The sequence below is a fragment of the Benincasa hispida genome, chromosome 11 (genome assembly GCF_027475165.1).
Source record: "Benincasa hispida cultivar pf3 chromosome 11, pf3_genome.v1.1, whole genome shotgun sequence".
NCBI lineage: Eukaryota > Viridiplantae > Streptophyta > Magnoliopsida > Cucurbitales > Cucurbitaceae > Benincasa > Benincasa hispida.
This window is the reverse complement of record NC_143488.1, coordinates 55,076,715-55,148,803: the sequence shown is the minus strand read 5'-3', so window position 1 is coordinate 55,148,803 and position 72,089 is coordinate 55,076,715. Positions and strand designations below refer to the sequence as shown.

Below are 72,089 nucleotides of genomic sequence, written 5' to 3'. Positions count from 1 at the left end.
CAATTAAGCCTAGGGTTCACTCAACAAACACTTGAGCCAAGAAAGTATGTAAGCCTAGGGTTCACTCAACAAGATTTAGAAGGTCAGATTTTGATTAAGTGTTAGTAAGTAAGGAGTAAGATTTAACCTCTGTTGGTAGCATGATTGGAAGAGTTCAACTTATTAACCTTAGGTTAAAAACATTGGAAGTATATTTTGGTCAAGAAAGGATCAAGTTGGGTGCATATAGGGTCAAGAGAGCCATCTTGGTCGCATCTAGGGTTTAGCACAATTGAATGAACTTAGGAGGAGAAACTACAGCTAAAATCTGGAGAGTTGAGAACTTAGTACATAGTGGGTGCATGGTTGAGAAACTTGGACACATAAAGATGTCATTTGGCACATAGGAAACCATGTTTGGACACATGAGTAAAGAAGAAGGAGAATGTAAGCAAAACTAAGTGTAGGAAGTAACCTCGAAATCTTGGTGGCATGGGTTGTACCTAAGGAGTGGAATTGGGCGCATGATAAAAGGAACCATGTGTCCAACATGTAGTACTATGCATTGAGTGGGTGCTTTGCTTGGGGAGCAAGTTCAAGTTGACATCAATGGGGGTGTAGGTGGCTCAATCAGGTGAAGTCTGGACCAAGTAGAAAGCGGATGCCTAAGAAGCAAGATAAAGCATGCAATGAGATGGTGCTGACACCTCAAAGTGGGGTATTATGCTGGGTTATGCATCCTGAAGACACCTTAACATGCATACAAGAAGGAACTGGCGGTTAAAGGTGAGTTTGGGACTACTATAAGTAAAGCACTTTGGACGTTTAGTTCTCCCAATTCACTCATGCCATTTCCATTTTTCTTGAGCCAAATGTTAGCAAATTGTGTGTAGAGTGTGTACTTGGGCTGCCAAAGAGGTTGAAGAACGAGAAGATTGAAGGAATTGGAAAATAGGCAGAGAAGGTCAGACTACCACACAGGCCAGCACCAGGCACCCAGCTCAGCAGCCGCACGCCCACGCTTGACGCATCCTCGCGCACGTTCATCGCGTTATAAGCCCGTCTGTCCTCGCATGTGTAGGTTCTTGTTTAGCTACACACGCTCGTGTAGCCTCATCGCACGATCACCCAACACATGCCTGCGTCTACATGCACCTAGCGCTTCCTACATCTACACGTGCCAATGCCAGTGTGTGCTAGTAGCCTCAACGCCCGCACTTGTGCGCATTTGTCCACCCTAGTCACCGTGCTTGTATCCCCAAACGGCCCCAACCGCCCACGCAGCATGCCGTATGGGGCCATTTGAATGCCAAAAAACATAAATTGTCTTATTTTGAGTTGGTGAAGAGTTGGAGAAACCAAGGGACAACAAGAAGATGGAAAACTCTTAGAAAAGAAGAATCCTCGCTGGTTGTCTGTGAGTTACTCTTTTTAAAAGAAAATCTTGTTTGGCAAAACTTTAAGAAATTATGCTTGCAAAATCATGCTTTGAGTTATTGGTTTAAATATAACTCTTGTTTGATTATTCATGTGATGTTTTTGAAAATTATGATTTGAGAAAGAGGTTTTCAAACCATTGGATCTGTTGCCTATTTGGCCCTTAACCTCAAAATAATTAATTTTAATTGATTAATTAATTAATAACCTACTTTTATTTGTTAATAATTTGAGTATTTTGAAGTGTCTATTACATAGAACTCAGAACAACGATTCCAACACAGTTTGAATCGAGTTCAAACGAAGAAGATATAGGTGAAACAAGGTTAACAAAAAAATCCTGAGCTGATGATATGGCAAAAGTTTTCTCATCAAAGTGGACCAATTGAAAGGTGTCACTTGGAGCAATAGAGGAGTGACACATGGTGGACTTTTGATCTTTGGATTGTTTTAAAAAGGAGATAAATATAAAAAGAAAATGAAATTAATATTATTTTATGTTTATATCTAACGGCTAGTTTTGGACACATGGTGGTCATGTGCTTTTTGTTGGATTTTAAAAGAAATGATTTTAAAAGATATATATTATTATAATATTTGTGTTTAACGGCTCGTTGGGTTCAAAGTCACCATTGATTTTTCTTTTCTAAGATTCAATGGCCCTACTTAGATGTGGTTTTCAATAAATTTTCTTCTCTATTTAAACACATCTTCTTCTCTAAATTAACATAACAATTTTTGTCATTTTCAATCTTTCAAAACTCATTGAGCCACCATTGTTGGTCTCTTTAGAAGCTTCATTTTTCTTCTTTTCATCTTCTTCTTGAGAGAGATATTTTATGTTGTGAGGATTGATTCATTGAGTGCTACAACTTGTAAATCTACTCTATTGAGAGAGTTGTAATTGTGCCCTTTCTTTTTACAAACATTTTGTAAGGGTTGTTCTTGATCCTGAAAAAAGAATTGTTGCAACGATTTGATCCTCAACTGTAGAAAGGATCGGGTTCGTTCTTGCTCCTGAAAAAAGAACGTTGTAGTGATTTGACTCTAAGCCGTGTAAAGAGTCAAGTTCGTAGTGATATACTCAAAAGGAACTTGGGAAGTAGATGTAAGCCGGTTGTGCCGAACCACTATAAAATTCTTGGTGTCAATTTCTCTATCCCTCTCCTCTTTAATTTTGTAATTAATTTGTTATTATATTTTATTGCTTGAAATTAATTGCAATTTTTGTTCTCGAAATTAATTGTTCATATTGGATTATTTTGATTGGTTGTTCTTGAATGTCTACATCTATTATCAATCTTGTTATAAGAACCAATTTGGGTACTTTAAAATAGTATTATTAACTTCTTGATTATTATGAGTTAAATTATTTTGCATGAAATTCTTATTTAAATTACTTGTTAGCAAAAAGTCTTCTAGTTTATTTAATTGGGTCCACATTAATAAAAAGTTTTCATTAAGTTAAATAATTGCCATATTGATCCTACAAAATCTAGTACCAAGACAAGATACTTGATCTTTGCGTACACGTATGACAATGGCTATGTGTGAGTCATCCAACATAAGCAAAAACTGAGAGTGTTAAGGTTGGTTCCACCTTAGTGCCTGGGCGTATTGAGTAGTCTACTCCAGGGAAGCTTAGGTATAGGTTTAATGATGGATTTATCATGTGTACTCTTGTGTTTTAGTAAGTTCATGCGATACTTTGCTTTAAAATATTTATCATGCGTTATTAAAGTTTTCAAAATGTTTTGAAATAAAAAGGTTGTTTCATGAAATGTCATTCACCGCGCTTCCCAACTTACGTTTTCCAAATGTTTTATTTTTTCCTCTAGGTAGCAAAAAGGAAAAAGTTCCAGGGTGTTGCCAAAGATCAAGGTCTGCCACACCACGACCACACTTCAGAAGTTAAAATCCGATATGTATGAATCTCCTTAATTTAAGGACAAAAGAGGTTGTAGTATAAATTAATGATTTGTCTAAATATGGTTATATAAAAATTGTCCTGTGGTAATAAAATAAAGAGTTCAAATGTAATTTACCTAGCTTAATAGTAAGGTTACTTTTGTTAATAATTAATAATTAGGGAAAAACAGGTTTAAGCAGGCAGTAGATATCACAAAAGGTGGTATCTGCCGTCCTCACGCCTCCTTTTGGGTGAAAGAGGTAAGCTTAGGAGGGGGTGTGACACGAACTAAATATTGACTAAAATAACATCTCATTTTATTAAATGAATAATTTGTGTACAAATAATTACAAACAACAAGACCCATAAGATTTAGGGCACCAACCCAACCACCTCTTTACTAGAATCTCTCTAGGGTGAGACACTAAAGATTGCAACATATATCCTCAATAGGGTACCTAATAAAGCGGTAGCTAAAACCCCTTAAGAGTTGTGGACAAGAAAGAAGCCTAGTATTAGGCATCTTTACATCTAGCGTTGTCTAGTTGAGGCTTGGGCTTATAGGCCCAATGAAAGAAAATTGGACTCAAGAACTATTAGCTATTATTTTGTTGGGTATTCTGAGCGCCCTTGTGATTTTAAGTTTTATGATTACACTTCTAGATCATTGTTTGAGATGGAAAATGCCATATTTTTTTAGGATGTTGAGTTTGAGAGGGAAGATAACATAAGGAAATTTATCTTTGAAGAGAAATTTGTTTCTTTTTCTAATGTGGCTTAGATGATGTTCAAACTCCGATTCCTGACTTCACTATTGAACCAATCATAGAACAAGACAATATTATAGTTCCTGTTGTTAAACCTAACGTTCAAACTCAACAATCTTAAGAAGTTCTACTAAGGAGATCTATTAGAGAGAGAAGAAGTGCAATTCCAGATGATTATATTGTAATCTTCATGAGCATCAGGTTGATATAGGTGTAATAGAAGATGATCCAATCAACTTCCAACAAGCACTACAAAGTTTTAACTCTTAAAAGTGGATAAATACTATGGAAGAGGAAATAAAATCCATGAAAGACAATAACGTTTGGGAACTTGTCTAATTGCCATTAGGAGTGAATCCCATAGGTTGTAAATGGACATTTAAAACAACAAAAAAAAAATTGCACGACAATATCGAAAGATATAAGGCTTATCTTGTTGCAAAGAGTTTTACTCAAAAGGAAGACATTGATTACAAAGAGATTTTCTCTCTAGTTTCATCGAAGAACTCTTTCAGGGTAATCATAACACTAGTAGCTCACTTTGATTTAGAGCTACATCAAATGGATGCAAAAACTGTGTTTCTTAATAGAAATATTAACAAGACAATTTATATGGTGCAACAAAAAAACTTTGTGTTTGGTAGTTCAAATTCTATGTTGTGCAAATTGAAGAAATTCATTTGTGGTCTCAAGCAAGCCTTTCTTCAATGATATCATAAATTTCATAAAGTAATTACCTTCTTTAGTTTTGAGGTGAATATAATGGAAGTTTGTCAAGTTCAACGAGAGTAAATCAATCTTTCTGGTGTTATATGTTGGTGACATACTCATAACAAGTAACGATGTAGGTTTATTGCATGACACTAAGAGATTTCTCAAAAGGATGATTGGTGATGCTTCATTTGTATTAGGAATTGAAATACCGCGAGATCGTTTTCAATGTATTTTGAGATTGTCACAAACGAACTACATTGGAAAGATTTTGAGTAGATTTGGCATGAAAGATTGTGCACCAGGAAATACCTTTGTCGCTAAAGGTGATAAATTTCATTTAGGTTAATTCCCCAAGATTAAACTCGAGACTAAGAAGATGCAGAAGGTTCCCTATGCATTGGTTGTTGGAAGTCTAATATACGGTAAAGTATGATTGTGTCTAGATATTGCGTTCATAGTTGGAGTGTTAGACAGATATTTGAGTAACCCAAGGATAGATCATTGGAAAGCAATCAAATGAATTATGAGGTATTTGCAGAGAACAAAAGATTATATGCTCACTTATCTGAGATTAGAAGTTTTGGAGATCATTGGGTATTCTGATTTCGATTATTCTTCTACCACTTCAGGCTATATCTTCATGTTGGCTGGAGAAATTGTATCCTGGAAAAGTGTTAAACAAAAACCTTGTGGCTTCTTCTACCATGATTGTAGAGTTTATAGCATATTATGAGGCGTCCAATCATGGAATATGATTGCAAAATTTTGTCTTTAGGTTACAGATAGTAGTTGGCGACTACTAAAATTATTTGTGACAATAAGTCGACAGTGATGTATTCCAATAATAACAGAAGCAATATGAAGTCAAAGCATGTAGATATGAAATTTTTAATTGTGAAAGAAGAGTTCAAAATGGCCAAATTTTGATAGAATACATAGGAACAAACTCTATGGTGGTAGATCCATTGACTAAAGGTTTACCACTTAAAGTTTTTCATATGTACATTGCTTATATGGGTGTTAGTCATTTTTCTGATTCCATGGTTTAGTGAGAGTTTGTTATTGAGGATGTTCTTTGACCTTAATTTGTTTACGTTATATATAGAATAAAGTTGATGGTTTATGTTTTATTATTTGAACTTGTTTATGTTTTATTATCTGAACTTGTTTATCATGCATGCGGTTATAAAGTTTTTAAGAATGGCATCACTAAGAAATTTGGATTAGATGGAAACAAGCATGATCTTGATCACTTTGCATGTAATTTCCATGCTATCCATCAATACTTGATCTATGTCATTGAATGTATTGGTATTGGTGATCAAAGAAGGTTTAGTTACAAGGACAAAAACCACCTTGATTTTGTGCTGATGATGGACTAGATTGAACTAAGGAAAAATTTATTATTGAAATAACATGTTTAAGCACTATTAAGGTTTATGTAATTTAATTATCATGAATAAAAAATTAACAATACAAGAAGATAATTTTTCTATTTATAAATCTTTATCAATAAACTAATCCTTATCCTAATTAATCAAAGAAACTAATCTTAATCCTAATAAACCAAGGGAAATAATCATAATTCTAATCAATCAAGAAAACTAATCCTAATACTAAGCAGATAAGGATTTAACCAAGATATCTCAATTTACTCTAATCCTACTATATCACATATTTAGTTACATGGACATGGCATATCTACGGTATTCAACATATGCATCAACATAATTCTCTGTCTTTTTTTTTTTTTATTTTTGGTTGGAATTCTAGAAGACAATGAACAAAAATCCATTTATTTCAAGTGCTACTCGTGTCCAAATCAAGAAAACTTGAGATTAATACATCCATTTTTTTCAAGCGCTATTCATTTTTTACAATGATTAACGGAAATTTTTTATGGATCAAAAGGTAAATTTGACATTTTAAGAAGAATATAGCCATTAAAAAAAAAAAATTATGGACCAGATTGAAAAACTTTAAAAATTAAAGGTTGTATACTAAAATTGAGATTTTTAGCTGTGTAACTTCGTAAATGTGTCATGTTTAGAAATTTTTTTTTTTTTTTTAGTACGGTTGACAATTTTTCTTTTAAAATAAAAGAAACTTCATAAACAGAAAGAAAATGCTAAAAGTCCCTTCAAGAGGACATGAGAAAAAAGGAAATCACTATTAATTATATCAAGAATCCAACAAAAGAAATTAAAAACCTAATTTCTCCCCCAAAATCTTTCAAATTGGAAAAAAGCAAAATAAAAGTTGAAAAAAACAACAGCATAACGAGAAGCATCTTGATTGCCAACATAGGGACGGAAAGAGAAAGAGCCAACTCTCAAACATCTCATCAAAACACCGATCTCATCAACTTCATTCTTTAGCTCAGTTAAATTTATGTATAGAAAATATATGACTTTTTCCAAAAAAAAAAAAAAAAAGTTTAAAACCTAATCTGTAATACGATTATAGAAATAATTTGGAAAAACTACGTATTTAGTTTCAATAGTATGGAGAACAGATATATTTGCTTCTTAGATTTTTAAAATATACAATTTTTTTTTTGATGAATATTTAAGAATAGATTTAAAAGGTATTTGAATTTTTTCTTTTTTTAATAATAATAATTGTATAGAGAAGAGATAATTGTTACATTATTTGATAATCTTAAAAAAAAATATTATATATTTATTTAAAAATTAAAAAAAAAATACTCCAACGTCCTTTTATATATAATCCTAAAAGCTTGAGCCTGGGCTAAAAATAGCCCATAAATGACAGAGGAAAAGACAACTCCCAAACACCTCGCCAAAGCACAGATCTCGTCAATTCCATTCTTTAACTCAGTTGAATTCATGTTTAGAAAGTGTATCACTTTTATTATAAAAATAAAAAAAAAAAAAATTAAAAACTAATTTGTAATACAAATGTAAAAATAATTTGGAAAAACTATGTATTTAGTCCCAACATTATGAAGAATAGAGGAGATAATTGTTAAATTATTTGATAATTTTTTTAAAAAATGTTTTTTAAATTTAAAATGTGATATATTTATTTACAAAATTAAAAAAAATGCATGACATTTAATATAAATCACATTTATACTAAATTTAATTATATAAATCTCATCCATATAATTAGTATTTGAATCATATTCAAATATTTAATTCTTCTCAAAATAAATTTTATATTATAATGTATCAAATACATTATATTAATTATATCACATATAATTAATTTCCTTAATGAAAATTAATTTGAACAATTCAAATTAATCCAAAATTAATTCTCAATAATCTTTGTTAAGCTACAAAGGGACTTTATAAACATGTAGATTGAAACTCCAATCATATTTGAATAATTAATTAAACTCCCTTAATTAAACTATTCAACATTTCGCACTACAAATATATTTTTGTGTCCATTGGATATAACCCGTCAACAGCGTAATGGCTGTATGCTGATTTTGCCCTGTAATTACATCTAACTCATTAAGTGCTATTGATCTCTCTAAATAATAAGTCATAGTCCAACTATGATCAAACCCGTCTTGAGCCAAGAGAGGGTGTGACACCACATTGTGCAAGCTCTAGAATCAACCCTTAAGGAGCAATTTATCTACTTACTCTGACATTAGAGAATGAGTGAATTCCGTAACATTAGAGAATGAGTGAATTCCGTAGTGAATTCCGTTGTGTAGTTATATTCCCAACTCCCTAATCAGATGAATCCTCAAAATGGTAGGCTTATTGAGTCGGCAATCTGACCATTCTCACCCATACAAATCAAAGGTGTTCACAACTTATTCAGGACTAGGTCATGTCACCTATGGTCATCTTGGTGCAATGTAAGTCTCTATTATTAACGGTGTTATATAAAAAAATTATTTATTTCGTGATCCGATCTTATACAAACCCTTTTGTATAGAACATCTCTGCTCACATGTCTCCACATGAATGATCATTTGTAGCACTTTACAACAATTGTAACATCTATAAAGCGGTCCAACCTTATTCATTAGTTTATAAAATACCTCATATTTTATTAAATAAACCCACGAGATTTAGGGCATCAACTCTAATATATATATATATATATTGAATAACATATCCATATTGTACAAATTTTCCTTAGGAAAATTGGATAATATAGCAAAATTTTAGGTTTTGTTTGGATATTTGGCAGAATTCAAAATTAATGAGATTTTTGGCAAATCACACCTATTGCACGTGTAGATTGATCATTGTATTTAAAAAATACCCTCAAAATTGAATCTTTCACCCAAATTAGTTACACTACATATATATTTTCTTTTTAAAAAATCTTTATGTATCTAAATCTGGTTGGTTTGAATATCCAAAAACTTTGTAATTTTACTTATACTTTTAAATTTTCCATTTTAACTCTTATGCTTTTATTTGTCCTTTCTAAATACACATTAAGTTGTAATATACTCTTAAAATATAATTTAGGTTTTTTTTTTGCAAAGGTAAATCTAATTTATGTATATAGAGTATTTGCAATATAACAACACTATATTTCTTATGTTTTTTAGAGTTTGCAATATTTCTATACTGTATTTGTTATATTTTATTTCTTATATTTTCGAGCGTTTGTAATATTCCTAATTGTATTTGTTATATTTTCTAATATTTGCAATATACCTACATTATATTACTTATCGATTGCCTTTAAATAATATTAGTTTTTAAGTAATTGTGTTTTTAGAAATAATCAATTGCAAATTACATGCAAATACTTTGATTATCAATTAATTTTGTGAATTTAAGTTAAAAGCATACTTTTTTTTTTTTTTTTAAAAAATAAAAAATGGTTGATTTCTATTTCATGCCTATTAATAGATGGTGAACATGATCGATTTAGAATTTCTAATAATTGAGTCAAATAATTTTTAAATATTATGTATGTTTTATTTTTTCCATTTTAATAGAAATGAAATCTAGCCAGTTAAGATTTTAATTTTATCTCATAACTTGAATTACTAGTAAGTAAGATTTGATAAGATTATTTTGATCAATTGAACATTTGAAATTAATAATTCAAAAAATCTTTTTACCATTTATATAATTTCAATTTTTTTTTGTTGCCATTTATTAAAATGAAACTTCCTATTTTACTCTCTCTCTTTTTAGCGCTTTTCCTTTACACACCTAATCAATAGCCAATATTATCTGAAGGAGCCAAATGTTTGTGGGCCTCCAGATGGGCCTTAGTCATGGTTTATCATCATGATTGATGTTAAAAATTGGGTCTAGATTTGGCTTTTTTTTTCTTTGAGAATTTGGATGGGATGTCTACATTTATCTGGATTGACAAGATAAATAGAAAATTTTAAGGTTTCGTTTGAAAAAATAATAAAATATATTCGCAAAAATAGCAAAATAATTTTAAAAATAAGAAAATATTAATTAGCAAATATCCAAATTACCCCTACATACTAAAATTGATAAAACCAAACATTACAAACTAAAACTAATCCAGAAAAATGCAAATACATTGTATTATTATACATATACACTGTAATGCAAATATACTATATTGTTGCATTACACTAAATCAAATGTCGACAAACACCTCTTTCTCGATAGCAAGTAAAACTTCCATCAAACTCCAAAACAATCATTAATTTAATTGAAGCCAACAATATCACCGAAAACTAAAACTTCAATTGAAAAAAAAATCATAGAACAACCCTATACTCACTTAAATACTGCTAGCTGATTACTTTTACGACCACACAACGACAACAACGATGGTCTATGGTAAATAGCAACGAAAAAACTATCAAGAAAAAAGAGAGAGTGAATGAGAGAGGAAGATCCATGACACTTATCTACGCTACTCCGCTACTCTCTGCCATGGAGACCGTCTCGACACAAACGGTAGTGTGAGGCCGTTGATTTTATCCAACCCACAACTTATAAAACAAGTTACAAAGACAAAATCTATAATTAAAATTTGAATGGATGGAAAATAACTATCTAACCTTACATTACAATAAATGGGAGAAAAATAAGGAAGATATTAGTTTATTAAATAAATTCGTGAAGTAGTTATCAAAATCTATTTTGAATATTAAAAATAAATTCAAATTCCAAAAACGGGCGAAAATTATAGAATGGCGCTCACTCTCACTTTCAATTTTGAATGATGCTCGCTATTCCGATTATTAATCAAACTTTCTACTTACACTATTTATATCTTGGTTATTAATAAAGCTCTATACTTACATTCTATTTAATATTTTGGACATACGAACCAACTAAGAGCAAATTAGGTATTACCAAAATGTTAGCTAAAATAGTTAGTAAATATGAAATATGTACAATTGAATCTAATAACATATGCAAAACAATTGAAACCTTAAAAAATATAGAAAAACATTCGATTATTTTATTAAAAATATGTATAAAATAATGAAAAACAATTCGAACATTTGAATAAATTTAAATTTTGATTAAATAAAATGAAATTCGATAATATATGAATATTTAAAATATAAATTTGGTAGAAAAATCCGAATATTTAATTCAAGTGAGATTTATTCGAAAAATGGTTAAACAAAATCTAAATTAATAATAAAATCGGCATTGAAATGTTAACTAGTCGGACAAGTAAGAGCGATTAATTTGAGGAAGACAGTTATTTTTAGCTTTTCGAATGAATCGGAAAGTGGAAAACTAAGCCACAAGCAATTATCTTGTATATAAAACCGTCAAAACCAAACCATAAAATCCATCATTCGCTCTAATTTCTCTTTTATCCTATCATTCTCAAACAATGGCCCAATTTTATTTTTACCCAAGATATGGCATTAAATAATTAATGATGATTTACCTAAAATAGTAATGAATAAGAGTTGAAATTCAAGTAAACACTACTGACTACTATAAACATGGCTCGATGACATAAAATATGAACTATTAACCAATAAGTTAAATGTTCGAATCTTCACTCTACGTATTGTTCAACTCAAAAAAAAAAAAAAAAAACTACGACTATTATTTTATTATTATCAATTCAATAATTGTAGGATGGAGATCGAAGCATTGAACTTTGAATTGATAATTTGTATCTTCGTCACCTAAATCATGCTCGAATTAAAGATAGATTTATTATAGCCTATAAGTTGTTTATTTTAATCGGATTATTATATACATTTTAAAAAATAGGATGAGAGGAAGAAACTCTTTCTTCTTCATTCTGTAATATTACGAGGAAGAAAAAAGATAGTTTGAAGGACAAATGTGTAAGAATTTGAAATAGAAGGATTAAATAGAAATTAAAGTTAAATGTAGGAACTAAAAAAAAAAAGTATTTTATTCTTAAAAAAACTCCGATTTTTATGGATTATGCAATGAATTTTTCTACATTTAATAAATTTCGAAAACAATTATAATTAAAGATTGGGGCTAAATCTGGAAAATTAAAATGAGTCTGTTTCAATTCTGTTTCATATGTGATGACAAATCGACGTGGCATTTAGTTTAGTTCCCAAATTAGTTTATTATTTTTAGAAACATACCAATTTTAGTCCTGCGTAATAAATTATACGGATGAGATTATTAGTTTCCTTTTTTTTTTTTAAATTGAGATTATTAGTTTCTTCTTTTTCTTTTTCTTTTTTTTAAGCAATATTAGTTTCTTTTTACCTTTAATTTTGTAGTGTTTTCGTCATTGTATTTAAAAAATAAATGCAAATGTTGTATAATTCTTACTATAATTAAGTCATATAATAGTTTTTTTTCCTAAAAAAATGGTCATATAATAGACAAAATAATTAAATGATTCACGATCTAATTAAATGTGATCCATTAACTTCATTAATCATCTCTAATTCAAGAATATGTTTATTTTTCCAATCAAATTTCAAATGAGAATTCTAAATAAATATCTTAATAGTTAAAATGTATATATATTAAACAATACTATGGGTTTGCTGTCTATTAGCTAATGTGTTTTCTTCTTAAAAAACTATGCTTATTCATGACACTTTCTTTAAAAAAAAAAATCTAAAGGTTTCTTAATTTAAAACTAAAAAGAAAAATTATAAAAAAAAAAAAAAAATTTGTTCCAACAATCATGAGTTTCTTACCCTATATTGGTAAATTGAACAAGTGTGATGATATAAATTTATATATAAACTATAAAAGTAGTTAAAAGATTCGTTTGGTAACTATTTTATTTTAGATTTTTTGTTTTTGAAATTAAGTTTTTGAACATCATTTATCGATTATTTGATTTGAAAAAAAAAAAATAGTTTTCAAGTTTTTGTTCAGTTTATGGCAATTAACCAAGAAGTCAAATGTTTATATATGAAAAATGTGATTTTTTTTTTTAATTTTGAAAATTAAGCTTACGAATACTACCTCTATCTTCAAATTTCTTAGAATTCAAATACTTTAAAAAAATGCAAATGAAATGTATTTTAAAAAATAAAAACAAAAACAAAAAATTAAATTCAAATTCTCACTCCAACGTATGGTAGAATTAAAAAAATAGAAGCAAACGTCTCAATGTTATAGAAATATCTAAGTGGATTGATTTTTTGAAAAAAAATTATAAAACTATACAAAATTTCATAATACAATCTAAATTGGTAATTAAATAATTACTTCACCATTTTAAATAAATTTAAATTAATATTAGATCCACATCAGCGAGTATTTTGTCGATTTCTCTATGATAAACTAAAAAAATAAGTTTAACGTTGATATTGAATCCATAAAGGGCTTCATTAAATAAAATAAAATAACACTATTTGGCAAAAGAGAAAAAGGAAATGGCAAATTATGTAATTAGGAAAGAAAGAGATGAGCAAATAGGGAAAGATAAAATCTCAACAAACATGAAATCCATGCACGAAATTTCAGTGAAGGGAGGAGAGAGAAATCAGTTGTAGAGAGAGAAAGTGAAGAAGAATAAAAGAAAATCCAAATCCAAATCTAATTTTTAATTTTTTTTAAAAAAATAATAATTAACAAGTCAAAATTTCGTCTCAGGTATTGACGCGATTGTGCTTAAATATCTCAACCGTCACAAAATTAAAAACTCTCTTCACAAAATTTTCTCATTCATTTCTTCTCATCCTAATTTCTTCATCTTCTTCATCTTCTTCACAGTTCTTCAAAATGTTGAGCGCTACAGAAGCTCGTAACATCGTTGGAATCATCGGTAAATTACTACTAATTCCTCTTTCTTTTCACTCTAATCTCATTTCTGATTTACTTTTTCTTTCACTCCTTTTCTTTAATCTCTTTCTTCTGTTCTTTAACTTCTTTTCCTCTGTTTTTTTCTTTGATTATTGTCCCTTTATTATTCTTCAAGTGTGTATCAAACTTCTTGTTGATGATGTTATAAATTTGCAGGAAATATCATTTCATTTGGTCTCTTTCTTTCACCGGTGTAAGTTATATTTCGTTTCATCCAATTTAATTATTGTTCATATACTTTCTTGAAGAATATAGCCCATTTATTTTCAATTATGAAATGTTTGATTATTATCGCTGTTCTTTTTCCGTTAGTGTTGGTATAAGTTATTTTATTTGTGTATAAGAGAAATGTGATTTGAGTAACTTTCCTTAAGAATATAAATTTTACTTGGTTTGGTTATTATTGATATTATTATAATAATTTTTCTACTAATGCCGTATCTGATAGTTCAAGCAAATTTAGTTTGTTTATAATTTCTTCTTGATTATTATTGTTATTTTTGATATGCTGTTTTGTGATATTAATTTAGGGTTATTTTATTTTATTTTTTAATGCATGAATAATACTTTAAAAAAAGGTTTACATAAATCAAATTTAGTTGTTGAGGCGATTTCTAGGCTGAGGTTAGCCAAGTGGGTCACTCAACTCAATAATTGTGCTTTATTTCAGGTCTCTTGGGTGTTAGAAGCTGTGTTTTAGGTTGGATATATAATTAATTTTATCACAACTCATTAGTTTAAACTTTTGAGTTGATTGAAGATCGATTTTTAGTTTAGTTATTGTATTAGGTTATATTAGTGAAATTAAAATGAAGTATGTATAAGGATGGATTTATGGTGCAGACCAACCTTTTACAAAATCTATAAGAGCAAATCGGTGGAGGAGTTCAAACCAGATCCTTACATTGCAACAGTGTTGAACTGTATGTTTTGGGTTTTCTACGGAACGGATTGGGTTCATCCAGATAGCACTTTGATTGTCACCATTAATGGCATTGGCCTCGTCATTGAGCTTTTTTATTTGGCTTTCTTCTGTTGGTATGCTGAATCGAAAGCACGGGTATGTAACAACCCTAAACTCATGTCATTGGTATGTGAAGTAGGGATGCACAAGATAGATGTGTAACTCGAGATGGACTTAATTACTACCTATTTTTAATATATATATTGACTTCTTGCTTTTTATATTTCAGAAAAAAGTTGGTATTTGCCTTGTGATTGAAGTAGTTTTCGTGGGCATTGTTGCTCTAATAACTCTTTTAACCTTACATGGAACCAAGAAAAGATCATTGTTGGTTGGAATCATATGTGACATTTTCAACGTTATAATGTATGCTTCTCCTCTAACCATCATGGTAAGTAATAAATTTCATCATATTTCAATTATATTTATCTACTTATTTATCTATCACTTTATATAATGAAATAAAATAATTATTCCACAGGCAAAGGTGATAAAGACAAAGAGTGTTAAGTATATGCCATTTACTCTTTCACTAGCCAACTTCCTCAATGGTTGCATTTGGACTGCTTATGCTCTTATCAAGTTTGATATCTATGTCCTTGTAAGTGTTTTGCATTTTAATCATTTCTTTATATTAATACGGAAATAATTAACAACAAACTTGTCAAAAATAATAAAGTCAATTATCACTTTGTTATATTCGAAGAGTATTGTTGCACCATGTTAACATGCTTTTATACATGATATGGTCGGGTCCATTAGCATTAAAAAAATTATTAAGAAAAAAATCTAGTTTAAATAAATGGAATATGAGAGTATTAGAGTTTTTCTTCTATGCTTCTGTAGTTATGATGCCTTCATTAAATTGATATTTATCCTGTGTTATCATTTTTAAAATAAGTATATGATGAATATATATATATTTTTCTTCTTTTGGTTGGAAGTCAATTTAGTTCAGTTCTTAATGGGCTTTTTGTTCTTATATCTTATTAAATCATCGTTACATTCAGTAACTTTATCTATATCAATAATTAAATCCGAAGTTGTTTTTTATTTTATGGAATTTGTAGGTTAGCAATGGTCTTGGGGCAATTTCGGGTCTTCTTCAACTTATTCTCTATGGATTTTACTCGGGATGCCGTCCAAAGAAGGAAGAAACTGATCCCAAAACAAGTGAAGTTCAGCTCTCCGCTGCATGATCACACCAACTCCATCCAACTAACAAAGTGAGTCTATCCACCAAATTATTAATAATGCCATTCACTTTTATAATTCTTTTGTTTTAGAAGTTAATTGGGTGAATTTGTCACAAGCATTTATATAGTATAAAGTATTAAGTGGCATTATGATTACGTGTTTAGGTAAACTTCAAACTTCAAGATGCGTCGAAGTATTTCTCTTATATTGTTGTTTCAATTTTGTAGGTGATTTATGGCATGGAAGGTGGAAGGGGTTGTGTGCAGCTAAGGAAGGATTTGGAGATCAAAGAATTGAATTGACCGTAGTTTTGAAGTTGTTTCATTTTCTTTAGCTCTCGATTGAGATAGGAGATTTAGGGATTTTAGGGAGATTTTTTTTTTTGAGTAGTGAGTTTTGTTGGTTTTATATTTTTTGAAGTTTTTGACTCATTAATTAGTTGGTTTTTATCTCTATCTTCAATATCATTAAGTCTTCTTTTTTCTTGAAGAAACTAAATAAATAATGAGAGAAAATTAGTGACATAGATAACTTATATATGATAGAAGTGAGTCATGATTTTTAATGATATCTCCTAAAATGATATATCTTTTATTTATGTCATGTCAATTTTCATATTTAATTGAATATATAAATAGATAAAAGATATTGAAGACCTTCTAATTTTTTTTTGTTTGATACAAATGGTAAAACATCCCCTTATTTAAGCACCCCTAAATTTATGATTTGGATTTTGCCAACACATTTATGATCTAGTGGCTACAAGTGTCTATATAGACTATTCTTTACCATTACTAATTTTACTCTATGTTCTAAAAATATTCTAAGTATCTCCTCTAAATAATTTCTCTAGAATATTTTAATAATTAATGCTTCAAGAAATTAGACTTATAGGCCAAATAATTCCAACTCAAAATCAAATTTAACATTAAAGAAAAACCTTCAATTTTAAAGAAGTTATAACTAGAATATACTTCGTAATTACAAAAGAGTTTATATTTTGTATGTCAAGAAGCAACGATCTTCCCAGAGTGCATAAGATTAATAACATTATTAATAATGATCGAGAACAAATAGGATTTTTAATATCTTGACCTGACTTGAGTTAGGTTAGTGCTTTGTTGGAGTTTTTGATTATTGTCTTCCTCAATCAGAATGTCCTTAGTGAGATCTTTAGAGTTATTTTGGTATAACTCGAAATGAGCCATAATTAACTATGCATACGCTTCTACTTATTATGTCCATACTCAATTAAACAACCTAATATGATAAATTAGATCACATAATATATGGCTTAATCTAAAAAAATAACCTAATATGATAAATTATTAATCCACAATACTTTAATTAAACATATTATTATTTAAATATATCTAACAATCTCTCACTTGGGCTATCTGATATAATTAAATCACATAAGCTTTAAATGCGCATGAACGGGTTATTTCATCTTTTGTATTTAGCACAATAATAGAATAAAATTCTAATACATTCAATGACATATATAGCATGGAAACCACATAAATTGAAAGTGATTAACACCAATGGGAACCATGGGATCAGAAAAGCGACTAACACCGCTCATGGTAAACCTTTAGTCATTGACCATTCTGAATTTTTTCTTTAACACCAGAAACTTCACATCTACATGTTTGACTTCGTAAAAAAAATAATTTTAGTGGTTTTTCTATGTTAACCACTAGGGACAAAATTTTGTAACCATATTCCATGATTGGATGCCTAACTCCGCAACCATGGTAGAAGAAGCCATAAGACCTTATAACTCGTTTTGTTTCTTTCCAATGATCCATCCCCAGGTTGCTCAATATTTCATGCCAAATTTATTCAAAATCTTTTCAATGTAGTTCTTTTGTGGCAATCTCAAAATACCTTGAGAATGATCTCGTAGTATTTCAATTCCTAATATAAAAGAAGTATCACCAAGATCATTCATCTCAAAATTCCTTTTGAGAAATCTCTCATGTCATGCAATGAACCTACATCATTACTTGCTATGAGTATGTCATTGACATATAACACCAGAAAAATTGATTTACTCCCACTGAACTTGTGATATACATAATATTCGACTATATTCACCTCAAAACAAGGAGGATATTACTTCATGGAATTTGTGATACCGCTGACAAGAGGTTTGCTTGAGACCGTAGATGGCTTTCTTCAATTTGTACACCATAGACTTTGAATTACCAGATACAAAGTTTTCTAGTTGAAGCATATAAATCGTCTCAACAATGTTCCCATTGAAAAATTCAGTTTTTACATCCATCTGGTGTAGCTCTAAACAAAGTGAGCTACTAGTGCCATTATTACCCTGAAGGAGTCTTTCGATGAAATCAGAGAGAAAGTCTCTTTGTAATTAATGCATTCCTTTTGAGTAAAACTCTTTGCAATAAGATGAGTCTTATATCTTTCGATATTGCCATGTGAATCTCTTTTGGTTTTAAATATCCGTTTACAACCTATTTGTTTCACTCCTGAGGGCAATTCGAAAAGTTCCCAAACGTCATTGTCTTTCATGGATTTTATTTCCTCTTCCATAGCATTTATCCACAGAACTTTGTAGAGCTTGTTGGAAGTTGATTGGATCATTTTCCATTATGGCCACATCATCCTAATATTCTTAAAGAAACAAAATATAATCATCTGAAATTGTACTTCTTCTCTCTCTAGTAGAACTCCTTAGTGACACTTCTTGAAGTTGTTGAGTTTGAACTTCAGGTTTAACAACAGGGACTTCAATGTTCTCTTGTTCCTATAATTGGTTCAATAGTGAAGTCAGGAATTGGAGCCTGAGCATAATTTATAATCATATAAGGAAAAGAAATTAATTCTTCTTCAAAGACAACTTTTCGTATGTTATTTTTCCCCTCTCCTCCCCAAAACTCAACATCCTCAAAGAATCTAGCATTGTTCATCTCAAACGAAGATCTAGAAGTGGGATCATAAAACTTGAAACCATGAGAGCGCTCAGAATACCCAACAAAATAGTAGCTAATAGTTCTTGAGTCCAATTTTCTTTCATTAAGCCTGTATGGTCTAGCCTCAACTGGACAACCCTAGATGTGAAGATGCCTAATACTAGGCTTCTTTCTTGTCCACAACTCATAAGGGGTTTTAGCTACTACTTTACTAGGTAACCTATTAAGGATATATGTCGTAATCTTTAGTGCCTCACCCCAGAAGAATTCTAGTAGAGAAGAATGACTAATCATACTTCTTACCATATCCTTAAGTGTTTTATTTCGCCTTTCCGTGACACTATTCATGATGGGTTTGCCCGAAATAGTGTATTTCGGGACGATTCCATATTCCTCTAGGTATTTGGGCAAAGGACCCTATGTTGGGGTTGATGCCTTAAACTCTCGTAGGGTCCTGTAGTTTGTAAACACATGTATGAACAAACACTTGTGATGTAATAATATGAGATATTTTCTTCATTGTTGTCTATGAAAAATGAGATATTTTATTTTCATTTACTACAAATCAATAAACTAAGATCCCTGGTTGTCGTTGTAACTTAAGCATGTATGTGGAGATATACAAGTGGATCATGCCTTAAGTGATAACCTAAATGGTCTGTAGTATATGGATATAGGAGAAAAACCTTATCCTTGTGACACTACGGATACGACCCGTTTTGTAAATGTTACAAGTGTTGTAAAGTGTTATAGATGGTCTGATCCTGATAATTCATGTGGAGATATGCGAACGAGGGTGTCCTATACAAAGGAGTTTATATAAGACTAGACCACGAAGTGTTTAGTCTCGTTATATGACGTCGTTCATGACAGAGACTTTATTTCACTAGGATGACCATAGATAACATGACCTTAATCCTGAGTGAGTTGAGAACTTTTGCCTATAAGGGCGGTTCTTTGATTTGCATAGGTGCGAGTGGCCATATTGCCGACTCAAACCTACCACTTTGTGGATTCGTCTGATTGAGGAGCTGGGAACTCAACTACACAAGATGAAATTCACTCATTCCCCGAAGCAGGGATAAGTAGATAGATAGCTTCCTTAAGGGCTGATTCCAGGACTTGAACGATGTGGTGCCACACACCTTCTCATGCTCCGAGAGATGTCCACTCATAGTAGGGCTATGATGTATTGTTCATCAGAGGGATCAATGGTACTTAAGGAGTTAAATGTAACTACAGGGGAAAACGGTAAATTGGTCCTTCTGTACTTACAAGCATCTTGAAGGGTTATCGTACTGTTGACTGATTATATCCGATGGATATAGAAATATATCTGTAGTGAGAAGAGTACAGTTGTCGGTCTTTAGTAGAGTGTCCAACAGTTAACAAATGGTGGATCTTGTGATTAAAGAGTTTAGTTAGCTATTCACGTACTGTTGGAGCTTCAAACTACAAGTCCATAAGGTCCCCTTGGTAGCTCAATGAATTCAAGTTGAGAATCAGTTTTTGGGCCAGTTTGAAGTGTTCAAATTGACAAGAGGGAGTTTGATTATGTATGATATAATTAAACTGGTTCAATTATAAGTGATATAGTTGACATGATGTATGAGATACATTATTTGGAGGATTTTGATATAAATATGATTTATATTAAGTCAAAGAGAAAAAGACTATGGTTTAAATATTACATATGACGTGATATTAAAACTATAATTTATAAATATAATATGATAAATTAGTTATTATATTTATTTATAATTCAAACAATTATACGATAATTGTAGGCGGTTTCCCCTTTAACCATGCGTGAAATGGGAGGTTATGTTCAGTTTTCACAACTGAAATATAATATGAAAAATGTTTTCATTTTGTAAAGAATCGTTTCATAAGTCGCATAACTAATCGTTTAGCTATTTAAAGACTATATGATATCCTTCTAAGCGAGAGCCTAAACGATCGTGTAAGTGCCTTTGACTAAACAATCGTGTAAAGTTTTACTAAACGATCGCGTAGCAAGCGAGATTCTCTAAACGATCGTGTAAATGATCACGCCTTTTTTTCTAAATGATCGTGTACCTGCTGAGTTTTACTAAACGATCAAGCACAAAGTCTATACAATAGACAATATCCATCTCCCACTTGCTTGGTCGTATAGTTCGAACGTTGTTTCCTCCATCCCTCTTCCAAATCAATGACAGAGTCCACACCTCCTAGATTCTCACTCCGAGAATACCAAAGTTATTGAGTGGTGGTGTCCGAGAGGTTACTTATTCGTGGAGAAGTTTGTTCGTGATTGACTAGATGATTGTAGCGAGAGCGAGAGGTTGCTGGTCCCAGTCTTCACGAGAGCGAGAGGTCTTCAAAGGTATGTCTCTCGTCCCTTTTGTATTGTTTTACTGAAGCATGCCGTAATTTGTTAGAAGATGCATAACTGGTTTGTATGTTTGTGAATGCTTGTAATTCTGTCACAATGAATTTGGATCGATCGTGCTTTCGCTCATGGGTTCTCTTTGATAAGAGTCTCTTCACCCTAGACGTTGTTCACCTGATCTATAATATCTACGGTAGTATTCATCACCACGAACAACTTTGACAACCTTAATTTTCTTTCCATGTTGAAGTTCAACTCCAACATTGAAAGACTTGAAAACGTTCAAAGATTGAGACTTCTCATGAATTAAATATAGGTACCCGTATCTTGAATAGTCGTCTATGAACGTAATAAAATATTATTGTCCATTCCAAGAAGCCATAGGGAATGGACCAAAAATTTCTGTATGTATTAGTTCTAAGACATCTGAGCATTTGTTGGCACCTAATTTTCTTATGTTTGTCTGTTTTTCCTTAGTACATTTCACACAAATGTCGAAGTTACTTAATCTAAGAAAATCAAGAGTTCCATCTGACACAAGTCTTTGAATTCTTTGTTTAGAGATGTGACCTAAATGCTTGTGCCATAACATAGTGAAATTCTCATTTAAATTACGCTTTGTACCACATGAATTAGATAACAGGATCTTGTTAAATGAAGCAAAAGAACCAAACATATATAGATTATCAATTAAAGAATCAGTACCAATAAGCCTAGAATCTTGAAAACGACTAACTTTATTATTTCCAAAAGAACAAGAAAAACCAAATTTATCCAAACTGAAAATAGAAACTAAATTTCATCTAAATGACGGTACAACAAAAGTCTCATTCAGATCCAAATAACAATTAGTTCTTAAAAGTAATCTAAAATTCCCAATAGCTTCGACTGGAACTGCTTTTCCATTGCCCACATAGATAAATCTTTCAGCATCACTTGGCTGTCTGTTCCACAGGCAACCTTGTATTGATATACTTATGTGAGTAGTAGCACTAGAATCTACCCACCAAGTATCTGTAGGTACAGAAGCTAAATTAACTTCAAACAAACCAAAGTAAGAAGTTTACCCTTCTTTACACGCCAATTGGCGTACTATGGACAATCTTTCTTAAAGTGACCTTCCATTTTGCAGAAAAACAAGGATTTTCAGTAGCCTTGTTTCTTGTTTTTATTTTGCTGAGATGTCGCCTCTGCAACATCCACAAATTTTCTTTTCTTCTTATCACGAGAGCTTGTTGTCAAATGAACACTTTCTGCCATTTCTCGCTTAATCCTATCTTCTTCTTGCACACATTGTGAGATAAACTCATAAATATTTCATTTATTCTTTTGAGTATTATAGCTTATCTTAAACTGAGTGAATTGTGCAAGAAGAGAGATAAGTACCAGATACACGAGTAAATTTTCATTTATCTCGATATCAAGTGCCTTTAATTTACCTGCGAGATTGGACATTTCCATAATGTAATCCCTTATGTTTCCATTGCCCTCATATCTCATAGAAGTTAAAGAACTTAAATGACTTGCTTCCCCTTTTCATTTTTAACAAAAAAATTCTCAATTTGAGCAAGGAACTTATTGGCATTTTCACTTTCTGTGATAGAGCTCCGAAAAGACTTCGGAATTGAGTGCCTAATGATCATCAGACACATGCGATTTGACCATTTCCACTTCTCTATATTTTTCATATTTGGCCGTTCCTCAATAGAAATAGGTCTATTAGTCCTTAATGCAAGATCCAAATCCATATACCCGAGAAGTATCTCTAAGCTTTCCTTCCAAATCTTGAAGTTCATTCCATTCAACTTAGAGATTGAACTCAGATTTCAAGATATCTGAATAAGACCAATTGAAATAATAAACAATAAAACATATACTCACAATTAAAATATAATAAAATAATTTCACATATGTGGTGGGCCCCTTTAATAAGATACTTAGCACAACATTAATGTCTAACCTCTGGACAAAAACACCAACTGTAAATTCAATAATCAAAGTTCTGATAATAAATCCCGTAAAAAAGCATTTCTTTGGACCGACTATTTTTTCACCTGAGTAATTCTTATAATTGTCACATACTCATTACCAAACGCATACCAATAATTTGGCCAAATAATTATATTTTTTGGGCTAATAGTTATCCGCATAAATTCATGAATATGCACATCTTAAATTTTATAATTAAATTAATCTAGATAACAGAGACTACTTTGGTAACATATTATTTGACAAATCCAATGTAAAATATAAGACACAATAATATAACAATATTATTGTACAAAAATAATGAAAAAAAACACAAAAAAGTTTTTACCAAAATTCACCCAGTAATTGCATACATATAATACAATTAAAGCAACATAAACATGTGAACATCATCAAATATCATTAATCAAATTTAAATTTAAGTTTACCACATTATCAATCAAATTTAAATTTAAACCACAACATGATCAACTGATTTTGAACCGGATTCACAATATAATTAATTTAATTTAATTATCAATCAAACTTTAGATTCAAATCTACGAACTTATCAATCAAGAACCAAGAACCATCGGTAATAACTTCACCAAATTAGTAAAAAAGATGCTGACATGAGCATACAAATTTTTTTTTTCTAATTCATATAAAAAAAAAACATAGATTAAACATAAAATTTGAATTATTAAACCAATGGCAGGTTGTCATAAAACCCATTTAATACAAATTGATAATTCAAATAAATTAGTCAAACTGTTGACAAAAAAAAAAAAAAAAAATCAATATCTTAATTTATCAATGAAATTGATAATTAAAAAGAAAACTGTGCTTGACTGCGTGATTTGGTGAAGTCAATGAGATTGCTGCCAGCAAATTAACGCCGTTGATGTCCCTCCGCCGGCGAGGCTATAGTCGCCGTTCCACTGCACATGGTTTTTTTTTTTTTTAATTGTTTAAACCCTCTCTAATTCGGATTCCATTGAAAGATTGATGATAGTTCTAAAGTGACTTTTGTTTTCTTCAACCTAAACTCCAAATGACCTTAGTAGGATCACTCTAGATGAGATTCAAAAAGACTGAATGCTTATTATTTTGGTATGTTGGAGACCGTAGGTCTCTTTATATACTAGATCAATTAGGATTTCATTAAACTCTAATTAACTAGAAATGGGTTATACTCAATTAGAAATCCAGAGCCTTAATTAATTAGATTACAGAATATGACCCAATTTAATAAAATAACATAATATGATAAATTATTAATCCACATACATAACCCATACATTAATTAAACATATTATTATTTAAATATATCTAACAATAGTATTTTAAAATCTTAAAATTCAATTAATCCAAATCCATCAACACTTCCAATAGGGGTGTGCAAATTTGGTCCAAACTAACAAGTCGATTGGGTCCAATTTTTCAATTTTTCTAGGATTTTCGGTTTACTATTTGAAAGAATCGACTTGTTTGAAAATGAATAAATGAAAAAAAAAAAAAAAAACTCAACTCAACCCAACCGAACCCAACCGATTGATTGAAACCATTACCCTAGAGGACCACAATTTGAAAAGCCCAAACTTATATCCTTACTAACCTAACCCTAATTTAAACTTTCATCAATTTTAAAAGTACTGTTGTACTCTGCATGCTCTCACTTTCAGTTTATGTGCTGGATCGGGCCGACTAAATCACCATCTCTCTCGTGTCTTTTCATCTCAATTTCTCATTGGAATGAACACCCTCACCTGCTTTTCCCTCTTTTACTTTTATCTAATCAAACATCTCTTTCTCCATCATCCGTTCGATAAAACCATCATTTCTCACGTTGGGTTGCTGTCGTTTTTCCAAATGGTTAAAAAGTTCAGTTGAAAACCAATTCCGAACTGGAAGAAATCGTACCTGAATATCTCAGCTAGGTTGACACATTCTTAGTATCCTCATCATGTCTCAAATCCTATTATGCATTCGTTCAAAAAGATAAAGAGTCAAATGTACAAAGAGAACTAGAGAGCCTTTCAAGTAAAAAAGGGAAGCATAAGAGTTACATAAACGCTTTCTAGTTAAAGGCTATAGTAGATGCATCATAATTACAAAAGAAGTCAGATTTGATACTCTATTGGACAGCCAGTGATTTAATATCTTCCCAAAAGTGGCTGTGTGATGGTACCTTGAAATGTTCGCCTATTTCTTTCAAGCCATATACACCATAAAGTGGCTGCTCCATAAAATATTAGCTTTTGTGTTCATTTTGAGTTGCTTTAAATGATCGTCAATAGAGTTAAACGAATGTGGAAATCCACTAACAGCCGCCACAGATAAACGACCCCAAATGAAGGAGGAGAAGCAGCAATTGGTGAACAATAGCTCCATCGATTCCGTATTTTTCCTGCATAAAACACACCAGTCAGGATTAAGATATAAAGAGGGGTATCTCGCTTGGCATTTCTCCATGGTATAAAGGCTTTTGTATATCATTGTCCACACAAAGAACTTGCATTTTTTGTTCATTAATGTAGACCACAGGTTCCCAACATTCAACAGGCCTTATTCGAGAAAATTAATATTTTGGATATGACCTTTGAGGGATTTAACGCTAAATATGTTGTGGGTGTCTAACCCACTTGTTACAAGATTTTATTTTAAACTTGTGTTTTGTGAGCCTAATTGGAGCTAATTTTTAGATTGACCCATCTTCTAAGCTCTAGGTTTTCTTTTATGTGATATAGGAATGACCTAAGAAAAAGAGTGAATAAAGAAGCAGAAAATCGGAAGAAAGACAACAATTTAGTTTTTCAGCGACAACTTCCACAAAGTTATCGATTGTCATAGTTTGAATCGTTGGATCGTGCTAAAATTTAATCAACCTATTCGAGACACATATTCGAGACACATAGGGTCTTGTTTTTAACGGTTGGATCGTTGTTTGAAGCTCTTGTTTATGTCCGTAATTGCTGGCAAACAGAATCTGGAAAAGTGAGTGATTTTCATTCTTTTTATCTCTCAAGTGTTCATCTTTTATATATGAAAGTATTGATGGGTTTTGAATTGTTGTATGACTAATTTAGGTTCATTCCTCAATTTTATCATAATAAGAGAAGTTGACAAGGGTGGACTCCTCACAAGTCCCATGTTTTTTACTCTTCACATTAAAGAGGTTTTCCACGTATAATTCATGTGTGCACTTTGTTTCTAGTCTTCCATAATTTTGTGGTTTATTGCTATCTATTGTTGGTTGATTGCTTAGTGATTATTTGGTGATTTATTTTTTATGTTTTAGAGAACAATTAGTTGGTTGATTGTTTTGGAGGAGATCCTAGTGAGTTGTTGTTATATTGTTTGGGTCCTATAAATTGGTATCAGAGTGGGTTTTAACCTAATCATTGTTATAAAGTCTACTAGTAATGGTGGAGGTAGTTCAAGGATAAAATTGACATCAACAATTATTCCATCTGAAGACTAATGATGGAGGATTTACTATATTGCAAAGATTTGTTTGATCAAATTGAAATAACAACAAATGTAGATGGCATAATTTATAAACTTGCAAAACCAGAGAAACTGGAAGAAAATGGAAGAAAATGGAAGAAAAAGATTAGGGAAAGTTAAAGAGAAAAACTTTGGCAACTATTAGGCAGTGGGTTGATATGATCATTTTCAACCATGTGTCTAACGAGTCCAACTCACATCAGTTGTGGAAGAAATTGGAAGGTCTTTATGAAAAGAAGACCACGCATAACAAAACTTCTTTAATCAAGCACTTGTTAGTTTGAAATTGAAGAGTGGGAAGTCTGTTTCTGAGTATTTGAGTGATTTTTTGGATATTATTAATAAATTGACTACTATGAAGATTGATTTTGATGATGGATTGCAGGTTTTGTTCTTGTTGAGTTCTTTGTCAGACAATTGGGAAACCTTGGTTATGACTATTAGTAACTCTGTTCCAGAAGGTGTTTTATCTTTGGATGTTATCAAACAAAGTGTGTTTAATGAAGAGATAAGAAGAAAGGAGATGGAGTTGATAATTCATATGCTCTTGTTGTTGAATATTGTGGAAGAAACAAGAGTAAGAGACTTAAAGACCGTAGTAACTCAAAAGGGAGGTCCAAGTCTAGAGACAAAGAGACTACGACATGTCATTACTATAACAAGCCTGGCCATATAACAAAGTTTTGCTACCCTTGGAAGAAAGAACAAAGTAAAAAGCAAGACTCACAAAAAGAGGAAGATGATAAAAATATTGAACAATTGTTTCTTAGAGTGATAATGTTGTCACATTGATTTGTGCAATTAGTGAGTGTCATCATGTAGAGAGTTCAAACACAAAGTAGGTGGTAGATTCAGATGCTTCATACCATTGTGTTTCCAAAAGAGATTATTTCATGAACTATCAATCTTGTAATTTTGGTAGTGTTAAGATGGGAAACGAGAGCTCAGCTAACATAGTTAGGTAAGGTGATATTCGTGTGAAGACAAGTATTGGGTGCACGCTTACATTGAAGAATGTGCACCATATTCCTGATTGATACCTTAACTTATTGTTTGCAAATGTCCTTGATCAAGAAGGATTTCAATATACCTTTTGTGATGGTAAGTGGAAATTGTCTAAGGATTCAATAATAGTTGCTCGAGGTGAGTTATGTTGCTCTTTATATAAAACAAACTTGAGCATATGTTCTTTTAAGTTGAATACAGTAGAAGAAAAAAATTCTCCAAATTTGTGGCATCGAAGGCTAGGGCATATGAGTGATAAGAGGATTAAATTATTGGCATGTAAATCTCTTATCTCGGTTGATAACACATTTTCTCTTGACCCTCATGATCATTGTTTGGTAGGTAAGCAACATAGAATTTCCTTTTCTGGGAAGTCTACCAGAAGGCAAGAAAAATTTAAGTTAATACACTGATATTTGTGGTCTTATTGAGGTGCAGTCACTTGGTGGCAATAAATATTTTGTCACTTTTATTGATGATGTCACTTGAAGAACTTTGGTGTATACGTTGAAGAAAAAAAGCCAAATCGAGATTTTTAGGAAGTTTCATGTCATGGTAGATAGAGAGACCAAAAGAAAATTGAAGTATCTTTGATTTGACAATAGTGGTTGGTATACTTTGAATGAGTTCAAGTATTATTATTCACAACATGGCATTAGACATGGGAAGACAGAGCCTGACACACCATTAGAATTATTGGTCTTAGAACTAGGAATAAATAGGCTTACTCTTTAATTGAATGAAAATTCTAATCCAAACTCAACCGTAGATTGATGCCTGTAAATGCCTAAGTGTTGGTTGTCTGGGTGAATAGGCAACTAGGTCAAGAATCGAAGTCGAGTTGCTTTATAAAAAGAAGATATCAATGAACTTCTATGAAATGGTTTTACGGAATTATTCCCGATATAATCATAAAATGCTATTTTTTCAAGAGTTGCTGAGAGGATGAATAGAACCATTATAGAGAAGGTGAGGAGTATGCTTAGAATGTCTGATCTTCCTAAGACATTTTGGGGTGAAGCAGTGCAATGTGTTGTGTATTTGATTAATCGATCTCCATCAATTTCTCTTTCTAAGAGAGAGCATGGAAGGGACATGATCCGACTTATTTTCATCTCAGAGTATGGAAGGCACACATGCATATGCCCTAAGGAACAAAGATCAGAGCTTGGTTTGAAGACGAATCTATGTGTTTTTGTTGGGTATAGGGATGAAGAGTATGGTTATAGGTTCTACGATCCATAAAAGAAAAAGGTAGTAAGAAGCAGAGATATAGTATTCTTTGAGCATGAGAAAGATGCAGATCTTCTTAATACAAGGTACATGCAGATCTTCTTAATACAAGGTACACTTCTACTTCAGAGTTATGTTTTGATACTACTAATGATTATACTTCTACTTCTTTTATTGTTTAGACAACAAATGAGAATGTTGATGATGTACAAGATGATGTTGGTGAGATACAACCTGATGGTAATGTGCTAGATCATGTTGATTATGATGATCTTGATGAGTCTTCATCTGATGAAAAAATTCATGAAGAAGATGCATATGAGAAAGTGATTCATGGAGAAGTTCATGAGGAGGGGGAGCAATCTATTCCCTAAGTGAAGGATACTTAGGCTTGAAAGTCTATTAGAGTGTGTAAACCTTCAATGAAGTACCCAAACTTTGAGTTAATTCTAGTTAATGAAGATGAAGAACTAGAGAACTATCAAGAGGTCTTGTCTCATGATGAAAACGATCAGTGGCTTGACGCAATGAATGAGGAGATAAATTCCCTGGAAAAGAATGCAAACTATGAGCTAGTGAAGCCTCAAAAGGGCACGAAAGTATTAAAAACTGATGGGTTTTCAAGTACAAAAAGAACGGTGAGAAGATAGTGAGGTACAAAGCCAGATTAGTGGTTAAGAGATGCAACCAGAAAAAGGGTATTGACTTTGATGAGATCTTCTCTCTAGTGGTCAAAATGACATCTATCAGAATAGTGTTGGGATTAGCAGAAAATCTTGATGTTGCGATATAGCAACTTGATGTAAAAATCGTCTTTTTACATGGTGACTTGCATGAAAAGATCTACATGGTGCAACCTAAAAGATTTGAAGAAAAAGGGAAAGATAAACTTGTTTAACTTGTTTGCAAGTTGAAGAAGAATCTTTATGGGCTTAGACAAGCACCAAGGTAGTGGTACAAGAAATTTGATTCGTTTATGATAAGCAATGATTATATACGAACTTCCGCTAATTCTTATGTGTATTTCAGAAAGTTCCCGGTAGGAAACTTCATCATTCTTCTTTTATATGTGGATGATATGTTGATAGTTGGACAAGATATAGATATGATTCAAAATCTAAAGAAAGATTTGTCCAAGTCATTTGACATGAAAGATTTAGGTCCTGCGAAGCAAATCTTAGGTATGATGATTACTCGTGACAGGAAAGCTGAAAAATTGTGGTTATCCAAGGAGAAATATATTGAACGGATGCTGGAAAGGTTCAATATGAAGCATACTAAGCCTGTTAGTACACCACTAGCAACTCACTTTAAGCTAAGTAAGAGAACTTGCCCTACAACAGAGAAAGAGAAACAAGTTATGTCATCCATTCCTTACTCTTATGTTGTTGGTTCTTTGATGTATGCTATGGTGTGCTAGATCTGATATTACATATGCAAACAATCTAGTGAGTTGTTTTCTATACAATCCAGGTAAGACTTATTGGGAAGTAGTGAAATGGATCTTCAGATACTTGCGGGGAACCTCTAAATAAAGTTTGTGTTATGGAGGTGGAAAACCTATGCTTGAAAGTTGTACTGATGCAGACATGGCAGGTGATCTTGATTAGAAAATGTCAACCTCAGGTTGTGTTTATATTTTTAGGGGGAGTCATCTCATGAAAATCCAAGCTACAAAAATGTGTAGCATTGTCCACAACTGAAGCTGCGTATATTGCAGTAGTGGAAGCAAGCAAGGAGATGTTATGGCTTAAAACGTTCCTTCAAGAGTTGGGTTTGAAGTAAGGCGAGTATGTAATATTTTGTGATAGTCAGAGTACTATGGATTTGAGCAAGAATTCAATGTATCATGATCTATTAAACACATTGACATTAGATATCATTAGCTACGAGATGTAATTGAAGAGAAGAGATTGAATTTGAAGAAAGTCTACACCGACAATAATAGTACAGATATGTTAACTAAGACATTTTTCATAAATTTTTGGGATGGGTCCCCGTCGAGACCCGATTTTCCAACAGAGAATCCCTACCTCTATCCCTACCTTCAATTTGCAGGGATATGGGCAGGGATGATGATTATTTTCCTCCAGGGTGACAGGGATGGGGAATCCTTCTTTGGACCCGCTCGTGCCATTGCCAACATGGGCGGAGCCACGTAAGGGTCAGGGAGCACATGCCCCCCCTCAATCTATCTTTTATATTTTTAGTATAAATTATAAAATGATATATATATATATATATAAGTTCCACTTATATAACAATATTGGTGCTAGCTTGTTGGTGTGGATTGTTGTTTGTTTGGGAAAGCACAAGGGTTTAAATCCTACAACTTATCAACATTTTATTTTGAATTTTAAATGACTTTTTACCTAGATTTTTTCATCTCTAATAGACTTTTAAAACCCCACTCATGCAAATCATAATAAAGGAAAGTTGGTCAAATAATGTGTCCTTTAAAAATATAATGTGTCTTTTTTTTAATAAAATAAATAGTCAAACAATAATTTTTTTTTTATCGGCAAGGGCAGTTTATAAATGTTTTTCTTCTTTTCGAAATTCACTTTTCATTCTCAACTCTCAAGAACATCCTATTAAAATGGTTTTTTTCATTTTTTTTACATAATTTTTACATACACATTACATTATATATATTTTTATTTGTTTCCATATTATTTTTACATTCCCATTATTCGTATAGGTTTTTAAAATTGATTTCAAAGTTCAAAAATGGGCCTGAGGAAAGTCACACGGAAAAGAGAAGTGCAAAGGAAATTACATCTAAATTAAGAGAAGTCGAAGAGGGCTATAAATTATATATAGATCAATCCTAATGATTAAGGTTTTAGAGACATTAATATTTTTATATCGAACTAAATAAGCATAATATTCAATAGGAGTATAGTTAAATGATATTACTACCCCTTATAATTAATCAATGTCTAAATTAGTTATCTTAAACAATTAACAAAACTACCCACAAATTTGATTAATAATTGAGGTTACCTGGATGAGAATTGACAATAATGTCCTTGTGCCAATTTTTTGTGTCTCATTGAATTTATTCCATATGCCTATTAGTCTGTAAAGGTATAAAAGGAGAATAATGGAAACAAAAAGCAAGTGAAGTCCAGCTCCTCACCACCCAAGCTAGTCTTAATGAGTTGCATTAAAATCAATACATTATAATTTAGCTGCTTTTTCCTTGTATCCTTATCTTATAACTTATGTGAAGAAATGATTTAAATATGTTGTAAAAATGGTATATAATGAACAACTTGAATTTAATTATGTTAAAAATTACATAAAATTGTAACAATGGCAATGAATGGAATCATGCTATAAAATATAATATTGACTAATCATGCCAAAGTTCTTCATTTCTCAACTATCATGACATTGTTTTGTGAAGCTCTTTTTGGCCCTTTATTTATTTTTTTCTATAAAGGAGAAGGGGTTTCTTATATCTATTTTGAGAAAACATTGTTAGTTTCAATATAATTATGATGTTTTTTTTTATCAAAAAAGAAAAAAAATCAAATAAAAGAATTTCATAATTAACTAAAAATTTATCACTCTATTTAATAGTTGCTCCTTATCAAAATAGTTTCATTTGTCTTGATTGGAACTTTTGAATTGTGGATTCAACATTGATTTTGAAAAGAAAATTTAAAAAAAGTTCTACTATTTACAAGTTTACCCCTGGTTAGGATTGAGGAGCTCTCTATCAACAAGTATCAAGAAACATATGAATTGAGTTTTTTTTTTTTCCACTTTTTAATAGAAAAAGGGATTTGAACTAAAAAAAGTCCTATAAATTGACAATACGGAAAAATATGAAAATTTGAACCATAAAAATACTTTTATTTCATAAATTTGTCAAACAGATCAAATTTTATCCTAAACTTTACATTTCATTTAATTACAAATGAAACTTTGATAATTATGATCATCTTAACCCTAACTTAATAAAAGATTAGAATTTGAACTTTCTCAAAAAATTTCGTACAATTTTTTTTTTTTTTTTTTCATATTTGTTCAAGAATTTGTAGAATATATGTATAGTACATAATTGACAAGATCTCAAAAAAAAAAAAAAATGACACATAACATTAAATTTTGATTGTTTTTGTAAGATTCAACCAAGTTATTTAATAGATCGTTTTTACATGGCTAATTTTTTAAAAATTAGAGAGTGAATTAGTGAAAATTAGATGGAGGATAGAAATTACAACAATTATTTTTTATTTTTTGAAGGAATTATAATACTTATTTAAGATTAGAGTCTAATTTAATGAAATTAAAATTTTATGGTAAAAACTAATACAATCTAACAAGATTAGAGGTATTAATTGTGTTTATCCAATAAAACTTTTGGAACAAAATTAAACTTAGGTGAATAGAGGTAATCCTAAATATTTATTTAGTATGTTATTGTTTCTATTGTATTTATTAATAAATAGGTAGAATCCACTAAACATTTTTAAAGGATAAAATGGATGGTTGTTTATTATGTGTCCTTTTTCAACTTTTTAAAATTTAATACATATTCTTCATATATTGAAATTCTCTTACTCACATGTGAAATTCTTTTTAGACTATGGGGATTTGAATAATGTTTGAAATATGATTGACACTTTAATGATTCAATTGCTAAATATTCCCCATGGACCCTTTTTTTCTCCTTTATGTGATAAAATAATAGTAATAATAACCCATATGCTATTTATTTTAGTAACTGAAATACTTTTCTCCAAATAATAGACCAATTATGGGTAGTGCATTTTTTTTTAATTAATTTTTAAATATGGGTAGATACATTGGATTTTATAAAGTGTATATAATTTTATAGCTATAAATTTTGTATATAGTTTTCTCTTCATTTATTTATTTTCTTAAAAAAAATTCCGATGAATTCTTTTTGTAAAGTAATTATATAATTATATTTATTTTCAATAGTTTAATCACATGCAGAAGATCACCCATATTTTTTTTATAAAAAAAATGAAATTTTATTTATATTTGATGTCATCATTATCTTGTTTGAAATTAGTATTATTTTTTTATATTTTGTAACTTTTGCAAAATAAATCACAGAATTTTTGCTTAAAAATAAAAACCAGAGATTTAAATCTCATTTTCACACAATTCGCACAAATAAAAGAATATTTAAAATGTTAATTTTATAACTTCTTAATATTTTATTTTTTGAGATTTTTTTTTCTATTCCTTCTTCATATTAACGGATTAAGTTTTTTTTTTTTTTTTTTTTTTTTTTTTAATTTTGATTTTTAAGATTTATAAAGAGCCTATTTAACCTTTAAATATTAAAATGGAAGTTGACCTTTTAAGTCTCGTTTGGTAATTATTTTTGTTTTTTAAAATTAAGCCTATAAACACTATTTATTCCTTTACTATCTACATTTTTATTGATGGTTTAAAAAACCAAGTCAAATTTCGAGAACTAAAAAAAAAGTAGTTTTTGTTTTTGAAATTTGATTAAGAATTTGACAATTACTTAAAAAAGATGCAAATCAGGGTAAGAAGTGTGGATGAAATAATTTATTTTTCAAAAACAAAAACAAAAAACCAAATAGTTATTAAATAGATCTTATTGTTATTATTGTGCTCGAAACACACCATGATAATTGTCCTAGACAACATAATTTGAGAATAAAGATTTAGTTTCTCCTTTTTACCATTATTGTACTAAAAAAATTAGATATAAGCACTTATTGTTACTATAGACAAATATTATTCTTAGAACTACGTACGTTGGCTAGCCATAGCAACTATTGGTTGGTGAATAATATTGGGTGTCCAGACTAAGGTTTCGTTTGAGATTTCTTTTGGACGGTCGAAAGCAATTCTATAAGAATCTTTACTATTTTTAGATGTTTGCGTAAATAGATTCTTTTTTAGATGTCGATTGATAATCATTTCGTTTTTTTTACTTTTTTTTGTTTTTTTTTTTTTGAAATTAAGCCATATTTCCTCCAATTTTTTACCATGATTTGCATACTTATTAATTATAATGATTGAATTCTTAGCCATATTCTAAAAATGAAAACAAGTTTAGGAAAAAATTTGGAGATAGAAATAGTGTCTATAGGTTTAATTTTAAAAAACAAAATCACTTTTTTTTCTTTTTAAATCATTTATATATAAGTTGATATCTAATATATAAATTTCATAAGTTAATTATTTTTAATTTTATAGTTTAAATTATAAACTATATAGTTATATTTCTTTAAATTATATGATGAAAGTATTAAAAAAAATATCGTTATATAAAATTGAAATGAAGAAATACCATTTCAATTTTCATATTTAAATATAAGTGCATTTAAAAAAAAAAAGTTAACTAATATAAATTGTAAGATATTTTATTTAATATAAATTATTTGTACAAATTTAAGAAAATAGTAGTTATAAAAATGTCGAATCATTCAAAGTATTATTGATAAAGATGAAATAGATGTGGAAGGAAAAAAGAAAGATATACAAAAGGATGAGAATTAAAACTGTTAGCCAGAGAGTGGCGGATTTTTAGGAAAGCCTACAGAAAATTGTCTCTTGGATATCAACTTATATATATATTATATAACATGATTTAATCTTTATATTATGTTATACGTATTTTAATTTAAGAAAAAATAACGAGTTTAGAGTATTAAATATTATAAATTTCTTTATTTATTTTAATGTAATTTTGTATTTGAAAATTTCAAATTCTAAATCTTGAGGGTCTATAAATTTACAAACATTGGTTCAAAATTTCTAGTGTTTGGATTCTAAAAATAAAAAATGAAAAAATATTATGCAAACAAATATTAATTAAATTTATTTGATACGATGAATCTAAAAATATAAAACATGTAATCTAAATTGCAGACCAAATAAATTGTAAAATTTTGAAAATTAAAGATATAAATTATTAAAGTAAAAATGTTTAACATTTGTTAAAATTGAAAAAGGGAGCTGCCATTAAGGTATTGTTTTCTTTGATGAATTTAAAATATGAGGATGTATATATTAGTTTTAGTTTGATAATAATTGAACATTTGAATAGCACATGCTAACTTATAAACTTGGCTCACACCTATCCAACAAGTTACCTCTAATTTAACATATTCAATCACTTTTTGTCTTTTTATTTCTTTTTTTGAAAAATGATTCTATCATCCCCTTTGAACCTTCATCCCAAAAACTAAAGTTAAAATGCTTTATGTATATAATATAAATGACAATAATGCAAAATCCTCATCATAATAAAGCATGTTTGGTAGATGATAGTTAGAGAAAATTGTAGTCGTTAGGAATGAAAATCATAATTGATAATTAATTGTCATCATTATAACTTATCAGAACATAGTCTCAAGATAGATGACAGTTTCTAACTACGTATCCTTACGTGATTTTTCATCAAATTTCAAACTTGTTATGCGTAGTGTATGTCAAAGAAGGCGAGATGAATCACACAACTCTAACTCATCCTAACTTTCAACACCTATTTTCCTTTTGGGTTTTTTTGTACGGATGACTCTTTTTTGGAGGACCAAATGAAAAATGGGTATCTTTTTTAAATTGAATAAAAAATGGTCTTTTGCTTATGTCAGCATCTTGTGAATTTACTCATTTAACCCTAAAACCTATCCACGTGCTGTGATTTATAAGTTTTCTTCATACTTGATACATGATACTCGATCTCGATACTTGATCTTCAATGCTTGATGCTCTGCGTCTATGCTTTATGTTATATGATCTATGCTATATACTAGCTACATGCTACTAGATCCTCGATCCTTGATGCTTCATACTTGATGCATTACACTCTATGCTCTAGGTTATGTGCTCTATGCTATATATTAACTACATGCTACTCGATCCTCGATACTCTAGGCCCTATGTTGTATGCTCTATGCTCGATTCAGAAGGTCACTTGATGCTCGATGCTCTAATATTATATACTTAATGCTTGACTCAAAGAGATGCAAAAAAAATAAAATAAAAAGCAACGAAAGGGGTAAAAAAAAGAAGAAATGCACAAAAAAGAACAAAAGAAAAAATAGAAGAAGAAATGCAGAAAGAAAAATTAAAAAAAAAAAAGAAAAAGGAAGAAGAAGAAACTCAAAAAAATGAAAAAAAAAAACGCTACAAAATGAAGAAAATAGAAGAATAATGCATTTAAGGTTAAAGTGGTAATTTTACACAATGGTGACATAAGCATAAGACCAAATTTCATTGGTTTTCAAAATGATACTCATTTTCATTTGTGCATTTTATTTTAGGCCATCTATGTCATTTCCCCTTTTCTTTTTACTTCTTGTATAAAACATTAACATCATAACATATCCGACCCGACTTTAAAAAATATCGACATACCAAATTACAAGTGGGATGAATTTTAATGATGGTGGTGAAAAACATGAATGTTGCTAGTAGTAAGACAAGTAATATTTTAATAAAGATATGTAGGTCAACTAATTTCATGTGACATATCCATCCAATTTACTAACAAAAGAACACCTTAATCAATGACAACTCACAAAGCTACTCTCTTAAACTAAGAGAAATTCAATATATACATTACCTTATCATATAAAGCTGACAACTTCAAAAAGTGAAGTCAGAAATAAATAAATAAATCAAAATTCCCAAAAACCATCACGGACCGTCTTTACATATTTATCCATACAATTTGATATTCTTCATTGCATGTGCTTCAATGAATTTAAAAATGGCCATTTTATGTGTATAAAAAGGCCAATTTTGAAGATGTTTCCTCATCTATCTCCCATGCATTAATTTACACTAAGAATTTTTCTTGGAATTGAGATCCTAGGGAGACAAATAGAGAGACAAATATCAAGGTAAATTCCAAATGAACTAAATATTTTCAAACTCCAATCTGACATAAAATTCCCTTCTCCAAATTCAATCAAACAAATATTCCAAATTCAATCAGGAATCATTCTGACAAACCATTCCTACTCCCAAATCACTCACCTCTTCATTAACAACCAAACAAACAAACAAACCCCTTTTCTTCATTACCTTTTTCCTATTTCTACTTTCTTTCTGAAGTTCTATCAATCTTCTCATTACTTTTGTTTTGTGTTTCTATCTCCATTCGAAATTGAAGATGGTAAGCGCCAACCTCGCTCGGTTTATCGTTGGCGTTATCGGTAACTATTGCTAATCTTACTGATCTTATTACTGCTTGCATCTCATTCTATTTTGTCTTCCATTTCTTTAGACGTTTAGATTTAATTTCTATACTTTTAATAAATCTTAAAATTAGTCATTTAGATGTAGTTTTAAGGTTAAGTTTTATTAAACTTGGTAAAATAATAATAATAATAATGATAATTCTCATTCAAGAAAAGATATAATATAGATATACGTTTCTAAAAGTTAGAGTAGAATGATTGTAGATGCTTTTCTTTAAAAAAAAAAAAAGTGAGAAGATTAAATTTAGATGTATTAAAAGTACCAAAATTAAATTTGGACAATAATCACTAATTTCTAATGTTGTGATTAAATCATTAAACTTTCAATGTTATGTTTAATACATCTAATTTGTCTTTGATATATTCAACATTTAAATGTTAATACTACTAATAATAAAGAACCTATTATCCACATAATTGTTATTTGTGTCTAATAGAAGCTTGACATTTTAATTTTGTGTCTGTTAATTCTATAATTTTTTTTTAAAAAAATATTTAGTAAGTTTTGATCTATTATAATATAAGAAATTTAAAACTCAACTACTGATAGTTTAACGTTGGTTTTAAAAATTTGAAGAAATGACTAAACAAAAAAACCAAAATTAAAAGTTTAGAAATTATATATATAATTTTGAAAGACTTATTAGGACTGAAGATTAAATTTTTGTTGGGATTAAATTTTTAAGGGAACCTATAAAAAAGCTCCTAGTTATTTTCAGGATTGAATTAAAAGAAAATTGTTTGTGATTATTTAATTATTTTGCTCTCTAAATCCTCAAATTTAAATGTGTAGGAAATGTCATCTCCTTTGGCCTCTTTCTCTCGCCATTGTAAGTTTTCTCTTTTTCAATTTATGTTCTTCATTTTATTCAATTCAATAATTTAACTCTTTTTATCGGTTCATTTTAATTCTTGAACTTTGAAATTATTTAAAAAAAGTATCAAGATAGTATTTTCATGTGAAAGACATAAGTTAAATATGCTAGTAGTAATAATTAAAAAACATATGTAAAATCATTTACAATTCAATTTCGACTATACAGAAAATTAACATCGTTGTTACCCATTCATTTCAACTCAAAACATTTTGTTGACACATATACACCATTTACAACATGATTAACAAAATTAATTTTACACATCAACTATCAGGTCAATTTACATATGACTCTAATATTCGAGTAATTTGTATAATTTAACTATTTATATGAAACATTATGCAGACCAACATTTTACGAAATAATCAAGAAGAAATCAGTGGAGGAATTCAAGCCAGATCCTTATATTGCAACCGCGCTGAACTGTATGTTTTGGGTATTCTATGGAATGCCTTTTGTTCATCCCGATAGCTTTTTGGTGATCACCATTAACTCGGTTGGACTTCTTTTTGAGATAATTTATTTGACCATCTTCTTCCTCTATGCTGATTATAGAGGCCGGGTAATTTTCAATTTTCCATAATTTCCATTGCTATTATTATTATTTCTCTTCTTGATTTTTTAACTACAAATCTAATGTAATTTATAAATTAAAAAACGTTGGTTATTAATCACTATAAGAGCATAACTTTCAACTAGTTTAAGTATATATTCTCAAGTTTTTGATCAAGAGATCATGTTGTTGAAGTAAAAAATTGATATATATATCTTGGTTAATTATAGATTTATGTTAATCAAATCAACTAAAAACAATTATTAAAGTTAATTAATGATTAATAAGTTCTAAATATTACTATATTTAAATTATTTTTCAAAACGATGCTATAGTTGTAAATATTTCAGAAAATTAAGCAAGACCTGCCGTATAATTTTCCCACGAAATTCTAGGCAAAAATGGTTTATTTTGGGTCCAATGTCCATTTTGATGACTTTTTATGATAAATAGAAAAACATGTTTAATAGTCTTTTTTTTTTTTTTTTCCCCCTAGTTTTTTATTCAATAATATAAAATGATTATAGCATATTTCTCATTCTCTAAAACATAAAATTAACAACACTTTGTTTAGAATTAAAATATTAAGGCCCGTTTGGTAACCATTTCATTTTTTAGCCTTTTATTTTTTTTTAAATTAAGCTTAAAGATACTTCTTTATTATCTATTTTTTAACAATAATTAAAAAACCAAGACAAGTTTTGAAAAATAAAAAAAGTATCTTTTAAAAATTCTTTTTTGTTTTTGGTTGGTTAAGAATTCTACCATTGTACTTAATAAAAATGTAAATTATTATAAAAAAAAAGAAGAAAATAGATTTAATATTTTAATTTTTTTAAAAAAAACTTACCAAACGAGGTCAAAATATTTGATATTTTTAATTTTTAATTTTTTGTGAAACTTTGAAAATAAAACGCCAAATTCAGAAAAAAAAAAAAAAAAGAAAGAAGAAATGAGAGGCACTAGACATGTCTTTTTCTATATATGTTTTTATTTCTAAACTTTCAAGTTATTTTAGAAATTAATAATGTTCCTTAAATTAATAAAAAAAAGACAAGGATTAATTTTATGCTTCTCTTTCATAAAAATAATTTTTTTTTTAAGAAAAATGTTATATGGCACATTATTATTGAGTGTCTCAACTGCTTCCTTCTTTCATTGTAAATAAAATAAAAAGACGAAGGTGTTTTTTATATTATTGTACTAAGGATTAATTTTTTTTATTCTTAGATTTTATTTGATTCATTAAAAAAAATCTCGAAAATCTCTCACAATTTTATGTTATTTTATTTGGTGTTATTTCAGACGAAAGTGTGCATCTCTCTTCTAATAGAACTCATATTCGTGTCCATCGTTATTCACATAACCATATTAGCTTTGCGAGGAACAAAGAATAGATCATTGATGGTTGGAATTATTTGTGACATTTTCAACATCTTGATGTATATTTCTCCTCTAACCATTATGGTAAGTAAATTCCAATTTACTTCTTATTGTGATACATTGAAAAAAAACAATAAAATTGTCTTCTCTCATTTAAATTATGTGTTATTAGAATAAAATATTTAGCCAAAACGAGCATAACTCAATAGACATATAATATGTGTTGTCGACTATGAGATCTTTAGTTTGAATCCTATCATTTGTTATTGTACTAAAAAAATAAAATAAAAAGACTAGAGTTAAAATATTTTAATATAACTTTTTAAGATTAAGTTATCAAATTTAGCTTATGAATTTTGAGAGTTATGTCTGTTTGTTTTAATCTTAGCTTAGAAAATAAAAATTTAGTCTTTAGACTTTTAAAATTTTGAAAATTCATGAACCTACCTATAACAAAGTTAATTTTTTTTGAGGTTCTATTGAACACAAAATTCAAATTTATATATAATATGTCAGTAACTTATTAAACATAAAATTAAAAATTCATTAACCAAATAAATACAAACTCTCACAATCTTAAGACTAAATTTGTAATTTAACCATTGAAATTACAATTTTTAAGTTGATGATGATAATGATACACTTCATGAATTAAATTAATACTCAATTACGCACACAGAATTTTGTAATGATTTAACATAGCCTACATTATTGATGAATGAAAAATGAATATGGACCTTTTTTCGTGTTAAATATAAATTGATTTGAACCTCTAAAATTTCTTAGGAAAAAATATATATTTGATGCTAATTGAACTATAACTATACTAATCTTTTTTATTTCAACAGAAAAAGGTGATAAAGACAAAGAGTGTCAAGTATATGCCATTTACTCTCTCATTAGCCAGCTTTCTCAACGGTTGCATTTGGATGTCTTATGCCCTGATCAAATTTGATATCTATATCTTGGTACGTACTTTACACTTTAAATGCAAACACTTGATATGGTGAAGAAAAAAAAATAATTAAACTATGAGTTTATTATTGAAGAGTACTTTGGATCTCATAAACATAATTTTGGAGATATATCTCTATTTTATGAATTATTATGAAACTATTTTGGTTAAATAATATTAAAATAGCAATATAGTAGGAATAATTAATAATTAATATTTTCATAACAATATTTTTAAAGAACTGTAAATATAGAAAAATCTATCAGTGATAAACTCTATTAGATTCTATCACTTGTAAACTCTATCATTGATAGGCTTTTATTAGCTAGTAATGGACTACTTCTACTATCACTGAGAGTTAAATTTAAATTTTGTTATATTTGTAATTTTTTTTCCATTGTGCTATATCTGAAATTACTTTAGGCCCGATTACTATGTTTGCAACTATCCCTATTTTTTATGTAACCATTCAACATTTTCTCAGATATGCTAGATATAAAATCAATTGCTTAGGATTTTTTTTTATAAAATTTCTAACAGGTTAAAGACCTACTAAATACAAAAATAAAGTTTAAGAGAATATTAGAAATTCATTTGGATGACTTATTAGATAAAAAGATTAAGTTGAAGGGTCTAATATTTGCATGGATGCACATATTAATTGACATTTGTTCTTGCTTTTGAGAAATGTTGCAGATTTGCAATGGAGTTGGAGTACTTTCAGGCCTCCTTCAACTATTTCTATATGCATATTACTCCATAACAGGTACAAAAGAGGAAGAAATTATAGAGAAGGAACCAAACAAAGAACAAAATAAGGTCCAACTGTCCGTCATAGAAGGACCATGCAAAGTCTAAAAGTGTTGTTTTTTTAGTAATTTAGAATTCGGGCTAAGTGAGCCCTTAATTAGCTTTTTTGTCTTTGTATTAATCAAACTAACTGTCATTATTGTTTTGGCATTTTCATTTTCATTCATGATTCGGTTAGGGACTTTTCTTTCTATATTAATATGACTTTATGAAAATTGTTGATCTTGAATATCCATGTGTTAATTAAAAAAAATGATTGAGACTAAAGGTTCAAGTTTGTATTTAAAAATGAAAAATGATGTGTCAAATTGCTTCTACTCACAAGTCAAATACAAAGACATAAACATGAGTAAAGCCAAGATAACTAAAGCGAGAGAAATAAGAGCCAATGAACATAAAGAGTTGGTAACCCAGTTCGATATAGCCACATCTACGTTTAGGAGGCACTTGACCTGAATGAAAAGGTTCCACTAGTCAACTTCCAAAATGAGTATCTCTAGTCAACTTCCGTGCACATGCTCTGTTGAAAGTAAAGAATTTATCCACTCTGTAGACAAGTGTTTTAGAAGCTCGAAGATTCTTCTAACCGAGGCGAGGCCATACAAATTCTTCTCGTTGTCTTTAATCTCTGGATCCTTGAATTGGTTGAGTACCATCTTTAAAACTCTGATTGATACTCCCAAAATGACTCGTTTTTTTTCTTCAGGAAATTGAAGATGTATATATCAAGTATATTTCTACAAGGAACTATACAAGGGTATAAATACTGACTAACACCCTAAGAATAGAGCCTAACTATATCTTAAAGACTCTCCAAAGGAGACCTAGTATACATTCACACCCTCCCTCAAACTCAAGGTGGTAAGGTTGGAATCAACTTGAGTTTGTTAAGTAGTTAGAGAAAATGACCGGGAGGCAAAGGTTTGGTGAGAATGTCGGCGGGTTGCTCTGCGGTGGAAGCAGAGCGAAAAATTAGAGTTTCGCTCAAGAGATGATGATGAACAAAGTGATAATCATTCTCAATATGCTTGGTGTGTTCATGAAAAACATCATTATATGCAATCTGGATGGCATTACGATTGTCACAGTGAAGTATAGTTCTGACGTAGCATCAACCAAAGCACGATATTCAGACTCCGTACTAGAACGGGAAACAACACTTTGTTTCTTATTGCGCCAAGAAATGAGAGAATTACCGAGGTAGAAATAATAAGCGGAGGTAGAACGCCGGTTAGTGGGGTCACCAACCCAATCAATATCAGAATAGCCTGATAAAACCAAGGAAGAATGGGAAGAAAACTGAAGTCCATGCCCTAAAGTACCTTTGACATAACGGAGAATATGAAAAACAACAGTAAAATGAATGGTCCGAGGGGCGGCCATGAACTGATTAACAATGTGAACAAGATATGCAATGTCAAGATGAGTGACTGTCAGATAAATAATACTAACAACAAGCTGCTGATAGATACTGGCATCCTCACGTGGAATTCCATGAAATGGAGTCAAGTGAACATTGGGACCGAGTGGTGTTGAAGCTGTAGCAGAGTCTATAACACCAAAGCGCATCAAAATATCCAAGGCATACTTTACTTGAGACAATGTATAACTAGCAGAGCTCAACGATACTTCAAGGCCAATAAAGTAACTGAGTGAACTCAAGTCCTTCATCTCAAAGTGTTCGCCAAGCTAGCATTGTAGATCAGAGATAGCATGAGGATCATCCTCAACAATAATCTTATCATAAACATATAGGAGAAGTAGAACAATACCATGAATTGTCTGCCGTGTAAATAGTGTTATGTCATGAGAATTGGACGTATATCCAAGTTGAATGATAGTGGAACTAAAAGTTGCAAACCAAGCTCGAGGGGCTTGCTTCAAACCATACATTGCTTGGCGAAGGAGGCATACCTTCTGGGATGAAAAAGAGACACCTGGGAGTGGTTGCATGTATACTTCCTCAGATAAGGTCCCATAAAGAAGGCGTTCTTGACTTCCATTTGAAAAAGTGGCTACTGTTTAGCTACAGTAACTATTAAGAGACACTGAACAGATGTCATTTTTGGCACAGGTGCAAAGGTGTTTTCGTAATTGATCCATACTTTTGAGAATATACTTTTTCTACCAACCGAGCTTTATAATGCTCAACAGAAGTGTCAAAGTGAGTTTTGATCTTGTAGACTCACTTGTAACCAATGAGGCTTTTCCCGGGGGGGGGGGGGGGGGGGGGGGAGGATAAGTCAACATAGTCTTGTGTGTGCATTTTGTCGAGATTCTGAAGTTCTCTTCTCATAGCTTACTACCACAAAGGATTAGTATTTGCCTCACAAAAAGAGGTAGGTTCAACCAACGAACTGATAGTAGAAAAACAAACAAAATCTCAAAGGTGAGTAGAATGCGCCCTTACTCTAGTGGAGCGTCAAACAGAAGAGGCTAGATCAAGAACAGGTCTAGATTCAACAGGTGAGATAGAAGGCTGATCAAGGTCAACAGAGATAGGGACAGATTGGTCAAGCTCAGAATCATCAGAAGATGCAGAAGAAGGGAAAAGATCAAACAAACCATTAGAAACATAGAGAAGAGGACTCAAGAGAGAATCATGAAAGGTTGAGAGACTAGAGAGAATAATGTGCTCCCAAAAAGTCACATGGCGGGAGATGTGCAATCTGTTAGAAAGAGGGTCCCAATAACGGAAACCTTTTTGTTAAGTTCCATCGCCAAGAAAGCAATAGAGATGCGCACGTGGTTCTAATTTGGTGTATCCATGAGGGTAAAGAAGTACAAAACATGCACAACCAAAGACCTAAGGTTAGAGTAATTAGGGGAAGTACTATATAAACGTTCAAACGGAGAAGCATTTTGAAGAACAGGTGAAGAAAGACGATTGATTGTGTAGACAGAGGTAAGAGCGGCTTCACCCCAAAACTTTGCAAGATAGAAGTCAGATAGAAGTTGGGCCTAGAAGAAGTCGAGGATGTGACGATGTTTCCGCTCTGCTCGCCCATTCTGTTGAGAGGTATGAGGACAACAATGCTGAACAAGAGTGTTTTGTTGGGTGATAAAGAAAAGGAGCTTGGAGTCCTTATATTCCAAGGCGTTATCTGTACGCAGAACCTTGGTTGTGCGAGAAAACTGAGTATGAACCATATTAGCAAAATCAATATATATTTAAGATAGGGAAGAGCGGTGTTTAAGGAAATATATCCATGTAAACTGAGAGTAATCATCAATGAATAAAACGAAGTAGCGATACCCATTGACAGTGGAAATAGGAGCTGGTCCCCAAATATCAGAGTAAATTAAGTCAAAAGGAATATCGTTTATAGAACTAGACTGAGAAAAACACAATGAGGGTTGTTTTGTAAGTTTGCAATTCAAACAGTCAAAAGATACAAACTTGGAGACATTATTCAAATTGTGACTAGAGATAAATGACTGAGTTTTTCGGAAGAAGCATGGCCGAGATGGAGATGCCACTGATCGATAGCAGAGTCGGTGACAGGGGCAAAAAGAGAACAAATAGAAAGTCAAAGAAATGTGAGCTAAAAAAATCTTCCCACTTTTCAGCCAGTACCAATCATCTATCCCGTCCGCAGATCCTGAACCTGACACCTAGTAAAAGAAAAAGACATCGTTAAACCAAGGTCACACAATTGCCCGATAGAGACAAGATTAAAGGACAGATTTGGAACACAATAAGTATTAGAAAGCTATAACAGGGATGTGTCAACAGAGGCAACATAGGATATGATCATACAATTACCATCAGCAGCATAAATAGAAGGAAGAGATTTGGCAAGAGTGGATGCAGTCGGAAGAGAAAAATCAGATGTCATATGGTTACAATAAATGGAATCAAGAAGCCATCTATTACCTAGAGAGACAGCAAACACGGAGGAATTGGATGAAATCACCTGTTTAAGCAAGTCTTGTAAGTTACTCATTTGAAAAGTAAACGGGGAAGGTTCATAGTCAGCAAAAGAGGCAGCAGCAACAGTAGAAGCAGAGCTAGGATTAGGTTTAAAAGATCAAGACTTAGAAGTATGTCTCGGTGGTCACAGTGGTCTTGTAGGACAGTTGTCCAGAATATGACCTCTTTTATGACATTATCTGCACTCGACTTTTGTATAGTCATCAAACTTATGCCCAATAAGCTTACAACTTTTACAAAAGGAAGCTCCAAAAGTATTAGGTATATGAGTGCTGGCGAGTACAACCTCTGATTGCCGGGAAGGAGTGATGCTAAGACATTTTTTTTCAAACATAATTTCTTGAATTGCTGCATCAAAAGACAGAAGGGGACTACGATGGAGCAAAGCAGCATGGTCAACCCATATTCTGGATGAAGCCCCATAAGAAGATTAATAAGGCGAAGGTGATCAGTACTAATTTTAGCTTGATCCAATTGTGTCCAGATAGGCTGAATTGTAGATAAGTAGCCATTAACAGATTGCCCCGTCTCCTAAGTAAGATTAATCAGAGTGTTGTGCAGTTGATAGTAGTGAGCTAAGCCAACAGACCGAAACCGGGTAGACAGGAAATCTGATAAACTCTTGGCATCATCAAACACATCAAACTGAACGTGAATGGCCGGTATAGATGTATTTTCGAGCGTGATGATTTAATGGTTTTTGCTGTCCCAATCCTTTAATCGTTTAAGAAATTTAGTATCGTCCTCAATGGATATCTTGACTGGCTGGGGAATATTACCAGTGAAAATTCGCCATAATTTATGCCCGATTAGGAAACTCTTCATTTGATGCCCAAGTAATGTAATTTATCCCATCAAGAATAGTACAAATGGGACGAAATACATGATCTTTTTCCATGTGGCTTGGCGGCTTAGAAGGAGAAGAAACAGCCTCAAATGCTTGGCTTGACTAAAACCGTCTCAGCGGCTTGACTTGGACAAAATCAACTCGGCTAGACAGAAACGGCTTGACTTGGCCTGACAGGACCGACTCGGCTCGACTTTATAGGATCGACTCAACTCAGCTTGACAGGACTGGCTTGGCTCGACAGGACCGGCTCAGGTAGACTTAATAGGAGCAGCTCGGCTCGGCTCGACAAGATCGACTTGGCTTGGCTTGATGGAATCGGTGCAATTTGACGGATCTGGGCGGCTCGACTCGGGAAGGTAGACCTAGATGGCTCGACTGGGTAGAATCGATAGACCAAAAACGAGCTCATCGGATCTACAACAGACGCTGACATTGATGTAATGGACCGGCTAGACAGAGCTACAGCGAAGTTTTGAATGCACGGGATCTGGACTGACTGGACGCACGAGATCTGAAACATGACCAACTGGATGGATCTACAGAGAACGGATGCCAGAACGACTTGAGACCAACTGACACAGAGTGGACGCCGAACAGATCTGCAACGGATCTACAACAGAGAATGGATTTGAGAACGGATTTGCAACGGATCTACAACTGAGAATGGACTTGAGAACGGATCTGACAGAGAACGACTGGACATCGGTTTGGATGGATCTAACACGTTCGACCTTGTTGCGTCAAAGCTCACCGGATCTGGAGAGGTGTAGATTTAGAGCCTGAACTATACATGGAACGGTTGAAGATGGAAGAGGGCTCTGATACCAAGTTAAAGATGTATATATCAAGTATATTTGTACAAGGAACTGTACAGGGGTATAAATACTGTACTAATACCCTAAGAATAGAGCCTAACCATATCCTAAAGACTTTCCAAATACGACTCTCCAAAGGAGACCTAGTATATATTCACATAGGAAAAGCAGTTCCTTGACTAGTGTCTTTGGATGGAAAAGACACATAATCAGAAAGGAAACATTGCTGAAATTTTCCGTGTTGATAATAGGGATCGGAGAATATGCATTTTACTTTCAGAAAGCACAGACAAAAGGGACTGAATATCTTTCTTGTCTATGACCACTTTCAAATTGAACCTGAGTAAAAAAGACTTTTTTTTCATCAAGGATAGACCAGCAGAAGACCAAATTACCTATCTTTTTCACCCTCTTCTAATGAAGACAACCTAATACATACTTATCCTGAAGTTCTATCTCTTTGAAGCTCCCCTGACACAAACTCAAAGAATATTTCTCTAGGAGAAGAAGAAATCCCCCTCGAATTATGACATACTGAAAGTGGAAGCAGAGGAAGGCCTCAACTGGGACCATGCGGTATTAGTCACAAGACATTGCTTTCATGACGTCTGGTTAAAGATCTTTAAAAAAATCAGGGCACAAACGGATTCGAAGCTGACCTACAAAACTTTTCATGCAAAAAAGGCAACCACCTTCCTCGAAGACAAGGAACAAGTTAAACTCCTTTGTAGATACAATGGTGGGGGAGTGTGGGACATTTTTATGTCAAGTTTGAAATTTGGATGACTTTTATCCATGCAACACGAAGTTGTTTCCTAGCTATGCAACACGAATTGGCTTTTTATCCCGCCGATTATACTGGTCGATGACAACAAAAATTCCAAGAACAATTAAAATTCTGATAGTGACAGAAGAAATGATGAGATCGGCGATGTGAACAATATGGGGAACAGAAAAACTCTTACAACGAAGGAAAAAGGAAAACAAAAAATGGTTGAAGAAGAAAGGGGACGTCCAATCATAAAGAGGAAGGTATCTTTTCTTTTTTCTTTCTTTCTTTTTTTTTTTTTTTTGAATAGGTAATATTATTATACAACAACAAGAGGGATCCTATAGCTTGAGATCAAGGCATCAAAGCATAAGAAGCACCTACAAAGATGCCCAGTGGCGAGAAAACAAAACAAACAGAAAGGAAAATACGAACAAATAACAAAACATCCAGAAGAAAAAAAGACACCCCACAATCGGGGACCTTAGAAACTTGAAATACAGAGGTAAAGTATCCAAACAAAGAACGAAGAAATTAGACAAACTAGATAAGTCCATGAAGATCAATCCACCACAAAGCAATACGTGCACGAACCATAGAGACAATAAGCTGAAACACAGTAGACACCAATCTCTGCTGACCGCCGTGTAACTGATGGTTCCTCTCTTGCCAAATATAGTAAATCGATGCACACCAAAAGACTTTGAATAACTTAATCCTCACACCCTTACCAGTCCCCACCCGACACATCCAATTCAACTCCACATCCCAACTAGCAACACGATGAGATGAACCCAACAAACGCATCAAACCCTTCTAAATTTCACGCCCAAACACAAGTCAAAGAACAGATGATCCATGGACTCTACCTCACCCAAACAGAGCAGACAAACATTGTCCACCTACTGATCCCATCTCCTCAACCAATCCCAAATGCCCAACCTATCCTTCACTGCCAACCAGGCACAAAATGAATGCCTTGGAATATTACCCCTAGACCAAACCAAACAAGCCCAAGCCACCCTAGGACGCAAACTCTCCTATGCACTGGAAATAGTGAAATGATCATTACCACTCGGAACCCAAACCCAACTATCCTCCTCCTCCACCTTTGGAACCACATCCTGAACCAAATCCCACAAATCACACAACTCCCAAGATAACAAAGGCCAATGCCAATAACCATCATCAGATAAGAAATTTGAGTGTTTAGCCTTATGACAGCTCACAACATCATAGACCATCCCTTCCCCATAATTCTCCAAGATAGACCCCATAGGCAACCACGGAACCCACCAAGCAAAACATCTCCTCCCATTACCAACTTGTATCTTGACCAGCGGCTTAAGCCTATCCCGACAATGTAATCTCGCCCTTAAACACCACAACCACCCCAACTCCAAGCAAATTTCCCATAAAGATCACCCTCAAAGCATATACGCTTCTATCAAGCAACCCACAAAGACCCAGATTGCACAAGCAATAACCATAACAATTTCAAAATAGGTACCACATTCTAGAAAGGTGTATGGTGAATACCCAAACACCCTTTAGATTTTGGCAAATAAACCTCATCCTAAGCAACACGCACACCCCCTCTACCATCAACTCGTCCACACCACAAGTACGCCCGTAAGATACGATCCACCTCCTGGCCAACAAAAACAGGCAACACAAAAACGCTAGACCAGTAAACCTAGAAGCTCTACAACATTGACTGGACTAATTGCATGTGCCCCGCAAAAGAGAGAGATCTCGCAGCCCAACTTCTAATCCTCGCAGTAATCTTCTGAATCAATAAGGCACAATCCCCAACCTTTAACCTACCCAACAACAAAGGCAACCCAAGATAACACACAGGTAATGACTCTAGGGCAAACCCCATACTCCTAGCCAGGTCCCTCGCAACATCACCAGAAACACCAGCAAAAAATATAGAGCCTTTCCCAACATTAGCCACCAACCTAGAAAACCTTGCAAACTGATGTAACATCTAATTCACAAAACTCAATGAGGCATAATCAACTTCACAAAAAATTATGAGAACATCCACAAACGACAAGTGAGTCAGCCTCACCTTCTCACACCTATGATGAAACACAAAAGAGAGAGGAGGATTGTTCAACATACAGGATAAGACCTCTATAGCCAGCACAAACAAAAATGGAAATAGAGGATTTCCCTGCCGTAACCCTTTCCTACCAAGAAAGTATCCCTCTAGAACACCTTTAATCATCACGGAGAAGAACGGGGAGGTAACACAAGCACGAATCTTGCTCACAAACTTTAAAGGTGTTCCAATAGCCAGAAGAACATCAAATGAAAAGTCCCAATTAACAAAGTCATAGGTTTTTTGAAGATCCACCTTCAACACATAGCACGGTTTACCTCTGTTAAGCTGATAACCCCCAACAAGCTTTTGGCACAGAAGAATGTTATCAATGATACTTCGCCCTGGAACATATGTAGATTGTTTCCCACTAATAAACTGAGGCAAACACACATGAAGTCTATCAGCAATCATCCTTGAGATGCACTTATATGTCACATTACAACACGCAATAGGGCGAAAATCCTCCATACGATTAGCCCCAGGTCTCTTAGGGATGAGGGTAAAAGTCATGGCATTCACCCCATTGGGAAGATAACACGTAAGAAAGAAATGACAAATAGCTGAGCAAAAATCATCCCCCACCACACTCCAAGTAGATTTATAAAACTCCACAGGAAAACCATCCGGACCAGGAACTTTTTCCAATTTCATTGAGAACAAGACATTACGCACTTCGTCCCAAGTAACCAGTCTGCACATCTCTTGAATACAATCATTAGGCTAATGAAACTTCACAATAGCATCAATTTGGGAGGTAAGATCTCTATAACCCACCTTCTGTGACCCCAAACTCCCACTAAAATATTTAACAGCCACTTCCGCCACCCTGCTATGAGAAGACTGAAAAATCCCATCAGAATCATACACCGATAGTAAACCATTCTTCACCAAATGCGCTTGAACAATCCGGTGAAAAAATGACGTGTTCTGGTCCTCTAACTCCAACCATCGAACACGAGACTTCTAACGAAGTGAAGCCTCCTCCAGTCTCACTAGTCTCTAGAACTCCCCAGTCGCCATAGCAGCCTCCCGAATCAAAATATCAGAAGATGGGTTAGACTCTACCGCAACTTGAGCAACCTTCAACCTTCCTCTGGCCTCCCGAGTCAAGCTACTCAAACCCTCTATCTTCCTCCTAAAAATACTACGTAGGACTGGTTTTAAGGCTTTCAAGTCCCTCATCAAACTAACTAAAAGGGACACTCCAGGATGCGATTTCCGAATAGAATCCACAACAGTAAAAAAATCAGCAAAATTAGCCCAATGATTAAAATAACGAAACGTGGGAACTAGACGTGTAACATAAATATCAATGGTGACCAAAACGGGGCTATGATCAGAAATTCCCCACGACCACACCCTAATCTTAGTAAGAGGACACAAATCCAACCACAACTCATTCACAAGGAATCTATTTAATCTACGCAGAATACCAGCCCCCTTAACTTTACTCGTCCATGTAAAACAGTTACCCTGAAGACCCAACTCTACCAGGTCAACCTCATGAATAGCTGCATCAAACTCCTCCATCTCACCCCCTAAAGGCCTCCGAAAGGTTGCGAATTTCATTAAAATCACCCATAATTGCCTCATTGATTTGCCAAGAAGAGCAAATATCCACTAACGATCTCCAGAGGGCATGCCTCTCAGCCATATTATTAGAAGCATATACAACAGTTACATTCAGAGTAACCGACGAGATTAGCTCCCTAAGACACCCTATAATACACTGTTTATTAATAATCGAAGGAGAAAAGTCAAACAGATTCTTTTTGCACATCACCCAAGTACACCCCACACCTCTAGGCCTATAACTACACACATACTTCTAGGAACCCCCAAATCGGCCAAACATTGTATTAAAGTTCTCTGCTCGCACCCTAGTCTCAAGTAGACAACAAAAGCTAACTGAAGATGAACAAAGAAAATCCATCTCCACCCTACATTTAATAGGGTCATTCAACCTCCTAACATTCCAAGAGCACCAAATCATAATACTGACAAAACCTACCCATTGTTTCCTCCCACAATTCTATTGCTCGTATTCCCAGTATTACCATCTAGAACAAGCAACGGATTAGGATCAAATTGCACTAAAACCAGTGCAAGTGAGTCACCCCCCTCCTCTCGCAGAATACCGAACTGGTTATGCTCATCCACGAGCTGCACAAAACTATTAATCCTAGGGGATTCACGAACTAATCTACCTAGAGGCGTAGGTCTCGGAGACCCACTACTAATTCTACCACTATCAACACCCCTCTCACGCCAACAACGACTAACCAATGTGAACTCATCATCACCCCTATGCCTCCATTCACACCAACTGGGCTAGCAACCTCTTCCCCCACCCACCCAACATCAACTACATCCACCCCCACACCCTCAGGAGCAAGTCCACCTACATTTCCACCCTTGTCCCCAGAAACATCCCCAGCCACCATAATACTTAAGTCCTGAACCTTATACATACTCTACTTCTCACACATAATAGCAGTATGTCCAAACGAACTACAACAACCACATTTACGAGGTTTCCATTCATACGACACTGGAACTATAAATTTCTGACCTTACATTCTAACCGTAGGAGGCATCAACAAATCACCATCCACCTCCACACAAACTCTAACATACAATAAATGACCCCTCTCTCTAGGTGTAGCATCAAGTGTTACAGGTCTACCCACTACACTAGGCAAAACAACTATCCCCCTTTTCGTCCACAACTTCAGTGGAACCTATTCCAACGTAATCCAGATAGGTACAGAATAAAAAACAAAGGTTTCAAGGATAATACCTGGAGACCACTAACGAAGTAAGATGGGTTTTCCACCCAAGTGCCATAGACCATTATCCATCACCCAATCATGCGATTCCGAATTAAGAAATTTGAAGATAATCAGACCATTCTCCAATAACATAATGATAGGCATCCCGACATGACTCCAAATCCTCTGAATGAGTCGACAAAATCATAGGGTAAGGGAGCTTCGGATCTACAAACTGACCCAACAAGGATTTTTCCCACATAGTAATACCCGCATCAACAACCTTTTCACATGGCCCAACAATAACTCTATCATTCTCCACTACTAGAAGGGTCAACTCCAAATTTTTCTTCAAATTAGACCCAAACAAGGCGATCCATGACTTCCTCCCCAACGAAGCACTGCTTGCCATTCCAGAACCGACCAATGAATCGCTGGTTGTACCGCAATGCCTACCAATGGGACTACCGGTTCAGTTGAACCAGAGCCAGACTCCCCCAATGGACCATGCAAAACACCATTAATGTTACCCTTGGTCAACGAAGACTCCCCCACCTCATCAACCCTACCCACGACCCTTCCTTGTAGATGCTCTAGATCAACCCCATCAACCTGAACTAGCCCGCTTCGCCCAACCGAAGTTCTTCTCCGAACCTAGTAAGCCCACTTCACCCCTGACTCCCGCCCAATTAAAATTACTTAACAACCTCCCTTTTTTCAAACCCGACCCCCGAAAATGATAGCCCAAGCCGACCTTTTTCAGCCCCAAACAAACAAACCTCACCAAATGACCCACTTCGAACCTTTCCATTCAACCTTTTCCCATCTTGGGACTTTAGAATCAGCCCAGTATACCCTGACTCAGCAGAATTCAACCCACTTCCACTCGAGCCCAAAACAAGCCCAAGGCCCGAGCCACCACCCAGACCAACCGACTAGTCAGAAGGAACACGACCAATAAATCCTAGACTTTCCTGAATTGGACCAACATTGACTGAACCACCCGCCAGTTCTAGATTAAACTCTGTCTTCAACCTATGTTGGTCCACCGCCGTCACTTGTTTTCCCCGATGTGCCTCAACCACTGCACCAACATCAACATCACACCCAACAGACACAACCAAGTCCATAGCTACAGGTTTCAGAACGCGATATGGCTATCTTAGAGGTGGATGAGGCCTAACCTTACCTTTGAGTCGAAGTGGAGAATGCCTACGAACCATCAGTCGAAACAAGTCCACACTCAAACCAAGATCTACCCTGCACCTCCACACTCAAACCTAGATCCGCCCTGCACCAATCTTAGATCTCACGAAATTACCCCCATGAAATCACCAGCAAAATTGGGATGTCGAAATCTCAGATCTTACCCACCCACGAAATCTCAACGACGACGAACCTTGAAACCGAGCGGCGATCAACGACTCCACTTAGCTCCGACACGATAAACGACTTCATGTATAGAGAAGCTTCATGAAACCAAGTAGTTGAAGGCTTCAGATCTGATGGTGGCATGCACTAGGGTTGGGAAGCGCCGGCAATCAACTCTTTCACAATTAAATGAGTAGAAAGTTAAATGGAAGGAGTCTTTTCCATCCCTACAAAACAAAATCTACTATTTTAATCATGACTTTTCTCCAACCCGACCGATTAACCCCAGAAGCCCAATAAGCCCCAAGGTCTACCAAAAAAAGAAAGTTGAAAAGATGGTTTATAGGGTTAAAAGCCCGGTTCGAGTTAAATTAAGGTATTTTTACGTAAAAAGCCTATCATTGGCTATATATTTTCTTGAATCTTTTTAAACTTATTTTTAAAAAGGTCTTTTATTGTTATTTCTAGACAGTTTTACCCTTTTTTATATTTATTTATATTTGTTATATGTATATATATATATATCCTATTTTCGAAGCTACTTTAACAATAAAGAGAGAAAATGCATTTATTATAAAGATAGAAAATACATTTCAAATAGTTTTTCTCATTTATCAATTGGAGAGAGAAAATGAATTTATTTTATTTTTTTCTATTTTTCAATTTGGAAAAAAATGCATTTAATGAAATTTAATTTTCTATTTATGTTGGTTTTCACAGTTTATAAATTCGACATTGACTTAATGCTTAACATAAATTACAGTATAAAACCAATATGTGAAATATATCACAATATATAAATTTTCATAAATTTCGTTTACACCACAGTATATATATCATAATACAATAAGTCTATATAAAAAAAAAACACTCGTTTATATTAAATAAATGAATACATATATCACAATATATATCAAATTTCCTACAAAAGCTAAAAAAAGTACATATATATCACAGTATATATAAAAAAAATAAGAAAAATAATGTCCATCTTCATATGGGGGTTTATATACATAACATTCCATCTTCATCTCTTCTTCTTCAGCCATGGCCGCCACAGATCTCTCTCCCCGTTGTCGTTGACTAGATTTGTTCGCCCCGTCGTGCCGTAGATCAAATTTTCTCAACCCATCATCGTCGATTCGCCTCATGCCGCCTTCGCCATCGGTTTGTCTCAAGTCATTCGTGTCATTTCGTGTCAAGGCATTAATTCACCCCATGTTGTTGCCTACCGCTTGCAACTCACACTTTCGGAAGGAGAAAAGAGAGGGAAGAGGAAGAAATGGGTGCAAATTTTGGGGGTGAGAATATATGAAATATATTACTGGGGAGAGAGAATATATATGGGGGAGAGAGAGAGTATACATGGGGGAGAGAGAGTATGCATGGAAGAGAGAGAAGTAAATAGACAAATATATATATATATATATATATATAACGTAAGTGATGGCTAAATTATAAATAACCACTGATATTAGTGAAAATAGGGAGGTCAATAGGTCTTTTTTTTTTTAAATAAAAAATGAAATGTTCAAGAAGAAAAATGTGCCTATTCTTTAGGTCTTTTATGTAGCAATCCCTTAAATAAGCCGACCCAAGAAGAAAAAGTGCTTACATATGGGCCAAGCAATCCAGAGATTGCTTTAATTGTGGACTTGTGCCCATTGTGTCCAATCTCAAATGTACCCATCTCAAGCCCGGACAACATGGTGATCTCTGATTCTCAATCTTCTCCCTCAGAGTCTAATAAAGGATAGCCTTTAATCAACGATGCTTGATAAAGAGGAAGAAGTAGAAGATGTGGAGTAAAACATCCTGGAAGAGGATTTTAAGAGGGAACTTAGAGTTTGACTTAGAAAGAACAACATCACACTTATCATTGCATCTGATTTCTATGGATAAAATGAGCCCAAAAACAACACAACATTAGCAAATAAGGGGAATTTCGGCAATATGCCCCTGAAGATTAATAATCCTATTGAGGTTGATGCCTTAAATCTCGTGGTTTCGTAGTTTGTAAATTTATTTGTACAAATAGATTATTTATTTAATAAAATAAAATATTATTTTATTTAATATTAGTTGCGGTAACCTAAGACTATTGAACTAAGATCCTAGGTTATTTAATATAGCTTATGTTAGCTTCAACAAGCATGCAGCGGAAGAAAACAGAATCATTAAGCACTCTAATTCATCAAATTTTGCTTCAAACTAAGCATGTACATCAAATGAAAAGAGGGTTTTTAAATACATTTGAAGATCTTCTTGAATCTTCAAATTCAATTGCAATCTTCTCCTCTTTTGATCGTGAACCACCACAAGGTCTTCCCTACTATGCTCTAGGAATCCTAGATTGAGTTGTGAGATTCAAAATAAGCTGAGCTTTAGAGGGAATTTTAGGAGAAAAGATAGTAAGAGTGAATTATTTCTTGGTCCGATCTTATGCAAATTCATTGCACAGGACGCCCCCACTCCTCATGTCACCACATGAATGAATTAGGATCACTTCGTTTGTAGCACTTTACAATGATTGTAACAACTACTAATTGGGCTACATCCAATAATCTTTCCAGAATAAGGTACCCAACCTTATTTGTATACTATAGATCATTTTGACTATTTACTCGAACCTGATCCACTTTTATGCCTCCACATAAAGTTCAAATATTCATATAATAGCCATGAATCTTTAAGTTTATTGGATTTAATCTTAATAAGTGCAATTTATATATTCAACAACAACTTTATTGAATAAATGTCAATAACATCTTTATTGAAAATAAAATATGTTTCTTGTTTGCAAACTACGAGTTTTAGAACATAAAATCTAACCAACTCCCACTTGGACTAAAACTCCAGTGGTTATATATATACAAATACAATGTTGAGTAACGAGAGAATAAATACAATAAACTAGGGCATTAGGTACCCATTATATTTCTCCTACTTGCCTTTGTTCTATTTCCCTCGTAGTCCTAGTCCCACTAGGTGACCCTCAAATACTTTAGCTGGGAGGGTCATTGTAAATGGATCAACTAAGTTATCTTCGGAGGATACCTATGTGATGATCACGTCTCTTCTATATACTATCTCCTTGATGAGATGATACTTTTGTTCAATGTACTTTCCACGTTTGTGGCTTCGTGGTTCTTAAGAGTTGGCAACTGCTCCATTGTTATCGCAATACAGATTAATAGGCATATGCATATTGGGAATGACTTCCAAATCGGTCGAGAACTTTCTGAGCCACACCGCTTCTTTAGCTGCTTCACTGGTAGCTATATACTCAGCTTCCATGGTGGAATTAGCAATAAAACATTGCTTGATACTCCTCCATACTATACCTCCTTCGTTTAGAGTGAATATTGGCCTCGAAAAAGATTTCCTAGAATCTATATCGATCTGAAAGTCAGAATCAGTGTATCTAGTAAGGATTAGATTCTTAGCACCATACATGAGCATATACTCTCTCGTTCATTGAAGATACTTGAGAATGTTTTTCATGGCAGTCCAATGGTCATATCCAGGATTAGACTGATATCTGCTGATAAATCCAACTGCATAGCATATGTCGAGATGAGTACACAACATGACATATATTAAACTCCCTACTACTGATGCATATGAAATTAATTTCATAACTTCAACCTCTTGAGGTGTCTTAGGACACCGTTCCTTAGACAGATAAATTCCATGTCTGGAAAGCAACATACCTTTCTTGTAATCTTACATTTTATATCAAGACAACATTTTGTCTATATAAGATGCCTGAGACAAGGCTATCGTTCTGTTCTTGCAGTTTCGAACGATTTGGATCCCAATAACATATTGTGCTTCTCCCAAATCCTTCATTTGGAATTGCATGGCTAGCCATTTCATAATGTCAGTTAGAAATTCTACTTCATTCCGAATGAGCAAAATATCATCAACATCTAGAACCAGAAAAGCTACACTTTTGTTGACAATCTTCTTGTAAACACAAGATTCGTCAACATTCTGTTAAAAGCCATAAGATTTGATTGTAGTATCAAATCTCATGTTCCAGGGTCGAGACGCTTCTTGTAGTCCATAAATGGATCTATTAAGCTTACAAACCTTTTACTTTTGACCCTGTTCAGACAAACCTTTTACTTTTGACCCTGTTCAGTAAACCCCTCTGGTTGAGACATATAGATACTCTCTTCAAGATAGCCATTCAAAAAAGCTGTCTTAACATCCATTTTCTAGATTTCATAATCATAAAAAGTGGCAATGGATTAAAGTATCCAAATAAAATTGATCATGGCAACTGAAGAGAAGGTTTCTTTATAGCCTACCCTCTTACTTTGGGTAAACCCTTTTGCCACGAGTCTAGCTTTGTAGGTTTGTACCTCACCAACTTGATCTCATTTTCTCTTGTAGATCCATTTGCAACCAATGGGTTTTACCCTTTCTGGTTGATCCACAAGATCTCAGACTAAATTGAAGTACATTGGCTCCATTTCGAGGTCCATGAATTTTATCCACTTGTCCTTATCAGTGAATCATTTAAGCCATTGCTTATTTAAAAGTCAATGGATCCTCTAAGCCATCATCACGTATGACGACCTGAGTTTCAATTAGACCAATGTACTGGTTAGGCTGTTGCACAACCCTTCCACTACGTCAAGGCATTCTCAACTCTTGAGAAGGATATGAAGTACCAGTTTCATCAACAAGTATTGTTGAAGGACCTGCTCAATCAAAAACTCTTGTTAATCTATCTGTAGTTTCTGTGGACATCTCAATTAATACTAGCTTACTACGAGATTGATGATTTTTAATGTGGTCTTCCTCCAGGAATATTGCATTTGTCGATACAAATACTTTATCTTCCTGAGGATCATAAAAGAAACCATCTTTTATCTCTTTAGGATAGCATATAAATAGACATACTTTTTTACAACGTTCCATGTGTTGGGCATCCTCAAATCCTGAAGTGACGTAAACTACCTTTACGTTCTCTCTGTAACTCGTAAGGTATTTCAAAAATACTTTTCGAGGGAACCATATTAAAACTATATATTGCAATCTCAATTGCATATCCCTAAAAAGAACTAGACAACTGAGCATAACTCATCATAGAATGAACCATGTCTAACAGGGTTCTATTTCTCCTTTATGCAACACCATTTTGTTGAGGTGTGCCAGGTGCTGTGAGTTGTGACTAAATTTCGATAACAAGGATTCACACGTTGGTTTTCAATTGCCTCCTCCCCAAAGCGCACTTGTGGGTCTATTTGGTGAAAAAACGACTTATCCACACAACGCATGACAAAAATATTTCAAGGGATCGAGTCATGGCCACATATGGCATTGCTCGCTACATTCCAATCGATGTTGGGTGTTTGATTACAAGACAAATACGAGGATCAGTTGGTAGACCTCACGACCAACTTTTCTTTCTATAGGCGGTCACTAGCCTCTATCTGTCAGTTGGCTTTGGAATTGAAGAGGAACCTATGGTTGTGTCCATGGAGTGATTAATACAAAGATCCTGTAAATCCTTCTAAAAGATTTGTCGCATTGCCCAGAACTCCCCAAGCGCCCTATCATTGACTTGAATGCTCCACAACCACCAAAACTAAAGAAGCAATGCCCTTCTGCCAAAGGGAAGGAAGTTGCCCCTACAAGTCTAGAGCGCATTCCTATGAACGAGCACACAAATTATTCGGCCCTTTTGTCAATTATCCCTTCATGCCTTATTGTACCTTTGTCGCCAATACCTAACGCTTTTGCCACCCTCCCCCTCATGCCTGATTCAGATCATCAATCTCTAGCAGCATCGCCCTACCAATCACCGTAGAACCACCTATCTTCACATCACTCGCCCCATGTGGATGACTCACATGATTCGGATGTTAGCCCCTCTAAGCAGCCCCAAACTAAAGTTGGCGAGACATCTGAAGCCTCACTTCATCATCAACCTCCAACCCCATTCATAGTTGTTGCAATTGGTGAATTCCGATCCCTCTTTGTCCATGAGCAATCCTTCCTCCGTCAATCACTCTTTGAGTCGCATGTTTATAACATCACCTTGCACCAAGCCTTGGTCAATGTGCAGCACAACATCTTCACCCTTCGCCAGAATCAAAGCCAGCAGGCTGAGCGCAACCACAAATAATTTAACTTCTTAATTGCCTACATACATGGCCCCGTGGTCCCTCCTCATTTGCGCCAGCCTCTATTTTTCCAAGAGCCTCCCGCCATTGCACCGCAAGCTCCTCCCAATAATGATCCCCCACCACAAGTGTAAATTTGGGGGGTGTGATTTTGGAAGTTATTTTCTGCTTTTGTCTATCTTTCTCTTTTCATTGTATCTTGATTTTAATTGTCTTAAATGTACCTTATGCTGGCTAGTCTTAATTACATAGCGTCTTTTGATTTTGTGCTCATTTTCCTTTTTCTTTTCTCCTGCTCATCTTTGCCCTCTGTACTTATCTCTAATCCTTTTGAAATTCTCTCTTTTTCGCTCGTCTTTTGCATTGATAGTGTAGCAACTGTGATGAATCATATGCATGTACTTAACGCATCTCAATTACATCACATGCTTCTTTCACTCCCAGAACCTTCCTCAATGACTATCATTCTTACCTTGTATTTGTGCAAGCCTCTGCTCAATCCTCTTCTTCAAAATTTTTGAACAAGTTTGTCTTTGTTTTTCTTACAAGTGCAATGAGGACATTGCCACTCTAAAAAATTTGGGGGTGGGCGAGGTCTGAGCAGATGTGGACCTTGCATTTCACAAGCTACATTCTTTTCATTTCATTGTTATTAACGTTTTTTCGTACATTCTTATTTAAGACATTAGGTAGCTTGTATTCATAATCGTTCACTATCTTAATATTATCATCATGTTCATCTCTACCTCATTTCACATCTATTCTTTCGCTATTACTTCCTCCGTGAATCACTAAATTTCATAGGGTGGGTGTGTGTGTGTGTGTGTGGAGGGGGGGGGGGGAGGGGGGAGGGGGAGGGGAGGGGAGGTTACTCTCATGAATTAATTCAAACCTTGGGACTCTATCATGTTTACTTAACGTATTATTGAAGAAACAATTGCTTGTGAAAACAGAGACAAGTATTATAACCAACGTCTCGAGAGAGAAATGATTATAGATTTCGTTAAGTGAAACAAGAAGTATTTCTAGAGATAGAAACAACCTTGCGTTCTTTAGTACTTCCATTTGCACGTCATAGAAATATGGCAAGCAGGGATAGCCACTGAGAGGTATGCGTCAATGAGATTTATGAACTATGATAGATTCCTTAGTGAGATTTAATGAGTCAGTAGTTACCTTCCCTCCAACACTGTCATTTCAGGACATTTTCCCCGTTAAGTCTGCTGCGTTATCCATCATTACGCTCCTAACTTTCAAGCGGTTTCTGATTATTTAGGTTATCATTACAACATCTCATTTAGTATTGACACAACTGAAGAAAAATCATTTTTCATTGCATGAATCACAATTATTCAGCACAATCACTTCAAATCCCCGAGTTTGACCTTAGGTTTCCCTAAGACACTCAAAACTAGATTTCACTTGGCCTGTGTCCGAGAAAACTTGTGACTGGTGTATGTTCATTACATTTGAGCACATAAGACTCGATATCTCACTATATCTTAACTCTGAAATCATCGCATCTTTTATTGACAACAATCATCTATAAAGCTGATGAAACATTCATATCCTCCTTTAGCTTTAACATTCATCAGACCACAAAGATTTGAATGTACCAACTCTAAGAGTTCTTTGGCTCTAAGACCTTTTCTAGTAAAAGATCTTTTGGTCATCTTACTTTTAAGACAAGATTCACACGACGGTAAAGAGTTATCTTCTAATTGGTGTAAAAGTCCACTTTTTATCAATCTCTCAATCCTATTGAGATTAATGTGACCTAGTCTTAGGTGCCAAAGATAGACATTTGGAGAACATTTTCTTTTCTTATTATGAGTTTCAGTTGTTTTAAACATCTTTATATTTAAAACAGCTTTTACCTTAGTCGGTTTTAACATGTATAAGTTATTTTCAATGTTTGCATAACATATTTTGTTTCCTTTTGAAAGAATGAACACTTCATTATTTGCTAAAGAGACATTATAAGTTTGTTCAAGAAAACATGAGATAAAGATTAAATTCCTTTTCATAGAAAGAATGTAATAAACATTTTCAAGTAAAATGTGTCTATCTCCAATAAATAACTTTAAATCTCCCACTGCTTTAGCTTAAACAACCTCCCCGGCCCCTACCTTAAAGGTTGTCTCTCCTTCTATAAATTGTCTCTAGGAACTAGCTTCCTGAGCGAAAGTATAGATATGATTAGTTGCTCCGGAATCCATTATCCTGGATAACTTATCATTTTCTACTAAGTATGTCTTGATGACAAGTGCTTTTGTAGAAAAATAGGGAGACTGAAGACATTCCTCTGTTAAAACATTGTTTAAATCATCAACTGCTAGTATATTCGATATTGATTTACCATTAAACTTGTCGGAAGCAAGTAAATTTGAAGAATTGAACATGCTGAAATTATAAGCAAATTCTAATTAGTGAATTGCTTTTAAACCCAATCAAATTTTAGCAAAGTAATAATATACCCAATCAGTTGGCTCTCCATGACGACTGGGAGCACGATATCGATGACCGTCTGTTTTCATTATTTTTTTTGCAACGATACTATAGTGAGTTAGAATAAGTGCTATCGAGAGGCAATCAAATACTCTTTCACTAAAGCAAGACATTCTTGACTAAATACTATCTCTAGAATAACTCATATTTCGATAGTCATTTAGCTACCATTTTTTGTCAAGAACTTACTAACACCTACTAATTTTGTAACTGTAACTCTCCATTTTTAAATCTCAGAGATTACCGACCCCAACGATGCTACCGAAGTGGAGAGCCTAAGTTGGGAATCAACCTGAGAAATCATATCCATTTCTGGAGATTGAGTTGTTCTGAATCCTATGTTACAACACTCTGAGGGGATAGTCGTGGTTAGCGACTAGTTAACGCTGCTCTAAAGATGACAACAGGTGCAACATAGGAATCTCACGATCCAAAATAACGGAAGGGGCCGTAGGACACGTTGACACGTATCTTTCACCCACTTACTATGAACTACTTCCCCTATTCACCTTGCTATTGACCCTTGCACACAATTTTCGAATGGAGCAGTCGAGGTACAATCGACACGAAGCGTTGTATAGATCTCACAGTGTGAGCTCTTAGGGACGTGAGAGCTAAGAATAAAATATCCTATATGTTATTAATATCCCATTGAAGTGTTCTATTTTTTTTTTTTTGTGCAAATATTTATTTAGGTATGTTTTGGCTAATTAAACAACCTAAGTCTAGGTGATAAACTAGTTTTAAAACCTCACACCGCTCACGTATGCTTATAAAACTAGGTTAACAACGCTTAATTATTCGCCATAATTCTCAGGTAGGAGGTGTTCTATAGACCGTCAACTTAAGTACCTCCAACCTTAGACAGGATTATATATCAGTTGAGTTCGTAATCAATGTTTTACAAGATAACGACCTATTTTAACTATTAAAACAAGTGGTTAACTTACGTGAGCATGCAACTTATCTTTGTTATGAATTTTAAATGTCAAACCCAATCTTATAACAACTTATAAAACTTTAGACATGCTTTGTATCCATAACAAACATCAAATATTTCAAGATTTAGTATAACATTTATATTAAAACAATTGAAACCCTAAACATGCATACTATATATTATAACTCCTTATAACATACTTTCAATGCATGTAACATGCTTCCTATGGTGGGATTTTAAATCTACATGGCATACTATATGCACATACAGAATTTATTTAATTATAACATATATCACATGCATAAAATAACTAAACACACACTGATCTAGACCAGTTTTACCATTTTAAGTAAGTGAAAGGCCTAAATTATTATAAATGTTAGCAAAACCGACTCCAAAACACTTTTGAACTGCACGAACTGACTCGAACCAAATCTGAACTACCAGACCTCCAAAGCATCAAAATGGGTTGAATCGGTCTGGAAAGAGTTGAACCAGACCTCTTTAACCCAAACTGGCAGAATCGGGCCACTTAAACTGCTGGCTTAGGTCATGCGCGTGCTTCTAGGCTGGGATGAGTAGCGTTGCAACGCTCCCATCCCAGCGTTGTGATACCTCAGGATGAGCAGCATTGCAACACTCTGTGGCCAGTGTTGCAACGCTGCTTGGTAGTAGCTACTCCTCTTGAAAACTGTTGCTGACCTTCTATGCTTCTTTCTTCATTTACATCCTAATTTCAACTCTAATGATAACAATAAATTTACAAACACTTAAAAACATATTAAGACCCATCAAACAAGAGTCAATTACAAGAATTAAAACATAATTGAAGAGAAAAAAATGCCAAAACTGAGGAAAAACATATCAGTCAACCTTTTTCATATATCTTATGAAAAACACCCATCAAGCTAAAATTAACACGAATTGAGTGCTCAGATCATGCTCTGATACCAATTGTTAGATTCAACAAGCATGCATCGGAAGAAAACAGAATCGTTAAGTACTTTAATTCATCAATTTTAGCTTCAAATCAAGCATGTTCTTCAAAATAAAAGACAGTTTCAACAATACCTGTGAAGACTCTCTTCAAACTACAAAATCAGCTGCAATCTTCTCTTCTTCTGGTCGTGAACCACCACTAGGACTTTTCTATTATCCTCTAGGAACCTTAGATTGAGTTGTGGGACTAAAAATGATACGAATTTGGGAAGAATTTTAGAGGAGAAACTAGTTATTTTTGCATAAACTTGAAAAACCCTTCTCCAAGCTCTTTCTTCAACAAAATCACATTTGCATGTCCATTGCATCTCAAATTCATGTGTGTTTTAAGTAGAAAGTCCATGCAATTAGATTGCATATTCGAAAAACACCTCCTACTTCAAAAATTTTAGTGGATTGAGAGTGGAATAGTAAGTAAGGTGGTTGAAAGTGGGAAAATCCCACTTTTAGTGGGTTTTTCCAATTTCAATTTTAAATTTTATCTTTTAATCAAATTAAAAGAGAATTTATAATCAATTCTTATTTTTAAAATTGACAAATCAATTAATTTATTTTTCTTTTAAATCAATTTTAATTTAATTTTCCAAGAATTAAATTAAACATAACGATTTACTAAATTTTAATTTACACAAAATTCAAAATTTAAAATTTCAATTTAATTGATTTAATTAATTCTATTAATTTAGTATGAAATATTAACTTAATTAAACACCAATTTCACTACCATGAATCCTTATTCATTAATTTGATATTTAAATCGAATTTAAATATCAACATATTCTCCAATTTCGTTTAATTCAATAATTAAATGAGTAATTATATCGTAAATAATTACTAATTCCTTTAATTCGAATTTGAACATTTCAAATTAACTCATCACATTATTCTAAGGTTTATTTCGTTTGTGAGCTAGGAGGGGGCCTAATGGACATATAGATCATGCCTCCAACGATATGAGATTAATCAGCTAAACTCTTTAAACCGAACTAATCAACATTCGTTAACTACCATATCACTCTACTAAAGCCCAGTAGTTGCACTCCCCTCACTGTAGATATATTGTGTCCAATCGATATAATAATAATGAGTAAGTTAACTGTTCATAGGTTGTTCGTAATAACGGCTGGGTCAATTGTTGTTTTACCCCCGAGATTAGATCTTGCTCCTCGAGTCCTACTAATCGTCTAATGAACAATTAGTTTGTGATCCAATCAGCAATCCTAGTCCTTCTCAGGCCAATGAGAGGGTGAGGCCCCCTTGTTCAAGATCCGTAGTTAGCACTTAAGGGATCAACCTTTCTACTAATCCTAAAAGCGGGTATGAGTGAATTTCATCTTGCACCATATGTTCCCAGCTATCTACTTAGTCTTACCCCTAAAATGGGAGGCTTATTGAACTGACGTTGTTGAGTAAACCCTCACCCATGCAAATATAAGAATAATCCCGAATAAACAGGAGTTCATAGTTAGTTCAGGGTTAAGGTCAAGTTACTTGGGTCATTGCTTTGAAATAGTTAGTCTTAAAAAGAAAACATCATGATAAAGTAAGAGTGACTAATTTCTTGGTCCGATCTTATGCAAACTCTTTACACGGGACGCCTCTACTCACATGTCTCCACATGAACGAATTAGGATCACTTTGTTTGTAGCACTTTGCAACAATTGTAACATCTGCTAAGTGGGCCCCATCCGATAGTGTTACCAGAATACGACACCCAACCTTATTCGTATACTATAGAGCATTTTGGCTATTTACTTAAACTTGATCCATTTTATGTCTCCACATATTGTCTGAGTATTCATATAATAGCAATAGATCTTAGAATTGGATTTAGACTTGTCAAGTGCACTTTATATATCCAATAACAGTTTTATTGAATAAACGTCAATAACATCTTTATTGTCAATAGAATATGTTTAATGACTGCGAGTTTTAGGACATACAACCCAACTATACAAAAAGAAATTCACTCCTTCCCATTGTATAGGGTAAATAGATAAATCGTTCCTTTAATGGTTGATTCCGGGTCTTGAACAATGATACGCTTAACCCTCTCACTAGGCAGAGAGAGGCCTAGTGATAGTTGGACTATGACTAATTGTTCATTAGCGAGATAGTGGTACTATACAAAAAGAAATTCACTCCTTCCCATTGTATAGGGTAAATAGATAAATCGTTCCTTTAATGGTTGATTCCGGGTCTTGAACAATGATACGCTTAACCCTCTCACTAGGTAGAGAGAGGCCTAGTGATAGTTGGACTATGACTAATTGTTCATTAGCGAGATAGTGGTACTTAAAGAATTAGATATAATTATAGGTAAAACGACAATTTTGACCCAGTTGTAGTTATGAGCAACTTATGAAGAGTCAACTTACTGTTGATTGATTATATCCAATGGACATAAAAATATATCTATAGTACGAAGAATGCAGTTGTCGGTCTTTAGTAGAGTGCCCAACAGTTAATGAATATCGATTAATTTAATTAAAGAGTTTAATTAATTAATCTCGCATCATTGGAGCTTCTAATTTATAGGTCCATAAGGTTCTATTGCTAGGTCTGTAAGGGTTAATGAGAGTTAATTAATTTTGGATTAATTTGATTTGTTCAAAATAATTAAAGGAAATTAATTGTATGAGATACAATTGATATAATGTATATGGATACATTATAATATAAGGTTGTTGGAGAGGTACCAGCACACAGCGGAAGAGATCAAGATCATAAGCACTCTAATTCATTAATTATGGCAAAAACGAAAACATGCTTAAACAGAGTATAATGGGTTTCAAGAACATATCTTTGAAGAATCGTTGAAATCTTAATTTTCAGCTGTAAATTCCTCCAAATCTTTACGTAGACTACCACAAGATCTTCCATACTATTCTCTTGGTGCTCTAGATTGAGTTGTTAGACTCAAAATAAGCTGGAATCAAAGGGAATTTGGAGAAAGCTCACTGCAACAATCCAAAATGAAAAACACCTTATTCATCCGAATTTTTCAGAAAAATTCTATTGGTTTCATCACTTCATCTTCACTCCAATCTTTTCAATATATTAGAGTAAATGAAGGTTGAAGAGGTGGGTTTCATTGTAAGCTAGTTGAAGATGAAGATGAAAACGATTTTCGATTTTTTGTATAATTTTCTATTTCCAAAATCTATTTTGATTTTAAAATCATTTTTTAATTCTAAAATCAAAATCTAGTAATTTTACAAATAAATTTGATAAATTAATTTTATAATAAAATTAATAAATAATTATTTAAAAAATTCAAATGATTATAATTAATTTAATATCCAATATTAAATTAATATTTACACAAATTCATCTTCATATATTTAAATCATATTTAAATATATATTCTCCAATTTCATTTGATTCTAATTTGATCATTTCAAATTGACTTATCATGCTACTCTAAAGCTAATCCATTTTCGAGCTAATAGGGGGACCTCATGGACCTACAGATCCTTGGCTCCAACGATCTGAGATTAATCGACTAAACTCATTAGACCATCTAAACCCCATTTGTTAACTAATGGATCACTCCACTAAATCCTATAGTTGAACTCCTCTCACTGTAGATATATTATGTCCACTCGATATAACCATGATTAGTAAGTCAACCCTTCATAGGTTTTTTGTAATATCCGGCTGGGTCAAATCTCTGTTTTACCCCCAAAATTACCTCTTGTTTCTTAAGTCCCCACTGATCCTTAATGAAAAATTGTTTTGTGATCTGATCCACAAAACTGAGTCCCTCTCCGGCCAATGAGAGGGCATGGTCCCTTGTTCAAGATCTAGAATCAACATTTAAAGGAACAACCTCTCTACTATCCCTAAAGCGGTAGGAGTGAATTCCCTCTTTCACCCTATGAGAGTCTTATTGAGCCGGTGCTATTGAGCCAAACCTCACCTATGCAAATCTAATTGTAATCCCGAATAAATAGAAGTTCATAGTTAGTTCAGGATTAAGGTCAAGTTACCTAGGTCATCGCTTTGAAATAGTCAGTCTTAAACAGTAAACAGTGATACAAAATAAGAGTGACTCATTTCGTGGTCGGATCTTGTACAAACCCTTTTTCACAAGGACACCCCCATTCCTCATGTCCAACATGAATGAATTAGGATCACTTAATTTCTAGCACTTTACAACTTCTTGTAACAACTACAAAGCGGGCCACATCCAATAGTGTTACCAGAATAAGGTACCTAAACTTATTCATATACTATAGATCATTTTGACTATTTACTCAAACCCGATCCACCTTTATGTCTCCACATAAAGTTCAAGTACTCATCCAATAGTCAAGGGACTTTAAGATTTATTTAATTTCTATCAAACAATAGATCTATTCAATAACATCTTTATTAAATTTTCAGAATAAGTTCCATTGTTTACATACCATGAGTTTTAGGACATAAAACCCAACAAACTCCCACTTGGACTAAAACTCCAGTGGTAACTTATATATCCGATATATAAGACTGAGTTTCTGAGTTTTATAGAGAAATACAATAAATTAGGGCATCCCATACCCATCTTTTATCATTTGGTATCTTTATACTCGATATTTCTCCCCTTTGTCCTAGGTTATCTGGTATTCCTAGTCCTACTAAGTAATTCTCAAACACTTAAGCCGAGAGAATCATAATAAACATTATTTAGTATACAATAGGCTTTTGAATAACTTTTATGGGGATTGCATCTTTATCTCAATAATGGCCAGGAAGCATAGTTACCTCCCACTACATTGAGGTACTCTGAACTATTTGAGCAAGATGCATCTTCCCTATCTCAACAATTCTTTGTTAATAATCAGATCTAGAAATCTTTAAACTTTCTATACTTTGATCTAGCCATTTAAATATTTGAATATTTACAAATGGCTTTTTAACAGTTTGACTCTTAACAGAAGTTTCTTGAACAAACATAATTTTTGAAAAAATGAACACTTCATTTATCACAAAATATACATTTTGTTCTTAACAAAATTTACAAAAGTAGTAACATCAAGCAACAAATTCTCCCATTAGATGAGCTGAGCAAATGATCCCAGGGATAAGTTAGCCTGGTTACCTTTCTCTGCTCTATTCTCAGCAAGATACTGAGGGCAATGTCTCCTCCAGTGCCCTTCTTCGTTGCAGTGGAAACATTTTCCTTTATCTGCAGTGTTATCCTTGCTTTTCTTTGTAGCAGGCTTCTTCTTCCCTTTCCCATTACCTTTCTTCGTAGGAATACTCTTACTCTTTGAAGAAGAGACAACATCAAGCTTGGAAGACATTCCTCTTTTCTCGACAGTAGTAACATTTACTTCTGGCTCTAAACCCTTTGTTCTCAACATTGTCTGGTAAGCCTGTAGCTCATTCAGTAAAGTAGTCAAGTTGTATTCGATTTTATTCATCGAAGCATTCGTATAGAATTGCAGAAAACTCTTCGGAAGAGATTCTAGAATAAAACCAACTTGACTTCTCTCATCCATGATAGCACCGTTTACTTCTACCACATTAAAGTGGACCATCATGTCCCGGACATGTTCACGAACATTGGTCCCAACTTTCATATGGCTGTTGTAAAGGTGTTTGATGGCATCATACGTCAGGGTGAAGGACAGTTGTCCAAACATCCCTCGCAGAGATTCCATAATCTTTTTGGCAATACATATATTTTCTTTGCCAACACATTAGATAAGCTGGCAAGAATATAAGCACGAGTTTTATCATTTGCCATGTCCCATCTGTCATATACATCCCGAACATTTTGATTTATGTTAGAGCTAGGAATGGGAGGACAATCCTCAGTTAAGACTAACCGCAAATCGTCTATCACAAGTA

At 33.1% G+C, this 72,089-nt stretch overlaps 3 protein-coding genes and 1 pseudogene across 3 annotated transcripts; 2 read left to right on the top strand and 2 right to left on the bottom strand.

Annotated features, from left to right (window-relative positions):
- Positions 1-13,721: 13,721 nt before the first annotated feature.
- Positions 13,722-16,732, top strand: LOC120091945 (bidirectional sugar transporter SWEET4). The gene is made up of 8 exons (XM_039050117.2): positions 13,722-13,823; positions 13,944-13,995; positions 14,190-14,226; positions 14,877-15,093; positions 15,227-15,388; positions 15,479-15,598; positions 16,068-16,223; positions 16,422-16,732. Exons 2-7 carry the CDS (start codon positions 13,953-13,955, stop codon positions 16,194-16,196), a joined length of 708 nt encoding a protein of 235 aa, XP_038906045.1. The 5' UTR covers positions 13,722-13,823; positions 13,944-13,952; the 3' UTR covers positions 16,197-16,223; positions 16,422-16,732.
- Positions 16,733-37,989: 21,257 nt separating this feature from the next.
- Positions 37,990-43,267, top strand: LOC120091632 (bidirectional sugar transporter SWEET5-like). Its single transcript, XM_039049733.2, has 7 exons — positions 37,990-38,099; positions 38,372-38,414; positions 39,253-39,289; positions 39,683-39,899; positions 41,196-41,357; positions 42,122-42,241; positions 42,925-43,267. The coding sequence occupies exons 2-7, from the start codon at positions 38,372-38,374 to the stop codon at positions 43,084-43,086; spliced, it is 741 nt and encodes a 246-aa protein (XP_038905661.1). The 5' UTR covers positions 37,990-38,099; the 3' UTR covers positions 43,087-43,267.
- A 755-nt stretch (positions 43,268-44,022) lies between these two features.
- Positions 44,023-44,709, bottom strand: LOC150032746 (secreted RxLR effector protein 161 pseudogene; annotated as a pseudogene).
- Positions 44,710-52,518: 7,809 nt separating this feature from the next.
- LOC150032745 (uncharacterized) lies at positions 52,519-53,049 on the bottom strand. Its single transcript, XM_090307007.1, has one exon. It carries the CDS (start codon positions 53,047-53,049, stop codon positions 52,519-52,521), a length of 531 nt encoding a protein of 176 aa, XP_090163133.1.
- Positions 53,050-72,089: the final 19,040 nt, after the last annotated feature.

Bases quoted from the DNA above. Each gene is read 5' to 3' on its own strand.
- LOC150032745 (XM_090307007.1), bottom strand. From the start codon at position 53,049: ATGGAGGAGTTTGATGCAGCTATTCATGAGGTTGACCTGGTAGAGTTG.
- LOC120091945 (XM_039050117.2), top strand. From the start codon at position 13,953: ATGTTGAGCGCTACAGAAGCTCGTAACATCGTTGGAATCATCG. The intron at 15,094-15,226 runs GTATGTAACAAC...TTTATATTTCAG, and splicing joins ATGCTGAATCGAAAGCACGG to AAAAAAGTTGGTATTTGCCT. The intron at 15,389-15,478 runs GTAAGTAATAAA...ATTATTCCACAG, and splicing joins CTTCTCCTCTAACCATCATG to GCAAAGGTGATAAAGACAAA.
- LOC120091632 (XM_039049733.2), top strand. From the start codon at position 38,372: ATGGTAAGCGCCAACCTCGCTCGGTTTATCGTTGGCGTTATCG. The intron at 38,415-39,252 runs GTAACTATTGCT...TTAAATGTGTAG, and splicing joins GTTTATCGTTGGCGTTATCG to GAAATGTCATCTCCTTTGGC. The intron at 39,900-41,195 runs GTAATTTTCAAT...GTGTTATTTCAG, and splicing joins ATGCTGATTATAGAGGCCGG to ACGAAAGTGTGCATCTCTCT.